This window comes from Sinohyriopsis cumingii, chromosome 5 (assembly GCF_028554795.1).
Source record: "Sinohyriopsis cumingii isolate HCF-2022 chromosome 5, ASM2855479v2, whole genome shotgun sequence".
Classification (NCBI taxonomy): Eukaryota; Metazoa; Mollusca; class Bivalvia; order Unionida; family Unionidae; genus Sinohyriopsis; species Sinohyriopsis cumingii.
The window spans coordinates 9,590,182-9,659,107 of NC_142965.1; the positions used below are offsets into that span (position 1 = coordinate 9,590,182).

Here is a 68,926-nt window from a genome sequence, read left to right on the forward strand (position 1 = left end):
TAGACTCTGTGATGGTTAGTGCTGGTAATGATCGAATAATTGTGCCACCTGTAATGTAGATGGATGGTACTTGTGGCATATCCAGTGGTGCAGCAGCATACTTTAATAGGTTTTAATTTAAGTATATCTCTTCATGTGAGAGATACAGGAGCATAGTATATTGGTGCATTTCCAGCAGAACCTCTGCCAGTTTCACGGTCTGATTTAGACTCCTCCCATTGTGGCTCCAGTCGCTGATAGTCGTTTTGGGTGGTCTGGAATCTGATATCTGGTTAGAGGTTTGCTTGTGTGTGTTGTCACCAACCGTCACAGCATCTGTTCATAATCTGCTGTACTCCTTTCGTCTGTTACAATAGCTATAGATCTCGTGCTATATCTTCATACCGAAACCTCTTCTTTTTTGGGATCTGCAGCTTACTCTCTTTTGTAGATATATTTCTTTTGCATGCTTTGCTAGGCTCCCGTTTTCTGTATTGCCGCAATCGTTACTTTTTTTAAAACCTATACTCCCGAGTTGTCTGGCAATGTTCAGTCAACTCACATATTATATTCGACGCAGTGTACCATGAATGATCAGCAGCCTTATTTTCTTTCGATCCATCAGTTCTAACTTTTATTTTGTGCAGCCCAAGATGCCAACAGTGCAACACAGTTATCTCCATTTAATGTCGGACCCTGTACGTTCTTCGCTATCCCATGATATTCGTCACCAGTCACAATGCACTTTATCTCACCATTTTAATATCATCTGTCTCAAAAGCTCCTAGATATGCTGCAGCCGTCATTCTTACCTAATAGTTTTTATCTCCGATTTTGTCAGTGAAATTTATGATTTCTTTCCTTCATAGTTTACCAAACTGATTCTAAGAACCAAGCTCTAGTCGATTTTAAATATCGGTTTGGATATCATATATGTCAGTCCTTAGTGTCATTATTATTATTATTATTATTATTATAAAGATCCAGGTCTAACACACGTTGCATAGGATTTAAAACGGTTTGGTGAAACGTACCCTCTTTTAAAGAAAAAGAACTAGCTTAATATTTTCTTCAGTTTGAGAAAATTGTTGAAAATTTGAAATGGCCAAGAGACAATTTTGGACTTAATTATTACAAACTGTATCTATATTGCCAAGAAGGTTGACCAAGACTACGTTAGTCAACTTATATTAGTTGAAGAGTTCAAGATGGTCCATAGTGATGACAAGACCTACCTTAAATAGGAAAAAAGTCTAAATTTTTAGAAAATGCTGCTTGTACAGCTGGTCAATATTTTTTTTACTCATAAAGTCTAATTTGTCAATACGTATTCATCTTAGAATTCTTTTTATAGTTATAATCCGCCACAGTCGCATACAAGTACTTCCCAATCTCAACCTGGCACAACTTTTAAGAATCAAAATTCTAAAGCAGTCAGAAATCCTTATCTCTTCCTACATGTAATTATTGTAGAAAGGTATCATGAAATCTTAGAAAATATAATTTTCTGAGAATTTATGTGGACGATATTTGACAATTTGAGGAATTATGTCAGTTACTCGGTACCTAAGTTTTATTCCTAATCTACTTGTCCCGTAAATCTGATACACGGTTGCTTTCCCTATGTTTTCCCAAAGTCTTTGTAGAAGAAAATTTAGACTGGTTGTATTATGCTGGGATGAAATACACTAATTACTTCTTGGATTCGCTTTGCAACGTTAGAATGTATCAGAATGAGACGCCGTGATTTTCTTTGGATTCTAAAACTTCTTTAAAAATGAATTAAAATAGAAATCGTTAAGATGTGGCACTAATTACATAATTGAGTATGGCAAGATTATTCACGTGAGCAGATTCATCTCTTTGTACATATGAACCATTGTATTATATATCACTTCAGGAAGATTTTCTACGCTGTGATATATCTCGCTGGATTGGTGTGTCCCTCGAAAGGTATGTCGCTTGATGGCAAAATGTTTTTTCTTTATTTTAATTTAAACTGGAAGTTTTCATAGACCTTTTTTGAAATCCGTTAGGAGACTTGCACGACCAATTAAATATTTACCGAAATTATATAGGTTCCGTCAACCTTACGCATTAATTTATATCAAGTCAATATTTAATTAAAAATACGATGTTTGTGGCAGGAACATGCTCTCTCTCTCTTTCTCTCTCTTTCTCTCTATCAGAGAGAAAGCATGTTACACGCATGCATACATAGAGACACACGCACAACACACACACACACACACATACACACAAACACACACATATTGTTACGAACAAATTTAGTACAAATCAACTAATAATAATTTATTTCTCTTGTTACGAGTATAGGCTCTTGCAAAAAATAACAGAAAAGAGTGAAGCCAACAAACTCTGTACAATTTAACAAAGAATGTATTTGCCTAGAATATCAAGTGAAATATGAGAAAAAAGAAATTACGGTTTTACGAATCAAATCCAAAAATATTCTAAGAATCAAATAATAGAAGTCCTAGTAATAAAAGGCCCTGAATGCAACTAAGTTCGAATCCCGATGAAATCATAAATGGAAGACGATGATGTCTGTTGTAACCTGCGAGGTGCTTTTATGTCAACAGTTTCTTGATGAATCACAGAAAATATTATTCATTTTTTGAAATCAGTATAACTTCCAATAAATGTCTTTATCCAAGAGCTCTGTAGGAGCACTTATATATTTCCAGAGAAAAGAATCACTTGAAATTCAATAAAATAAAATTTCAACTCAAACTGGTTACAACATATGTTTGGAGCCCGACTGAACAATCTCTAGAAAGACAACAGTTATACACATGTTTAAGACGCGATTCCCTGATGTGGGTCAACCTTATAGAAAAATTAGAAGTTTGTAATAATAGACACGTGCTTGATATCACGCAGTGCAGGTATGGCCTTAATTCCACTTAATGAATCTTACTCTGAGAACGAAATTTTCAAAAGTTGTTTACCAAAACTATCACTGGTTCTGAATCAAGGCCAGAAACTAGATACAGGGTTTCTATTATTAGCTGTTTATCAATAACAGTCAGGTCAAACAGAACTGAACTGAATTTGTGGACAATGTCCAAACCGGTATATAAAATTACATTACAATAGCATGACAAAAATTTAAAACTAAGTTAAAAAGTGGCAATTTAAGACTTTTACAATGTTTTGAATCAAATTCCAATTAATCATAAATGTCCTATCACCTGTCAAAAAGGTGGAATGTTTCAAATGAATTACAATAGTTTTGAATGTCTTGATATACCAATAATCTTGAATTGTCTGATGAACCACAAAGATATAATCTATAATGCATAATGGCTTTGACGACTTCTCAATGATCCAAAAATAATGTTTTAGTCTGAAATTCCAATGAATAAATTTTAATTAAAATGAAAAATTTAAATAAATAAATCTACTCAGATATTATATGTACACAGCTATAAATGATTCCAGACACTGATCATAATACAAGAATCAATAATCTTCTTTATATACAAATTCATACTTGACCTACAACGCAATAGATTGTTCTAGAAAATCAAAATTTTGGGAGGGAAAAATTCATTAGCTTCTGAACTCATACTCAGATATTAGTAAACCTTTTGATTACTACTTAAAATCATTACACAAGTCAGGTAGAAAAATAGGTATTTAATATACATAACTATCATCTATCTATCTATCTATTTATCTGTCTGTCTGTCTATCTATCTATCTATCTATCTATCCAAATTCGATTTGACTTCTGTACCATATTTTAGTTGGTTTATGTCTGTCTATCTGCCTGCCTGCCTGCCTGCAGTGCATGCGTGCATGTATGTATGGATGGATGGATGGATGGATATGTATGTATGTATGTATGTATGTATGTATGTATGTATGTATGTAAGTATGTCTTTGACATATTTTTTATGCCAAATCAAACGTGTAACTTGCACCAGGATTATGACTAATGCATTGCCCACAAATTACTGTTGATATATCTAATGAGGTGCGAATGGAGGGAGTCACAGTTAAATACTATATCCTTGCACGGTTTAAATATCAGACAGTCTTTCTGCAAGTCAATGTTTTATCTTATCTACACGAAACCTTTAAGGGAAAATCCGCAATATCTAAAAGAATGTTCTCAACATATCGAGTTCATTTCATTGATTACACCTGTAAAAGTGGAAGGAGGCACTGGATCTGAACTGAGGAATATTCACACATAGGAAGTTTGCCACTTTCTCCAAGAGATCACTGCATTTAAAACCTATAACCGACGTTTCATGCTGTTGCTGTGTTAGCACTGTCAGATGTACTGTATTCGGGTCGTACATAGTGAGAGAGACTGAGATAGACAGACAGACAGACCTACAGACAGAGAGCCGCTGGTATTGTAAACACAGACAAATGAGGGCTCGGTATTTTCAGTGGTACTTTTTGAATACAGGGTGTGTTTGTGTGTGTGTAAGTGCACGCATTGCTTGATATGTTGAAACAAAATCCTTCAAAATCATAATAAAGATTACAGTTGTTGTTTGTAAACGAAAGCATACAAGATCCCCCCTTCTATGACAGGAATCAGTATTTTATAGAAATGTTGAACAAACTCTTTAAATTACCTAGCTGGAACCAGGCGTTTCGCTTAAGCTCCACATTCGGTGCAATCTTAGAGAAAGTAGGTGCAATTGGAAACAGTTTTGTGAATCATGTTGAATTGGTCCAAATGAGCAGATCACAATGATCCTATGCAGAAATATAAAACACAAATTTATCCATAAAAGCATTCACATTATAAGCTAAACTTTGATAGGTTCACAAACAATTTACACCCTTGACAATAAATAAGATGGAATGATGATTACACAGAAGTTCTCTGCAAATTTCATCTAAAGTATTTCCTGAAGAAAAATATGTGTCCTTTGATGTGAAAAATGCATCACGTGACACATGATAATACAATCTTCTGTTGACCAATATGTTCATTAACTAGTTTAATGCAGTTCAAAATCATTTGGTCGTAGGTGGCAGATCATTAAAACTAAAAAAGCAAACACAATTCAAACAAAAATAAATTCGGTAAATTTGTTTAAAAGAATATATAAATGAGCTGAACAATTTCTCGTTTTGTTATTATTATTATTATCATCAAATTTATTATTATTATTATTAATTATTATTATTATTATTATCATTATTATTATTAAAAAATTATTATTATTATTATTATTATTAGAACATTAAATGAAATATGTGGATCTTGTTGTAACTTTCGCAAAACTTATATTTAAGTACAAGCCCATTTTCCAATTTGTTTTTATATTTTCTTTAAAATGTAATTCTTCATGTGTAGATGTTTATTATATTGAATATCTTTCTCAATTGATAAACGTGTTGGAACATTTGGAACATGAAGCAATTTTTGCACATTCTGTTTATAACCATCAGATGTGCTAATTCACCTTATGAGAAAGAGAATTAATTTGACGTGTCTCTTCGGCAGAGTCAGTGCGTGGTTCTGTGATAATTAAATTGCGATATGTCTTCATTATTCATTAGCAAACCTTTACAAAATTGATTCAGTAAACTGAGGAGTAAGATAGTAAAACACCGGATTTTTCCTGTTTTATCATTTTGCTGACTTTACATTTTCCACTTAGAAACCAACGGCATTTCATGGAACATGTTATTATTATTGATTCATTGGACAATATTACATTTTTCTATACGGAAATAATTTTCGAAAATTCAAAATTTAATATATATATATATATATATATATATATATATATATATATATATATAAGAAAAGGAAATCGTATTTTTTCTCCGTTTCGAAGGAAATGCAGTCGGTGATATGAAGAGCCTTCAGAAGGAATTCTGGGACTGGTGGATGTCGGAGAATCCATCATTCTCTACTTATATTGGTATCTACAGATACAACGACAGAATCGAAACGTACAATGTCTCACAATTTGATGTCAGACGGGTAAGTTTCTACCTATATATAGTCTGTTCAGGTCCTTGTCTGACGGTACAATTCTGCTTTAGAACATCCAGACCATTGTAAGCAGACACAATTTATAAGCCATTCATGAGCATACTCCTGTACCCTCTTGCGTGAAGATTAAAAGATGTAGTTAAAATTATTCTTTTCTATTTCGACAGTTCACAAACAGGTACTTTGCAGTGTTATTCTGTAGATCTGACAGTTTAAGGCAATACTGCAATTAGCTGTCACGTGTTATTATCTTGTCACGACGTGCATGAAAATATTGGGTTGGATGAAGCAATTGCCCACAGTAAGCACTTGATTGCTATTTTTAGACTTGTAATCCTTGTTGCTGACTGTTCTCTCCGTATCGATACCCAGTTGTGTAAGATGCATCCAAAAACGACGATAAGAAATAAACATGTTGGATTTTGTACTTATGACTGAACTTGAGTAAGTTTAAAATCCTTATACCTGTTTTGTACGTTTTGTATATAAACCAGATATTCCCAGTTGTATGGGTAGTCAACGTGTAGTTACAGACTTAAAAAAGAGCTTGGGATCGAGAGCAGCAGCGAAAACCTTCGTGAAAATTTAGGCTCAGAAATATAGGCTGCCCTTGCTACGCAGTTGTTAAGCATAGCGAGTTTCACAGAAAAAGTAACTTTGAGTGCCTATGATCAGAAATATGTTGTACTCAAAAGTTTTTGAAATAATTGTCGAGACTTGAAGTATATATAAAAACCAATAAGATCTGCATGAGTATAGTTCATCATTCGATTTATTAAAATGAACAGGTGCGGTTCACATGTCACTGCAATAGGAGGGGACATTCGTTACAGTTGTTTTGTCTTAGCTACCTCTGGAAACATGCTACAGTGTATGAGGAATCAGTCATAACTGCAGGAAATTTTTTTCCTCTCTACACCCCAGATACAACCACTAAGTTAATGCAGGAAGGTTTTTTCCTCTCTACCCCCCAGATACAACCACTAAGTTAATTCGGAATCAGATTAAGCCTCCAGTTTTCTTGTAACTTATAAATTTACGGACTAAAACGCACGTCATCCATTGCTAAATACCAGCTAATTTCTATGCCAATCGGTTTCAGCTTACAGTTAGTGTATACAACGATTTAAATATTCACATCGCTTTATCAACGTTATTTCTTTTTGTATTTAATATAATAATTCTGGAAATGTAATTCCAAATTGTATCGGTTTAATGAAAAACCAAAGACAATCAAATATTTCTTCAGTACAATCACTTAAACATTGGAATATACAAAAGGAAACAAACAATTTGGCACTGCAAAGCACTATGCCTGAATCTGATTTAGTGCATGAAAATATAGAAAATGGAAGGCACTTCACTTTCTCCTGTTGGAATATAAGTACAAATTATATTATAAACAACAGCAGCATCAACGCATGATAACCAAAGGGATTGTTGTAGACATCATGCTAATATTGTTGACGGGTAACGTCTGTTTATCATTAGAAATTGCAGAGAGACCAGGAGTCAGGACTGAAAATGTATAATGACAACGTAGTGCACCCCCCTGCAGAACTGCTTGGGACTCTTTAACCTCCGTACCTTCATTGCAAACTAATCATGAAAGCAACAAGCGGTCAGTTAGAGTTGTCCAACGTAGTGTTTGTTCAGTGGTGGAATTCACAACCTTTTATAAACTGATCTAAGTTATTGAATGAATAGAAAACTGTTACGTATTGATAAAGGTCAAAATTATCAACTTTAACGTGAAAATAAAATTGAATGGCAAGATGTTAGATGAAGCGAACAGTCGTCAATGCTTCGGCAAAGATTACAATGTAGTGTTGCGTGATGTTCAAATCGTGCAATTGGCAATTTTTATTGGATAAAAGTCTCTTAAATTCATGTCAATATTTAAAATGAAATCATCCGAGTTATCCGAAAAGTACTTTTCTTCGGGCTTTAGGCACAGTACGTACTCTTGGCCCGTGCATTGGTCTGTGAATACCCATCAGTTTCCAAACCATGCTATAAAGTACATTCCCGTGCAGAATGATTTGTCACTTAGACAAGTTCCACTAAACTTCTGTCTTTTGGGGGTAAGTGTTTTTTTTAATAAAACAGTGTTGCCTCAGATGTGAAGCCGCCTTTCATTTCTCAGTGTCCATGGTCCTGAAAGGAAACATGAAGCTCAGCTCTAATTAGCCAACAGTAATCTGTCAGAAATTTATCAAGATTTATCATGTGCAGCAAATAATTTAATATTGAAAGTTAGAAGTATACTCCTGTTTAATACTTGTTTCTTTCAAAATAATCGTACTGGCTTGTTTCTTTCAAAATAACCGTACTGGCCAATCAAACTTTTCTCAAACTAGTGAAATCCGTCATAAAGTTTAGCTCAAAACGTTTGTTCGTACGTACGTTCGTATGTCTGTACACTTTTGAGTTAATAAGTCTGTCCCGAATCCGTTTAAGTGCTATGGCAGTAAACGTATTAAACGCAGAGCCAAGATATTCTATGATAGCCATAAGCAGATGATCATTATAGCAGATTTTACATTTTTTCAATGCAGAACATTTTGACACAACATTTCATAGTACCACTGAGCCAATACCACTTGAGGTAGATAAGATTTTTTGGCTTACACCCTTGTATTTTTGTGTTGATTAGTCAGGTATATCTGGATACCATCTGCACAAAGTTAACTTTTGTCATTTTAGGGATAGGTCGATCAGGAAGTGATTGCCATCGTGTCATACAAACGTAAATCTATTTCAGTTCATCATTTTATCTATAAACACCTGCATTCGTCGATCTTTCTGTGTGCAACGCATGTCAAACAAGATGTCTCCAGTTCGAAACACGCTGCAGCAATTAATTTATATTTTGTATTTTTATGTACAAACGTTATTTTAACCTCGCTCGTAGCAATTTTGTCATATATTTTTAATATTTCTTTTTCCGTTCTAGGGTGGGCAATTAACATAGTTAATGATAAATATCCATCAACCTTCTCATGTCTGATTCTTGTTGATCAGCTTCCAAAGGTAGATGGCACTGATTACTTCCATAAGTAATACGCAAACAGGACAAATTACTGATCTTACTCTTCAACTGATGCCTCAAGTTGCTGAGAGTTTATATTGGTTCGTATTTTACAGCACATCAGCACAAGAAAGTTATTTACTATCAAGTCAATAGGAGTAAAGCGTCTTACCCAAGGACACACTAAAGAAATTTATCCAGGCTGATCCAGTGAGGAATTCGAACAAAGTTGCTGAGAAAATCAGTTAGAGTTGCTCTGGTCAATTGATTGACAATATATTTATTCCTGTGATTTTGGACGGATGTGTTTTTACTTATTTTTCATCTTAAGAACCAGAAATGATATTGTTTTGAAATCAGTTCTGAACAAGTGACATAACAGATGTTGTATCGACCTAATGATTCATCATCTTTTGTACGCCCTTCTTTGCCAAGGCATAATGAAAATAGTTGGAAACATTTATGAACATTAATTTGGACGTAAACCTTCTTTACCAATTGGTGATCTCAACATGTTCAATATTTTCCGGTACGGAGCATGTCCGCAATAAATTGGTAATTAACAATTAGTGATTCAAACTGAAATGTTTCCCTAGCGTCATTTGAAAAGCCAACATTTCTTCTATGTTTTCTCAAAACGGTTCCGTCGTAATGGGTAGATAATAGAGCGTTGACTTTATTTAATTTGTAAGACCTTTTCTCATAGTCATTTTTATCTTTCTTTTCTATAAATTTATAAACACGTTTAACATCAGGAATAAAGATCAACTTTAGTCATTGTCCTGTTTAGCAATGTTTCTTGTAATATGTAAGTAAAAGTCTTGATTAGTATGTGTGGAAGCACCTGTCGAACGATGACTTATTTCAGTCCTCAAGGTTTTTGCTTTCCTATTTCTCCACACTAAGAGGCAATAAACCCCAATCCCTGTGCGTAATGCGTCATATGCAATGTTTATGATAGACGATGAGTGCATTTTGCACAGTTTTCTTTTAATGAATTGTGGTTACATGTAATTTAAATGAAAGATAAAAGCCTTCATTTCTTAAATCTCTCTTTAGCAAAATCGGAAATAGTATGTTTAGTAACAGTCGTATTATTACAGGAAGTGGTAAAAGTTGCTCTTTTATGCCTGAAATAGATTTTGAGGCTTTCTTAGGCGGGTAAGCGTTTAATTTGGCATTTAATGTTAAATCTTTTTTTAGTGACTACTCCATTGCCAGGTAGTCTGCCTGAAAACACAGTTGGTGTTTGTCATTAGCAGTATGCATTATTTGGACTAGATCGCCATGAACATCTGGGAAATTTTCATGTTGTTTCCCCATACCAGCAAGATGTACGTCAAGCCATCTTGAGACGTTAGTTTTGTCCATTGAGTGGGAGTGTGGCCGTTAGCACTCTAATATACAAGGGATAGTTGAACTTTCTGCCTCATCAACTGGACAGCGGAAGCACGAAGATAATTTTACATTTCCAATAACATTGGATACAATATTGAGAATGTCAACTAATGGACCACGTCAAAATTCGTATGTTTTATTCCATTGCCTCACATGTAGATACAAAGCGTCTTCATCAAAATAAGAAAATAATTTCTCTCTTGAATCAATAGTTGTATAATTGATAATAATATGTTGTTCCCAGAAGTTGATAACGATAGTTAAAACATGTATTCAAAAACACACACCTACCTTTTTAGCCCACGACAGTTCCTTGCTTCACTTATTTCCTCGACCTTTTTTGACCTTTTGACCATGGGGTCAACATGGCACACTTTACAAGAATGCTTGAATCACTGCATCGGTATCTTAAAAATGCTTGTTGAGGTTTTGTCAAGTTCTCATCTGCATACACTTCTTTAACCGCGTGATATATTCTGATCATACTTTCCATGACTTGTTATGAAAATACGTACTTGCTATCCTCTTTACCCGTAGGGTCAAGGTTTCAGTTATATATTTTGAGTTACAGTTTTCTTATTGGTTTATATTTCCTAACCCCTTGATATTCTTCGTGCTTATGTTGAAGCATTACTAAATTTACGTCATTCTGCGACAAGATCTTTTCTCCCTTTGACAGCGTGGTTACGGTGACATTACAAGATATGCATTATAGTCGTAGCTGAATTATTCTTTTGGGAGAGGGTCATTTTTTGTCTTACATTTCGTAAAGCCCTAGATGGGTTCTATGCTTTGAATGAGTGATTGAGAGGCTAAGGCCAAAGCATTTGATGGGTCCTATGCTTTGAATGAGCGATTGTGAGGTTAAGGCTTAAGCCTTTGATGAGTTCTATGCTCTGAATGAGCGATTGTGAGGTTAAGGCTTAAGCCTTTGATGAGTTCTATGCTCTGAATGAGCGATTGTGAGGTTAAGGCTTAAGCCTTTGATGAGTTCTATGCTCTGAATGAGCGATTGTGAGGTTAAGGCTAAAGCCTTTGATGGGTTCTATGCTTTGAATGAGCGATTGTGAGGTTAAGGCTTAAGCCTTTGATGAGTTCTATGCTCTGAATGAGTGATTCTGAGGGTAAGGCTAAAACCTTTGATGGGTTCTATGCTTTGAATGAGTGATCGTGAAGCTAAGGCTAAAGCCTTTGATGGGTTCTATGCTTTGAATGAGTGATTGTGATGCTAAAGCTAAAGCCTTTGATGGGTTCTCTGCTTTGAATGAGTGATCGTGAAGCTAAGACTAAAGCCTTTGATGGGTTCTATGCTTTGAATGAGTGATTCTGAGGCTAAGGCTAAAGCCTTTGATGGGTTCTATGCTTAGAATGAGTGATTCTGAGGCAAAGGCTAAAGCCTTTGATGGGTTCTGTTCTTTGAATGAGTGATTCTGAGGGTAAGGCTAAAGTCTTTGATGGGTTCTATGCTTTGAATGAGTGATTGTGATGATAAGTCTAAAGCCTTTGATGGGTTATATGCTTTGAATGAGTGATTGTGATGCTAAGGCTAAAGCCTTTGATGGGTTCTCTGCTTTGAACGAGCGATTGTGAAGCTAAGGCTAAAGCCTTTGATGGGTTCTATGCTTTGAATGAGTGATTCTGAGGCTAAGGCTAAAGCCTTTGATGGGTTCTATGCTTTGAATGAGTGTTTCTGAGGCAAAGGCTAAAGCCTTTGATGGGTTCTGTGCTTTGAATGAGTGATTCTGAGGGTAAGGCTAAAGCCTTTGATGGGTTCTATGCTTTGAATGAGTGATTGTGATGCTAAGGCTAAATCCTTTGATGGGTTCTATGCTTTGAATGAGTGATTCCGAGGCTAAGGCTAAAGCCTTTGATGGGTTCTGTGCTTTGAATGAGTGATTCTGAGGGTAAGGCTAAAGCCTTTGATGGGTTCTATGCTTTGAATGAGTGATTGAGAGGCTAAGGCTAAAGCCTTTGATGGGTTCTCTGCTTTGAATGAGTGATTGTGAAGCTAAGGCTAAAGCCTTTGATGGGTTCTCTGCTTTGAATGAGTGATCGTGAAGCTAAGTCTAAAGCCTTTGATGGGTTCTATGCTTTGAATGAGTGATTGTGATGCTAAGGCTAAAGCCTTTGATGGGTTCTATGCTTTGAATGAGTGATTGTGAAGCTAAGGCTAAAGCCTTTGATGGGTTCTATGCTTAGAATGAGTGATTCTGAGGCTAAGGCTATGCTAAGGCTAAAGCCTTTGATGGGTCCTATGCTTTGAATGAGTGATCGTGAAGCTAAGGCTAAAGCCTTTGATGGGTTCTCTGCTTTGAATGAGTGATTGTGAAGCTAAGGCTAAAGCCTTTGATGGGTTCTATGTTTTGAATGAGTGATTCTGAGGCTAAGTCTAAAGGCTTTGATGGGTTCTATGCTTTGAATGAGTGATTGTGATGCTAAGGCTAAAACCTTTGATGGGTTCTATGCTTTGAATGAGTGATCGTGAAACTAAGGCTAAAGCCTTTGATGGGTTCTATGCTTTGAATGAGTGATTCTGAGGCTAAGGCTAAAGCCTTTGATGGGTTCTATGCTTTGAATGAGTGATTGAGAGGCTAAGGCTAAAGCCTTTGATGGGTTCTCTGCTTTGAATGAGTGATTGTGAAGCTAAGGCTAAAGCTTTTGATGGGTTCTCTGCTTTGAATGAGTGATCGTGAAGCTAAGGCTAAAGCCTTTGATGGGTTCTCTGCTTTGAATGAGTGATTGTGAAGCTAAGGCTAAAGCATTTGATGGGTTCTATGCTTTGAATGAGTGATTGTGATGCTAAGGCTAAAGCCTTTGATGGGTTCTCTGCTTTGAATGAGTGATCGTGAAGCTAAGGCTAAAGCCTTTGATGGGTTCTATGCTTTGAATGAGTGATTCTGATGCTAAGGCTAAAGCCTTTGATGGGTTCTATGCTTTGAATGAGTGATTTTGATGCTAAGGCTAAAGCCTTTGATGGGTTCTCTGCTTTGAATGAGTGATCGTGAAGCTAAGGCTAAAGCCTTTGATGGGTTCTATGCCTTGAATGACTGATTCTGAGGCTAAGGCTAAAGCCTTTGATGGGTTCTATGCTTTGAATGAGTGTTTCTAAGGGTAAGGCTAAAGCTTTTGATGGGTTCTGTGCTTTGAATGAGTGTTTCTGAGGGTAAGGCTAAAGCCTTTGATGGGTTCTGTGCTTTAAATGAATGTTTCTGAGGGTAAGGCTAAAGCCTTTGATGGGTTCTGTGCTTTGAATGAGTGATTCTAAGGGTAAGGCTAAAGCCTTGGATGGGTTCTATGCTTTGAATGAGTGTTTCTGAGGGTAAGGCTAAAGCCTTTGATGGGTTCTATGCTTTGAATGAGTGATTCTGAGGGTAAGGCTAAAGCCTTTGATGGGTTCTATGCTTTCATTGAGTAATTGTGAGGCTAAGACTATTCACTCTGCTACGTGCTCGCTTAATACTTTTTGAGCTGAAGGTCACATATTGTACAGCAATGCTTTGATCTTTTTCTGCCCAATATGCAGAACTTGAACATGTTGTTTTAGTGTAGAAAATGCAGAAAGAATCAGGTACCGTATTTTATTAAGTTTCTTGTTTGAATTATTTTATTACCTAGAAAATAGCTTCAGACCATAATGGCAGTTATGGTCCATAAAGGAAGTAATTTTGGCATGAAAATATTTAGCTATTTTGATACGAATGCAGCTTTGTTTGTCATTGTAAATTTCATTTTAGAGACATTTCTCATTTTGTTTTTCAACTGCGGATATGGGAAACAATACTCTATTTTTTCATGACAGGACACAACTAGAAAATTTCTTGTCAGGCTTAACAATATCAGCCGTATAGAACTGGCCAGGGCTGACCAGGTCAACTACGACATCATGTATGATAATTTGCAGACGTTTCTTGACGGGTCGGAGTGGTCAAGGTCAGTACCAGCTTCTCAAACCTATGTGTTGAAATTACCCTAGGGAAAATAAAAAACAAAACAGAAACAACGAGACGGCGCATACAAGAAAATTTAAGTTACGAAATGGGAGAAACATAATAAAATCTCATTCATAGTGAATGATTCCTTTTCTTTATTTGATTCACAATTAGAATTGTTTGGAGGCTGTTTTATTTGAAATTTACCCCGAAACACGTTTTTAAAGGATATTTAAATGAATAACTAGTCCAGAATATTATACAAGTTGGAAACTCTGTATCACATTTAAATATATGAAAGAAAATCAATAGTAGTGCTTTTAAAAGTGAAGATCATAGCCACAGGAGGAACTTGAATTCTTGTTCAGTTTGGTAGTGAGTGACATTAGCACGTGGTACATGAACACATTCGTACTACTGGGAGAAAACAAGATTGCAATAGTCTCTAACGCTGTGTTATTGGCATATGCCATGTTTCCATACTGTCCTATTGCACAACAGATATAATTTTCTAGGATCACCCACAGCAGGCAAATCATGATTACGCAAAATAAGGTCAAATAGTATAAACATAATAAACGTATATTAAACTACTGGTGCTAAAATCAATGCATCTTGAAGTCTTCGATACCTTATTTACCGATTCCAAAGAAACTGATAAAAAAATTGAAAAGTTCTTTTCTACGTTTACAACCAGAAAATTATTATGACATTTTAATAAGCAAACTGTAAAAGAAAACATACACAAACGAATAGATTCAATAAAAGACCCATTAGAATGAGAACATAACTCCCATTAATGACAATCAAGGTTTGCAGACCATTTTCAATAGCACGGACCCATATTTTTTAAAGTAATTAGAAAAGTTCGATAATGTGGTTCTGTAAAAGTCTACACATTCCTTCGATAATAATAATAATAATAATAATAATAATAATAATAATGATAATAATAATAATAATAATAATAATAATAATAATAATGATAATAATGAGGAGGACTTTGTATAGCGCCTAATCTTTAGAAGCCCTAAACGCTTTACAACATTACACAACACCTATAAGATAAAAAAATATAATAATATTATTACAAAAACAAACACCATGAAATTAGAAAAACATTAAAAAATAAAAAACTTGCTGAGAAAATTTCAGGTAGGAAACATTATTAGGTCTTTAAGTTTGTTCTTGCAGTCGAAATAAGTGAGTTTTGAGAGCCCTCTTGAATGTGATCACTATGTCTTTATGTCTAAGTTCAGTGGGCAATTCATTCCACGTTTCTGGGCCCTGGTATGCAAAAGAACGCTGTCCATATGACTTTGTTTTCATAGTGGGAATAATGAGTATACGATTGTCAGGTGAGGAGCGTAAGTATCTTGCTGGTGTGTACACATGGGTGAGGTCGGATAGGTATGTTGGACTAGAGTCCGACAGTGAAACATAGCACAAAGAACAAATTTTGTGTTTGATTCTGGATCGAATGGATAGCCAGTGTAGGGTACAGAGCAGCGGGGAGGTGTGCTCTGATCGTGGTACTCTGAGTATGATTCGAGCAGCTGTGTTTTGAACTTTTATTTTGTTTTGCACATTGAGCAGAAATTATTGATGTATTTTTCTGGTAATCACCTTCATCAGTCTCATGTGATTATTCTATAACTTACGTACCTGGCACTTACTTGTTTTTCAGATACGGAGCACTGAATCCTATGTCGTTTTTGAGTGGTATACACCTGTCGGGTCGTCCGATAATGGCATCATCAGCAACCAGAGGGGACTTCGAGAACTATATAGTTCGCTTGCACCTTGTGCAAAGGCAGGTACGTCGAATACAGATATATGTTGATAAATGCATCCAAATAGTTTCATAACATTACCTTATGATTATCTAATGACATAGTTGTACTAATCCTTGCATTCAGCAACATCACAGAGAACATACTTTGAATCGGTTAATTAAGTTAGCAGTAGACAGACAGACAGACACACACACACACACTTTCTCAAATTTATGCAAGTTCCAAACCAAATAAAAATTAAAACACTGTACATGGTACAAGAAGGTCCTCGTCTGCATTAATAAAATCAATATACAATGTCGTGTATTCAAAGATATGTTGGATAAAGAGAGTACGTGGAATATTCGCAGCGGAAACGTATTTCATAAAACAGGATCTAATGCAGTTTCATTATATATATATCTATATATATATATATATATATATATAATACAAATAATACTATCATACAGGTTAGGGAAGTTTTAAATCGTACTCTACGGAGATTTGGAACCCAAGTCCACGGGTAAATGGCACCCATCGCCTTACCTGCACACACGAGCCCATATTCCCTCACAACTAAGCACACATCACAAAAAATGATGTTACTCAATCGGTGTTTTATGCACATTTAAAATTCTCCAACCTGTATGATAGTATTATTTGTATTAAAATATTAATTCTGCCTACAGTTATCAAGCATTGTTCTATATGAATCCAGGGATAGCACTTTCCATTCTGTCAGATGTATATTTATAATTATTTATAATTCTCTCTCTCTCTCTCTCTCTCTCTCTCTCTCTCTCTCTCTCTCTCTATATATATATATATATATATATATATATATATATATATATATATATATATATATATATATATATATATATATATAGATAGATAGATAGATAGATAGATAGATAGATAAAGAAGAAGGACTAAGAAAGGTCCTATTGTCGGATGTGGCATTGATCAGCTCATGACTGGATATGTGGAAGAATATCTGTGAACGATATGTTTTTTTTTTTTTATTTCGTTTTCAGATAGATGAAATAATTGAAAGTTTCCAGCTTGCAGTTCAACTCAACAGAACACTTCATAACGTGTCAGTGGTAAGTCGCATTAATTATAAGTCTTGAAAATTATCTGCACAATGTACATCAGATGCCCGCCCACCCCTGTGGTTTTGATTGGTATATCTCTCAACTATAACTATAATTTATGTGGAAGTACCTAAAGGTTTTCTGCAACCTAAACGCATTATACGGTAATGGAAATCAACTGACCCTAGCTGGTCTTTTGTTTAATGGAAAGGGTAATGTTACAGATGTGTTTTTCTTCTTCTGCGCTCTGTAACTCCTGACTATCAGTGGTATTCAATACAAATGTATGTAAGAATGCAGTATCTCTAACACAAGTAACGCTCACTACATTCCGGTTTATTGCTCAAGTGTCACATCCAAACATGGCCTTTTCATTATTAATATGAAGAACTATAGATCATATACAACGTGCACTATTTCAGAGAAAAGTGCCAGGGCAAATAGATGGAGCACTATTTGATGACCCGACTCAGTCACAATCTTATAGACCTTTCAAGGATACCTTGGAAAACTCGCTGATTCCGGAAGATGACAGATGAAGTTAATACTAAAATAGAACACGCCATTCAAGCAACTATTTCATAAAATATAATTATGTACTTTTATATATAAAATAATAAAACAAAAATCACTTCCTCTCATACATGGTGTGTTATTGACACTTTTATACTATAACACAATATGGCTGAATGACTATTGGTATATACTTGTCGCAACATTGCCTGAAAACAAGATTAATCTCTTTCTTCTTTTTAAAGAATATACTGGAAAAGTAAAGAAACTTACTCTAATTTGGACCGTTAACACACGTCTAATCTTATGTTTTGTTAAATATCTTATAGATCGCAATGACGTAGGAAAACGCATACCTGAATGCTCATGGTATTTCTGGTTTTTGAAACTTATTGTTTACAAAACAGCGATGAACTTCCTGTACATGTTGAAGATCAAACGAAATTCCCTGCTATCTTAGAATTCGGTTGCTTTCCCAGAATAGTTTTGCGAATGAGAAACTGGTGATAAGTATGAAAAGTAAATATATTTTAATATTTCTTCGTCGTTTAATAGCAGGTAATGTGAACATGTCAATGTGCCTCAATATCCCATTCTGGGAGTAAGAAGTCGTTTATGTCATACTTATCCTCCCGGTATCTCAATAATCTTATTTGTATTATTATTTAGATACGTTGTATTTGGGTGCCATGATTTGTCCTGTTTTTAAAACACGGCTTTAAAACATGATGTTTGATATCCTATATAGGGTCAGCCTTCGAAAGAGAGGAAGACAAGCGGTAGAGACATATATCAACGCTTTTAGAAAGATCAAGAATTATATTGTCAACGTATGTATTTCTTTTTGTCATTCTATGTATCTATCTTTCTATCCCATTGCCAGATAATTGCGCCAAAAATTACCCTCTATATGATTATCATTCTTTTAAAATAAATTAAATTTTCACCATTTCAAAAAGTGAAGTTAAAAAAGACATGTTGGCCTTGTAGTAGTCTTAGTTCATAATTGTCAACCAACATCAAAATCTTCATGATGGTCATACACACGTCTACTCAGACGATTTTTGTTTCCTCCTTTACATCCCTATCAATGGCATATTAAACCTTTCTATTCTTATGCTGAGCTCAAACCACTTCATATGGTGTGCTAGAACTATGTGTAGTATTCTTGCTGTCCAAAGGAGTGGGGAGTGTCGCAGTGAGTCTGGTTTCTATTATATATTCAGTTTCCACAGGTTTTCTCTTAGGTTGTACGGTATTACTCTGAGCGCTTCCAGTGTGATCACAATAATCATTGTGAAGATTTCGTTCTTAGGTCAGATCACTGCACTTAATTAGTTCCTGATGTCCCTTACGTTCGACGAAGAGTACCTAGTATATCCATGGACTAACATACACAGGGATTGGAAAACCACCATGTACGCCACCAATAGTATCCGTTCCCTTTTATTATGAAAACGAGGGCACGAAATCCCTGATGAAAGGACAAGCAGGGGTTTCGAGACTTTCATCGGCAATCTACATTTGTTAATGGCACATATTTTGTTCACTTATTACTTATGTATTTACTCGTGTACAGAGAACAGATAAAGGCAACATTATAAACAGTGTAATTGATTTTAATCGTACGAACAATTTATGTAGACAATGACAGGTGATAGTATCATTTTCACATAGTATCATTTTCACAATCTTATAAAATTAGCACTCGAAACTGTGACATTTGTAAACCAGTTTACTACTTCTAATATTAAGTACAATACTGAAGTATATTTTGTCAGATTCAACACATATTAAACAAGGTTCTACTAATAAATGAACGAGGTCTATTTTCTTTCTTCTTTGTTTCTAAGCTGAACTCCTTGCATATAAGTTACGATTATTGCTTTATACTTTTCTCTCCATTATTATTATTATTATTATTATTATTATTATTATGTTTAGTATCAGTATTATCATTATTATTATTATTATTGTTATTATTAACACAGGACTACATGCCGCAGACACGGCAGTCATATGGCATAATGGCGTGGGATCCTACCCACAACTACTATCGGGCATGTCTCCGATGGCACCTATCTTTTAACATGACTCCCGAGGAGGTGCATGCTGTTGGTTTAAAGGAGGTGGAAAGGATCTCAGAGAATATGAACCGGGTATTCTTCTTATTTCCCCGCTTTCACTGTTGATAAATAAAGATACACTTTATTAAGTTATAGGTGTGTATGCATTTCGAGACCGTCCGAAGACTATGTACCAACAGCATACATCATCGAAGCAATGTTTAACTTTTTCGCTTAGCATTTCTAGCACAATGTCAGTAAAAGACATATGACGAAAGACGATCTTGTTTGGATGAAAATGTCGTGAAACTTATTAAAACGGGTCAGAATCAACGGGTACTTTAAGAACACGCTATATTACTGCAGGAGAAATGCATTCGAGGAGAGGTGTGAGAGCACAACCTTTCCATTTGTGCGGAGATGTACCCTGCTGGGTCCAATATACGGGGTCTTTAGGTACTCGTGATTTATAAAAGGACACGTTCCCTTTCTGACCCATAATACACACCTCGAGAACCTCAAGCGCCAATAGCTACTTAAACGTTTAGCCATGGGGTTCGAAGTCTGACGGTAAGCGCCAGACAACTCCACTGTTGTTTATAGATCAATTCAGGTTTAAAATGTGGGGTCTGTTGAGACATGCAGTACTGAACACAGAAGGCTTTTACCGGGGCATGTACCTTATAGTGACTGACTCCCAAACCCCTGAAGGGAAGCAGCATTGAGTCCTTAAATGATTTTGTGCTTGTTGGATACAGTGTGTCATGTGTTGACGTAAACTGAATTCAAAAGTCACCTTTACATGTAAGCAAAGTAATAGCAATGTTAGGCCTTTTGTGTCGATAAGTGATTTATTTATTAATAGATCATGTACAAATAGTGAACAATTTGTTTACACTCAGGCCATGCAAAACTTTTATATTCACGCCTTATATTTTATTGAGAAAATGTTGCGAGGGTGCTCTCCACGATTTTGTTGTCACCCTTTCATGTTTTGAACTTTTTTGTGTCGTCTAATAATTCTTGGAGGGCAAAGTAATGATTTTTACCGATTGACAAACGACAGTTTTATAGGATAACACAAACTTGCAAACTTAACACATGTTATTCCTGTGGCATCCTTTTCTTCGACAGATGTAGTCCAATATGACCCTCTAAAAAGAAATACAGTCCAATGTAAGATTTCGCTTTACAAAATTACAATATGATTAAAGTGAGTATATTATATATCTCATCTAGACAAATAAAGGTAACTCCAAATCTTAATCCAGACACAGTTAATTTCAATCGCAGAATAAAACAAATTAATAAGTGCCTTTAATCCTCCTTACTGCATTTCCTTGTTGCAGACCGTAAACAAACTGGGATTACGTGCTTCTGTGTTTTTTTCTAAAATGAAATACAGTTCAAGGTACAATCTTGCTTTACCAGATTACCATATGATTGAAGCTAGTATGTTATCTTGTAGCTAGACAAAAAAGGTCACTCCCTAGTTTTAAGTTAGTCACATTTTGCTTCAACTGCAGAATAAAACAAAGAAATAAACAATTTAATGTCATAAACCTTCTATTTGCATTTCCTTGTTGTAGACTGTGAGGGAACTGGGATTCAGTGGTTAAGTGAAGGGATTTTTCGACAGTCTCCGTAACGATGATCGATTCTATTCAAACGATTCAGTAAGTACCAGATTTACCAATAATTGACATATTAGGAGATGTATTATTCCTAACTGGAAATGTTTTATTATCACTATAAAAATGAACTCTTTCAGTTTCTTCAGACATTCATTTGCCGTCTGTTTTTGTCGATAATCGTTGATTCTCTAAGTGAACTATCACAGTGCAGATGAAGTTGATGATATGACATACATCGCAAAGAGAGACAGTTATCTGTGCATAACAATTCATGATTTAAGTCACCTAGTAAAAGTGAATTTATACTGGCATACTTGCAAAGAATATATGCACATATAGTGTAATGATAACAATGAAAACGATATTTGGGCGTGAAGAACGTATGTTGGTACCTAAAGTCATATGTTTCGATCTTTTTAAATAAACTTCAAAAGACTACATTATTATTTTCGACGTAACACAAAGACTTCCCCTGTGATGTCTCTTCTTGGCATCAGCTTGCTAGAGCATGTATCCTTCAACCTTTTAAACATCATCTTTTAAAGAATAATTTAATTTGAATTCTGCGTTGATAACAAGCTCTATAGCATTATCGGCCTATTTCTCCCATTACTGAGATTTTATATATTATAATGTTAAAATCTACGCAAGCAATAATAAATTGTTTGAGGCTATATTTAAGAGTTAAGTTCTTCAGACAAAGTAAGAACGTCGTCATCAGTAGAGTTTTGTTGCCATGGACACCCAAAGAGAGGTAACTCTCAGAGTTATGAAATGTGTCAGTAAAGAGATCGTAATTAGACTTTCATCAATTAATGTCACAGAGATATAGTTTATCGCTATTTATTCCGAATTCTGACTTAACTAATGTTTCTCGACTTTGACTTTGAGTTAATGACCAGTATACCTGACAAGCAATAATCTTCGTAATATACTGGATACAGTTTTGCACCTTTTATAGTATTGTCTATATATATATATATATATATATATATATATATATATATATATATATATATATATATATATATATATATATATATATATATATATATATATACTATTTTTGAGAAATAATGTTATTTTTATACTAATGACATATTTGTTCATGTAGGACTTCATTTTGGAAAGGTACAGGAAGACGGTCTTTGAACGTATTAATCCCCACTTATCCAGCTTTTTCAAAGACATACCAAATGTTCCACTAAAGTAAGTATCTTATCTATGTTGTTTTTTTTACTGAAGTAAGTAGCTTAGCTAAGATGTTTAGCATCAAACAAGACTGACCTACTTTTGGAAATTTATTCAATATTGTTCCAAAAGTGATTCGGGCTTTGGTTTCAGGTTTTATTTTCATCTATTCTCAGCAGATATATATATTCCGTCACATGACTCACGCAAACTGTGAGATAATGTCAATTGGTTTTCATGTGAAGTATGATAATCACTGTATTGTATGATAGTATTGAATGGGGCAACTTTAGCGTCAATGGTATTTAACGTTAAAAATTGGTATACAAAAATTGGCGTCAATGGGAAATTTAACATAGGTTGGATTTGTATAGGAATGGAACAGGTGGGGTGCCATCACGGTATTAGACACAGGCAATAATGTTACAAGTGGCTGACCTCAATATGGCGAAACAGGGACAATGGGGGAAAAAAGCTATAAGGCTAAAACTCTTGGCGGGAACGAACTTCTGACCGTTCATACAAAAATACACAAACATCGCCTGGCGGGTCGGGTCATATAAATTCTTTATAGAAGTAGACAAAGAAATCAATATACAAACACAAAACAAATACATCAATATGTCAAGAGAGTAAACATCTCTGAGGCAGCGAAGTGGTCCTGAAGAGGGCCTTTGGACATCTGATATTGTCTAATTTCTCCTTTTCTTCCACCAGCATCTTAAGTTCTCCATAACATTTTTTGTCTTCTTCTCAATTTTGTCCTCTTTTTCCTTCTCCTCCTCCTCTTTCTTCCTCTTCTCATTCTCCTCTTCCTTTTCGTTCCAGGCTCTCATTTGTATTCTATCTCCTTCATCCTTTTCCTCCACATTTTACTCCTTTATCAGTTCTCTAAACCTTTCCTTTATCTTCTTTAAATTGTTTATCTTTCTTTGAGACGTTGGTGACTATATTCATCATATTCCAATCTTATCAAACATTCCGCCACCATCCAAAGGTCGTCCACAATCTCTAGCAATCTCATCATCTTTTTCAAATGGTTTGTCGCCATTTTGTATTCAATTTTGAATGGCACGAATGACGAGCGCTCCACTTTATATGTCTCAAGCACGGACACGAACGAAAACATCCCCTCTCAAAAACTACCCATATCACCTACCCAAAAAATTGGTGTGATGAAAGTACTAACCTATGTCATGAGAGTGCCAACCTAAATACATTTTTGTACTAAATGACACTAGTATCAAACTCTTTGTGTTAAGTGATTAGAGTTTTTTATGTTTAAAAAGAACAAACACACACATACACACACAAATGTACGAGCGCGCACACATACAAAAACACACATACACATAAACATATGAGCGTACACAAACACACATACACATAAATATACGAGCGCAGATACACACGCACGCATATATATATATATTGAACATATATATAAACCGTGGTGTAGTAGGGGACACTTGTCGTTTAATATAGGCATCTACAGTTTCGTTTACGTTCAAGTATTCTTGCTCGTCCAGAACTTCGACCTCAAAAGTGGTTTGATTTTCAGTGATATTTTTGATTTTTGTTCCGTGAATCATTTCGCCCAAAGCCACTTCCCAAAAGACTTCGTGATCCAATTGGATGCCTGAGGCAATTTGGCCGTGAAACAGCATAAAATATTGTGGGCAAACACATCCATGGAACTGTCAATGAGTATAATTAAGTACAATTGGTAATTTATAATTCTAGAATTCGGCTGTCCGATGGGTCACTGGAGGTCAGAGGAGTGTCCAAAAGAGGATTGTTGTGGGGGGTTGTTTTGGTGGTGACTGTTGGAAAGGTGACTGACGTTGGTCGCAAGACTCCCGTTGTTACGGGTAGAGCATTTCAGGAAAGGAATGAGTTGAAGGTAACCGATGCAACTGCTGAATAACATGGTCCACAATTGTTTGTCTATTTGTTGCAAATTCAAATTGGCAATGGCAGCACCGTCGACACATTACACCACAAAGATTTGGCAGAAAAAGACGATTTGCGTTTCAGGCACACTTTCACCACATTACTCCCACAAGGGCTGCTTTGTAGATCTAGCACAGTAGAACTGGGTGAAGGAGTGGTCAAGGCTGTGGTGGTTGAGGCTGTGTTGAAGCGCATGATGATTACTTCTTTTTATAGCCGATGACTTGCGAAGTGTCGATCTAAGAGTCAAAAGTGGGAGGATATCCTTTCCAACGTACTTTGACTTCTTTGATACGATGTTTTCCAACTTTACGAGCTCTTCGATCGAGAAAACTTTCGATATCGTACACCTCGTCTTCCTTTTTGGTAACACGTTGTAACTCGGGTAAGTAAAAAGTTCTGTTTAACACCTCCCCGTTCATGTCTTCCAATTTATGATGGCATGATGACAACAACGCATTCGTCCAATTACAAGAAACAATTCGATGGTCCACTTGGGTAAGTAACCTTTGGCGAAAGTGCGTCAACACTTCACCTTTCTTTGAGACAATCACGTGTGCTGATGAGTAAAATATTTACACATGAGTTCTTTCAAGGTTCGTTGAAAACATTCCACGATGCTGGCTTTGGTTTCGGGATTCTCGATGGTGAAACAATGAATGTCTCGTTTCTTTGATTCCTTTTGGAACGCTTGGTTCAGAAATATGGTGCCTTTGTCGGTTTCCCATCGTACAGGGTGACGACCACTTTGTTTGAACACCAGTTTGAGTTCTCACGCTAACTCAATGTTCGATTTGGAAGTCAATGGCACGACACATGCAAATTTGGAAAAGACGTCGATGACACAAAACAAATATATGTAGCCACGAATGTAGGTGGCCAAATGAGAGACATCAGCTACATCGGCTTGCTATTGGTTTTCGATGCCCTCCACTCGGGTGCCATTTTTGGAAAATGTTCATTAAATGGGTTTATGTAAGATGTACATGGCTTGTTCTTGTAACCATTGTTGCACTTGATGTAAACAGGCACTTTTGAGTCGGGTTTTGGCAGCACGATACAATTTCTGAACTCCTCCGTATCCCACAGGATGGGCTGGATCGTAGTAAATATTAGCTAACACCTTCTCTATTTTTGATAATAAGTCACCCACTCTTCAATGATGCTGCTCTTTTTTTCGTGTGATATTTTCTTGCATTGTAATGCTTTGCATGTCTGAAGAGCAATAGGTGTAGAGGAGGAAGTCTGAGCAGGGTTAATCAGTTCATGTTTAACTTCTGCCTTCACTTCTTTGCTTTTATCTTCTGATGAAGAATGGGTTGCCATCATCTATTTAATCCAATCAATAATGGATGTAGGTGGCGTTGTTAACTTGCGTACTTTCTTGGGTGGTGTTGTTCACTTGCATTCTTTTTCTGGTGGAGTTTGAAACTCTTCTTGTTCTCTTTTTTCTGTCTTGGTCTCTGGGGGTAGTGGTGATGGACCATTCATCAGGGTCTTAAAATCTTTCAGAGTCGCTGTAGCTGTTTCGTCTAAAGCTTTCTGGTAAAAGAGTTGAAATCGCTGAAACACTTGTCCGTACCGTTGCGGTTTTTACGTTTCTGACAGATCGCTGAGATCAATCAACATTAGCGATTCGTGTTGTAACTGGACATCTCGGTCAAATGAGGATTGTTAGGTAAATGCGGGATCCGTTGTTCTTGCCAACGATGGAATTCCATTCATCATTTGTAAGGCACTAAATTCAGGTTTCTTCCTTCCATCAGATTCCAAAGGTCACGTTTGAGACCTTTTGGCCCCAAAGGTCTCTTTTATCTTCTTGATCCTTCATATTTTTACCTATCCCTTGTGGATCTTCAGCTCCAACGAGTCCTGTAATAAGTGGTGCCAATGTGGCTTTTAGCATGGGTGCTAACAACAAGTGCATAAATCACTCGCGTTGCACTAACATCTTTTTCTTTTAACAGATCGGTTTTTTCTTCTGGACCATTTGGCGAAGAGCTTTTAGATGCTTTGCTAAGCATTCTTTCTGATGTGGAGACAATGGTATCGTTCCTTTCAAGACATTCAGGCACCATTCGAGAACAGTATCGACGATGTCTTTCGAGGCGGTTTGAATGAGTTGTTTTCAACAGAATGGACAAAACGTCCCAATGGTTGGTTAGACGAGGAGGCAGTCCTTTCCTTTTCTTTCCTTTTGGTTTAGAATGGGAATGGCTTCTTGTGGGTGAAATCTTTGTTCCAGGGCACACATAAACAAAAAACACTCACGCCGATAACTTGGCATACACCCTTTTATCTTACTTTTTGCGGATGTATCTTTAGAGTAGGTCGAAGGGTTTGTAACCAGTCTTTTTGATGACCTCTCTGAATATATCGTCCATGAAACCTCCCCTTTGGTCGCTCCTCTTTTTCTTTGGCCGATGGGGTGTTTTCAGGTGTAGACGTCGATGCTTAGCTAAGCGTTTGTTTGGATGCAGGGTCCAAGGACGAGACTGTCCTTTTCTTTTTCGTTTTCCTTTTCAGACTAAATAACGACGATGGTGATAGTGTGCACTTCTTTGAGGGGATATCGTTTGGCGTTCAGGAGCACAAAACACTGATACCCATCGTTTTCCCCAGTCCTTATTACAGTGGAATGCGTCGCCACTGATGGTCTTTCCGTCTTATCAACTTGATGGCAGGCGTCACGCGTCATGCAGGGGTTCACAAGTAATTCTATGCATGGATAAAGCCAGTAAACTCTGTAACATAACCGATCTCTCTTGGACTTTGATTTTTGAGACAGTTACTTAGTGAGCAGTTGCCTCGGCATCTACAGAGGAGGAGGGTGTCACCGCTGAAGGAGAAGTTCCTGGAGACATTTTCATTTTTTCATCAACCTATGAAGGACTGGTGTCAAATTGGCTTTGGCTTGGATCACTACCAACAGTGATGTCGAAGTATCTGAGGTTACTGGAGACACGGTCACCACTGCAGTACCTTTCTTGCTAGTAGAAGGTGTTTTCTGGGGTCGTTTCTTGGGGCTTTTCTTTTTCTGGGGACATTTGTCCTGGGGTCGTGACCTGGTCTTGACACCACTGCTCTATTTTCTGGATACATTTGGATCGGTGAGTGGCTTTTTCTTGAGAATGACTTTACGAGCATTGGGATCGCAATTTAAGAGAGAGCGAATGATGACATCTCCTAGAGAACCACTACCTCCAGGTTTCAAAATAATTTGCTTTTGTGTTTGAGTGTCAATGCGGTGATCGGATAGTGGCATCAAGACTACTTTGGTTCTCTCAAAAACGCATTGTGGTTGGAAGAGGGATGCGAATGACGCCTTGCAGTAGCTGACGTGCTGTTACCGTAAACCATCGTAAGACTTCTCTGAAACTGGCTTGTAAGACACAAGCACGTAGTTGTGGAATTGTTTTGTGACTGATGCCGTACAAGGCACAAGTACATTTGACGGGAATATGAGACTGAAGGGACGTCATGTTGACGATGTGTGGACAGACCAAAAGTGTCCGGGCATTTTATATATTTTTTTAAGTTGACGGGGACGTGTGCACCACAGGCACTCCGTCTTGACGCCAGTGGTGAAAAAGATCGGTACAAAATTTCAAATAATCGGGGGGTGAGGGTCGGTGGGTTTAAATTCCACGAGTAAATAGGCGATTTGGGGTTTGATTGGCATCCTAACTGTTTGGCTAACGTTTGCATTTTGCGATTTATCTCTAGGAATTTTTAACAAGACCACGTAATGAGCATTGAGATTGATAGTGCCATGGCCTTTACTTTGTTGAAACAAATGTTGTGTGATCTAAATGACACTGGCATGACGATGATGTCCTTTGCGCGTAAACCAGTTTAGTTTCTTCTTCGTCTTCTCCGAGCATGTCGTTGAAGATGACCAGACGAGTTTGACTCGGGTCAGACAAGATCCCGTTGTCTTCGCCAGGAATGCATTCCACAAACACGATGGAATCACCTTGACGTGCTTGCAGGAGGCTGTACACCGATTGCCACTCTTTGTAACACCACGCGATCCGTTGAGGTTGACGATCGAGCAAATGATATTTATGTTCGATCAAACGTTTGACAAATTCGGTTTTGACTTAACCGCCCGGTCCAGAAATTAACATGCTAAAGGGATGACGAATATATAAGGCCTCCCAACTGGCACGATCTAAGTTTTAGTCGATGATTTTGAAAGTGGTAGAAGAGGGAACAGAGACAGCAGAGATAGCCATAGTGGAGGGAATGTCACTTTTGAAACGAAGACAGACAAGACAAGAGTTTTTATACTTTTTTCAGGAGACGTTTATTATGAAAGCATTTTCTAAATTGAACAAGAAAGAAAAAAATACATAAGAGCCAAAGGTTAAAATATATCGATAAAATACACATAAAATCGATCAAAGTGGAATATAAAAATGTCAATGTACAATATGTTTGGTGACGAATGTGTCCTAGGGGATAGTTTGTAATGTTCTTAGAGGCCCTACACTTGGCACATTCACACAGGGTTCCTCCCGGAATGTACGGATCGTAAAAAGTCCACAAGGAATCGACTGGCAAACAAAAATCTCTGAAAACAAGTCACTAAGACAGACACCACATGTCGACCCAAATTCATGGGATACATTTCTCATAATAAGCGTTGGTAATCAATTACTGTCTGAATACTGTCATTGATTTCCTTCTACGGCAATAATTGTATCGCTAATAATAAAGGTTATGGCATGGTAGCTTGTTTTCTATACCTCTTTGTCTCGGGGGTAATGATTGTACTTTCTGAACAGAAGTGGTTTTATTTTAGTACCTTAACAAAATTGTTTAGTCAATACGTTAACATTTCTTCCTGATAGTCGAAGGGGTTCAAGGCATGATTGTGTTACAAAGCGTCATAAGCTTCTCGTCGTTTGCTGCGCATGTTGTCGGGGTCGTATTAGTAAGCCTCAGCCAAATGGCGTAGAACGGCATGATGATTGGCTTCGGTATTGAAAAAGTCCGGAAATAGCTTTAAGCCATTACTGTCATTCCAAACATTTTAGGTATTCGGCTCAAAGGCATGGCCAAGTAACTCATCTAATATTTAAACTGCACTTGTTCCACTTGCATGGAAATGATTTTGGCTCCGTTCAAAGTGAGTTTAGGACGTTCGTGGACGTGTCTGACCCGAGGACGTTTGAAATCGTATCCCTAGAAATTGTGAGCCATCACCGTAGCATAGAGATGGCAATCTCCGTTCGATGTCCTCTTGGCTCCAAGTTTCGTCGATAGGGTCTAAGATCCATTGGACAAAATCGGCTAGCGTGTTAGGTCCCAGAAAGATTTTTTCACGTTCGCCAAGAATCTTGCTACAGTGAGGTCAGTGACAAAAGATCAGTTCTTGGATGCACTTCTCGCATGCTCGATGCATTGAAAATCAAAAACGATGAAATTGCGTTTCTTCTGGTCATCTTCCGTTTTGATGTTTGGAATTATATTTTTGAATGAATCATTCGTATTCCAAGTCCACGATCTGGCGACAAATGGGACATCGCTCCTTTCCTGAACATACGTGAGCCTTTGAACTGTCGGTACGTATGCCATGTCCACAGGTAAGGCACAATCTCAGGCATTGACAAGCTCCACGTTTCGTCGATAGGGTATAAGATCCATTTGGCAAAATCGGCTAGAGTGTTAGGTCCCAGAAAGATTTTTTCACGTCCTCCAAGAATCTTGCTACAGTGAGGTCAATGACAAAAGATCGGTTCTTGGATGCACTTCTCGCACGCTCGATGCATTGAAAATCAAAAACGATGAAATTGCCTTTCTTCTGGTCATCTTCCTTTTGATGTTTGGAATGGAATTTTTTGAAGCATTCCTATTCCAAGTCCACAATTTGGCGAAATATGTGACATCGCTTCTTTCCTGTACATATGTGAGCCTTTAAACTGTTGGTACGTATGCCATGTCCACAGGTAGAACACAATCTCAGGAGCTGACAAGCACTTTTCCGCTGTGAACCTTGCGACTTCAGATGTTGTCAGTAACAGGCAAGGCTGATAAAAGTTCACTGACAATCTGAGCAATGATCTCGTTCTTGTTCTTCGTCAAGACAGGGTTTAGAGGCCAAAACTCCATCACATTTCGATCCACAATGCTTGTGTTGCTCTCGATTGTTATAGCCTAAGTCACATTTCTCACAATAATATTTGTATCCCCGGAACCCAATGATACTGGTAATGACATCCAAATGTTCATTGTGATAATAGACGTGAATGTAGTTTCCGTCTTTGAAAGTTTTCCCTCGAAAATACAGATGTCCGCGAACTTCTTGAGGGTGTACGTTCAAGGTGTTGCGTGAAGCTAAGACGTCTTTCAGTTTTTGTATTTCAGGAATGCCACAGGGTGTGTCTTTGGATAGCCGCGCTTGTTGTAACAGGAGTTCTGCTTCTGTTAGTTGATTGGCTCGGTCCGATTGTTGAATAGTTTTCCAGGCTCTTTTCCATTCTGCCGTGTCGTTCGTGTCGGCATAGGTTGGCCCTATGATGATGGCACAGGCTAAAAACATCTTGCGTTTGGGTTGTAAATTTGGACGAGGCTCGTTTTGGTGCTGCTAAGGTCGTCCACCAATAACACCTTTTGCGTCCGGTCCTATGAGGAAGAGACACGTGAGCCATATACAGTGTCTCTTTTCCATGCGCGTCGTGAACTTTTGTCGTTAGATTACTGAACGTGTTGAATTCTGCCGATGACTTTGGAAGGTGTCGATTCTGATGGTCTGCTAAACTCGATCCAAACAGGGGACTTCAAACTGTCGTGATAAATGGAGAGTGTCAAGCGATCGTCTTCTTTGGCTTCACATTATTTTTTCAGTGTTGTTAACAAAGAATCCCACATTTCGGTGATGAACTCTTCGGCTCTATCCAACGGTACCTCGTACGTAAAATCTTTAAACTTCATCATGTACGTGTAAGCCGTGGTTTTAACTTTTCTAGAGAAGCGTCTCTCGAATGTGGTTGTACTTTTCAGGCGTTACTGAGGGTGAACATTGGTTTGACTTTAACTCTCTTGGTCTGGATTCTGGATCGCTCATGTCATCTTCAAATTGCTGGCAAGGTTTTGAGCCAAGACTTCAGCTACTGTGCGAGGCTATGGGTCACGTTTTTGTCTGTTACTTTCTTCTCCTTTCACGACGAAATGATGCGATCGTTTTATCTTAATAGCAAAACATCAAATGACTACATTTTAAACTCAATGGTCCCTATATATCAAAGTAAGCTCAGTGTCTTTCCTATATAAAGGACCAGTGTCTTCCCTCCAATTATTCATTTCACTCTCAATCCTACCAGAATGATGGAAGAGCCAGTATAGATCGAACTTCTGATCAGAGCTTTGCAAGGTGTCATACGAATGTTTTCTTCAGAGAAGCCGCCGGACTACTCCTCCTCCATTCCAGATAAAAGTCAAGATACTTACTATATCTGTCAAAAGAAAGGGCATTGGTCTTCTAAATGTCCACAGTGTCAAAGCAAGACAGGTGTCAGAAGAGACAAACGTCAAGATATCTGTTATCATTGTCAAGATAAAGGACATTAGTCTTCAAACTGCCCTAAGAAACAACTGGAACAGGATGAAGAGAGGGGTTCAGAACAGAAAGAAGAGGTACCCTCCAAAAAGGAAGAACCCATACACGTCCAGAAATAGAAGAAAAGAAGACAAGTAGAAATTGAGGAATAAGGGTAAAAACTTGTGCAATTTAAGAAATTCAACACACAAATAAAACAGAGTAAAACGACACAGAAGATAACGAACTTTTTAAAGTGTCGTGTTGCGACAATGGATTGTAAATTTGTACCAGAATATACCAGAAAAAAGGTAAGTGTCTCTTAGTTTTGATTTTTATAATTATAAGGACCTACACTCATGCACTCACACACACACACACACATACACACACGTTCATCATGGGGCATAAAGAGAGATATTGAGCTTTAATTGATTTTGGCAAATATTTATTACTCTCTTTTCCAGAGAGATGGTTGGCCCTGAAAAGGACCGTTGTTTTAAGAAACAAAAAACAAACTTAGGAACGGGAAGTAATGAGCTTTATCTGCCTTATCCCTTTGCTACGGCCCAGGCCTACTTCTGGACCTGCTCCTGTCGATAATTTGGTAGAAATATCTAGGGTGGGTATCTCAGGTGTAGTAGGCTTGTAAACGGGGTTGAACTGTTTGACTCGGGAAGGTCTTTTTCTCTTGGGTCGTATTAAAGAAGTTTGATACATGTCTTGCAGACTGCTTAACTCAGCCAAATTGTCTAAGAGTACCGTCACCGTTTGACTTTCGCTATCCTCCTTCTCTCCTAGACCTTCTTTCTTCTCTGCTTCTTCTTCTTCCTGTCGTTTCCTTCTAGCCTCTTCTTCTTCTCGCTGTTGCTGTTGCTGTTGAATGAGAAAGGCTTGTTCTGGTTCTTTCTGCTGTTGCAAACTTTTCTCCTATTTTTTTCTGCCTTTATCTAAACTCATCGACGTGAGATAAGGAAGGAGAAGGCGGCGAAGGTTCTGGTACCGGAACAAATTTTTATGAAGACTAGAGAAATTCCACTAAATCTCAATTAAAATTTGTCTTTTTCGGACGTAGAACCGTGTTTGCTTTGGTAGGCGCTGCTATGCCATCACTTCCCGTCTCCACGGCCGGTGCTTCCCAATTCATCGTATTCTTAGTTTCCGTCATGTTTCGAAACAATGTTGCATTGATTCACTGCGCACAGACGCTAGCACACCGATATAGAGAATGTCACGTCACAGATAGCTCTCTTCAGATTGGAAGACAGACTCCGTACTCTGACTAAATTTTGTAACGCGTGTTGGGATTGGTGAAAGAACTCAATCCATTCCAATCCACTCTTCCACTATAAATAAGCGCGGTTCACTTCATTCTGTTTACCTATTCTCGTCACAAGATGTAGAATAACGTAGAATCGGCTACCCTCCTATCGTCAGTGCTGTTCAACCCGGTCTATCCCATGTACATCAGAACGTCATGGGCAATTACCCAGATCACAGAGACAGCCATTTGGAAACGAAATACCTATGTGGAGAAGCAAGGCTGTCTGAAGTGAGTCTTAATCTACGGTCCAGAGGTCAGACAAAGTTTCAGGGAGAGAAGAAGATCCGTGCAATGCCTTCTATGTTAACTGAATGGTGTTAGCAAAAAACGAAAGCCCATTTCAGGGCCACTCCATTGCTTCGAAAATATATCTATTCTCTTGCCTAAAAACTTGTAAACGATTTTTTATATGATAGATTTATGTTCATAAATCTATGTGTCCTATATGTATGTCTTTGTCTATGTCTGTAAAGAAGTTATACGGTCCGCCCCGCCAGTCGATGTTTGTCTTTTTTTGTATGAACAGTCAGTACCGCGCGGAAGTTCTTTCCCTCCAAGCGTTAAATCTTTTTGTTTCCCCGCTGTCCCTGTTTCGCCCGATTGAGGTAAGCCACTTGAAACATTGTTGCCAATGTCCAGTACCGTAACGTCACCCCACCTGTTCCATTCATATTGTCCCTATACAAACCCAACCTATGTTAAATTTCCCATTAACGCCAATTTTGATATACCATTTACTCCATGTTATATGTTCCATGTTAAATTTCCATTGACGCTAATTTTGATATACCAATTTTTAACGTTAAGGTCCCAAAGACGCTGAAATGGCCCCAATCACTATTTATGATTATTATGCTCACAGCTACTGGGCGAACTTTATTACTAAACACATACTCCTTATTATAGTAATTAACTCATTCAGCCAAAAATAATACTCGAGAAGTGTTGTTAAAGAGTGTCATATTATAATAACACTTGCGATAAGCATCTAAAATATTCGCACATTATCACGTTTGTTTGTACCCTCTACCGATTTGAATCATGAAAAGCCACAAAGTATACAAAATGAGCAAAACTTAGTCATTTCTTTCATCAATTTATAATGTCTAACCTTATTGTCGCCAGGAGCTCTTTGGCACTGTCAACATATTCGCGGTGCAAACTAAAGGGAAATTCTCAGTGTTAGCATGTCTGCTCACTAGCCTTTTCTGATTTCTAGAATAGTCTATTTCAGTAAAATATGTCAATATTTGCAATGTCTAATTTTAATATTTCTAAAGCAAATTCAACAAATAGAAAGGAGAAACTTTTGCATGCGTGTGTTCAAAGAGATATAACTCCAGAATGTAGGGAATCAATAAAATTATTTAAGACGGTGAACTATATCTCATCTGTTACTTGAAAATATGGACTGTCCTAATCAAAAATAAGGTAATCATACTAAAGACACTCCCATTTGATTCGAAAGGTGAACACAGTGTTTGAGACCCCATGACGACAATCAAGTTAAAAATTATAAAATGATGAAATAAATGACTAGATTTCTGGCTTTTTTATATCCTTCATGCCGTGTGTTTGGAATCGGTAGTAGGGTACACGAACCGGAAATTATGTGAATATCATATCATGCATGATAAGTGTCTTTCTTATCAATGATGATGATGATGAAGATGATGACGATGATGATAACAATGCCTAAAATGATGAATAAGTACATTTTATAACTAAGTATAGGAAATACAAACATGCTGAGTTGCGCATTTTCATTTCTTTCATTGCATGGTCTGTCTTTTATGTACTGTATCTGAATTATAAAATCGTACGTGGTAAAAGGCGTTTGAATTCGCCATTATTTATGGACTGTATTATAAAAGCATTGCACAGTAGGATTATTTATAATCTTTTCATCAACGTGATATAAACTGATTTACCTTATTGGTTCGAATTGCTCTGACAACATATTTTTCACTGGTTGAAATCCTTTCATTGAATGATAATATGAGAAAGAAAATGTCCTTGAATTTTATACATTCAGACTAGAGAAGATAGCCTATGACGGTATTGGAGGAGGTTACGGAAGCGCAAGCGAGGACTCGCCGGGTGTATTCGCCATTAATTTGTTCAGACCTCTTGAAGTGTTGGTATATATTAAAATTAGACAAATAGACAGACGGAGAGTTCATGTACCTTTTGATTCAGTTTGTTTATTGCAAATCGTTCAATAGATTATGTTATAAGAATGTCACGTTTTCAAATTTCAAGGAATATACTTAAAATTCGTAAGGTATTTTACAATTTGGAAGCTCCTTTCATTAATGCACAGAATATACAGTCTTAGTTTGTAAAATTCTATTTAATGTGCATGTATGTCCTTTTTTTCTTGAGATAAATCCTAAGATTGCTAGTATAAAACATTAATTACTTAACTGGACTAAATTATAAGTATAGCTGATTTTATGAGGCAAGTTTGACAACAATTGTACTAATTTTTTCAGACCTTTTTTCCAAATGATGCCACTTTCTCTACATGAGGCTAATCCTGGGCACCATCTGCAGGTGAAATACGCATGCATCTAGAATGTGTACCATAATCTTTCTCATTTTGTATATATATATATATATACACACACACACACACACACACACACACACACATATATATATATACTAAAAGAAAAGAAATATGTTGTTTTCTTCTTCATTACTATGTTGTCACGTGTGAAAAATATACCCTTATATTTTCACGTGTGAAAAATATATCATTTTATTTTTACGTGTGAAAATATAAGATTTCCCATCATGTCATGCAACGGTTGAATTTTGTGCCTACAAAAAAGTGTTACCACCAACAATAAAACACGATTACCTAATGAGCTAGGTCCCATAAATAGATTTTGTCTTACGTTTCAGACATGGAAATTAATCTTTGATAATGAAGTTTGACTAGGGACACGTGTCTCTGAGGTTATTCCCCTAACTTCCTTGACAACAACGACAAACTTGCTGTGATGCATTGTTGAATTAGATTTACATTATTTTCAGATAGGTTCCAATATTTTCATAAATGACCAAAAAAATGGAATTTGCTGTGGTAGATTAGAACAACCCAATCCAATCGCTTTCTAAAACCACATATTTTTACATGACCAGCCTATGAAAGTGAGATGGATTGACGAAAAGGGGGTGGGGTTGAGTTTGTTGTGCAGAAGAGTGGGATTAATCTTCTAAACTTCTGTTCTACAGCAAGTTTGGTATACAACTATAAGAGAATGTTCTTTCCGCATGTTGATAACGGATACATTTCATCTTGTGGTACCAAAAACTATATATTTTAACAAGTCGCGAAGTCAAGAGTACTACACTGTGAAAAATACCCACTATTAACGTAGGAAAGGAAACTATACTATACATATATGAGTGGTCAGAAACGCTTTAATATAAGTTGTGACAGTTTACATCAATAACAACGAGATGGAACTAAAATTGAACTAACAGGTATTCATTTTAATATTGTGACATTTATGTGTATGTTTGTGTATATCTGTTTATTTACTTTTGTATACTTCTTTTATTTTTAGCACAGTTACTCTATGCGTGCCAATTTACCGGATTTCCGGAAGAACAGAGTTCTATCATTCTACAATGTCCCTAACTGGTTTCCATTCTACTCGGCATACGCAGAGGTAGGACATGAGACATCCTAATGTGCTCTTCATCACTGTTCTTCAATTACGCCGGCGCTTTTTATTTTTCGTATTCTCTCATGTTAGAATGCTGTGTAGAATTAATTCAAACTTTAATGCGTAATATATATATATATATATATATATATATATATATATATGTCTGAACTGAATTCGATTCCTGCCAGTGCCCCAAAATTAGTGTTAATGATCTTCTGCGCTGATGGAAGTCAGACTTTAACCTTCCACTTTGCTTTGATGTGGTGCCATTTTGGAGTCATTCGGCACTTTTGGTAATCGTGAACAACGTATTAAACCATGAAAAGAAAATATATAACATCATTTCAAATCCCCTTGGTAAATGCTGTTCATTTTTTCTTGGAATGAATGTGTGGATCTTTGTACTATTCGCATTCGTATCACCACGTCTATTTCAAAGCAAACCTTTTTTAAGTAGGTCAATGACTGGATGAAATACTTTGGAGTGGCAGCTGTCTACGCACATTAAATGTATGATCGAAATGATTCACCACTAAGTTGCGAATGAGCAATGTGTAAGGTGTGATACTCAGTAGGTACTTAGGTTTATCTAAATCTGAATAGGAAACAGTAATCAGGCATGATTTCTCATAATAGATACGACTTGCGTGTTCTTACTGATCTAGGTTAAAGTCATCTTCTCCACTTAAACCTTTCGTCTCATCACGCGCGTGCAAACCCACGTTCGAACCCCTGATTGTAATGCACATATGTATGCAACAGGCGCTCCTCCAAGAAGATAGTCATAATGGGAAGAAGACTTCGACCTAGATTATTAATCAACAAATCAGCTATGATTATAATACTTTATTTTTAAAGCCCATGATTACTTATTATACTCGTCTGTGAGAGTATCCATCGATGTGACAAGTACATACACGAAAACATACGTAAAGACAAGCGCCAATATACATCATTTGCATCAATGTTAGCGCGTTAAACAGACTGACTACTTTTCTTGGGATTGCATTACAGACACTGATCGGACACAATGAAGTCGGTGCTCGTTGGATAAGTGGATAGACATTTTTGTGAACTGGCTATTCAAGCTCCGTATCTTTCCGGTTTTCCTTTACAATGTCTTCTGCAATGTTTGCCTTCTTCTTCATATCGTCCTTCTGTAATAAAAAAACGACGTGAATTTACAAAAAATAATCTAGATTCTGCTGAAACCGTTGCAATTATTAAGAGCTAATTAAATGTCTCTAAAAGATTATATTCCATTTATGACAGCCTTTCATCAAGATTTTATATATTAGTTCCATATCGTCGAATCCAAGAAACACTGAGCGAATATTCTAGTTTATGCACTGTAGAGCTTTTTTGTCGATAGCAGATTTTTGTATGGACATAATGCTATCAATTACAGGTTGTAAATATAATATGGTCCCATGGATTTTTTCCAGGAATGGAAGTATGCAGGCGTTGCATTTCCGCAATGGTTTGCGGTGGAAGGTCTACTTGTTTTCCTTTCATTAATATACATTTCATATTCTAAAAGGAAATTACTAGACGTTTACAGCCTGTAATTCCGTGATTCCCGTCCTCGGTTCTCTGTTTGGACTAGCCGGTGGTTTTCATGTCTGCCAGAACGGACTCGAACTCAGCCATGATAATGGTCTTATAATCAATAGTTATCGAGTAGGTCTCGATAATTCTACCGAGACTGCTTTGTCTCGCGCCGAGAAGTTCTGCAAGGGGATTATTTTACCAGCGTCGCCAGTAGCACCGGTTATTATTGATTTTCTACATCAGCAATTTCGATTAATGAGCTTGTAACAGTTGATGTTGTTGCTATTTCCGCAACACCCAGACCAATGGCGGTTGCGGCGGATATTTCGCAAATAGCATCGACGACTACACACACGCATTTGTATTTATGAGTATTGCGCAGATGAAACCCAGTGCGTTCCAGGTTCTGTTGCTGAATTTAGATTAATTATTCTGGTTTCCCTTGTGCGGGAAATCATCGCATGACAGCCTTTGTCTCTACGTTCATCCCTAATAGACAGCTTGGAAATGTTTCAATGACTTTGTCCTAGCGAGAATATTAAAATAGGTGAATTGACGCAAAGCCGCCGTCACAGGAGAGGCCACAACCGAAGACCACTTCCACCAGAGGACCATTGATACCCGTGCTAGGATAATCGAAGACCTTTTCCTACTTATTCGCTTTTTCTCAGAGCCATCCCTGGCACAGGTTTGATGGCCCTTAACACAGCTTATTTGAACCCGCAAGGCCCCAGCCACCAACAATGCTGGAAGGGCTGCAAATAAGAGAAATATTTAACTGTCGTGTTTCATCGCGACGACACTAGCCTCTGAGAAATCAATAGCTATCGACTGCGTTGTTTTGCTGCTTCAATCCGTAACTCCTTCGTCGGTATCAATATCAGTGCGGTAGTCCCGAACAACAAGTCAAGGGAAAGATTTAAAAAAAACTCCCGTTTAATATTTCATTGCATTCATCACGACTCAAAGTGCCAAATTTACACATATTTGACATATTATTAAAAGCGTTACAAATTCAGTTACCAAATTTTTCCCCAGAAGAGTTATCGAGCCTCATTCGACTACTTACACCCTGCAACGACAGTTTTGTAGGAGAGAATCACATCAATATATCTTTACTAAGTATTACTGGCTTGTCCCACCAGTGCTTTGAAGTATATATCCAGCAATGGCTACTTAATCAGGTCTAGATACTGGAGATAAAGGTCGGGTACAATGTAACAAAGTTTTGTAGGGTAATATGCAGACCTGCGCCAATGTTCCGACCACGGTCCGTGTATTTCAACATCGAGCAAAACGTTTGGAGTGAGTTCTTATTAACAATTTAGCCTCAGGCAGACCCCACTCACTCTCAGATTTGAAAATATTGAACTTACCATTTGGGTATATCTATTGTCTAGGAACTGAAATGACAATAAACACGTTCCATAATGCCAAAAGACATTGTAGGGTACTTATTTACCTTGAGGATTCCCATCGAACTTGACTTTGCGTTGAGTCTTTTGTAATCACTAGGAATGAAAGCGTAAATGTTCCGCCAGACCCGAAAAAATGCAGTCAAACGTTCATCTAAATTCATCTAAAGCGTAGGTTTGGATAACTCAGCATTGCCATCTGAAGAGTATTATCTTCACGTAAAAGTCTATTATTACTGTTGGTTCTTACGGGTTAACCTATGTGTTGGGCATTGAAAGCAATTTTGGAACGTCTCTGCAAAATCCAAAAAAAGTGTGATTGGAATTGTTCTGTAAAACCGTTAAGCTGTTTTCGCCGGACTGCAAAACCTTGTTTAAAATTGGGGTTAGGAAACGATAATATTCTAAAAGATTTGAATCGGCGGAGATAACTGCAAGGTTCATTGACCTTTGTATTGTTTACGTTAGATGATATGAATGCGAGTTTTTGTCTTTAACAAACACTCCAGACGGGTCAGCATATCTTGAATAATCTTAGCTGTATCTGGCGGGTCAAGAAATATTTCAGAAATATCATCTTTGTCCACAAATACTTCAACTTCTTTTCCATGGATGAGATACAATGTCATCTTTGTCCTTAAATAATTCAACTTCTTTTCCATAGATGAGATAGAAATGTCATCTTTGTATACAAATACTTATATTTTTTTCCACATATGAGATAGCAATGTCATCTTTGTCCACAAATACTTGAATTTCTTTTCCATAGATGAGATACCAATGTCATGAGGCCGTTGTGGGCAAATCCCGATTTATCAATCTCTCTGTGTACGTTATTGTTGTTCGTGCGGACAAGTTTACCAGACGCTCTATTGTCCATTCCTGGACAGACATCCTGGCTTTGTATACGTAATATTGATAATCTTGAACGTTTCTATCTTGGAACATAGGCACGTCCATGCCTAATGGGGGATCGGATACGTCTTTGAATTGGGCTGTCGTTTATATATTAAAGGTCTTATCCATTACTTTTGCGAGATAAATGTAATCGGTTCCCATCACCATGTTTGCAATCGTTGAAGCGGCTACATGGGGTTGAGCAAATTCATTGATAATTTTACTGACCTTGCCTGGCATTGCTCCTTGTTGACGTCAGCGTAACCGATATTCGCGTGACTAATCATCGCAGTCCATCTCAAATTAGCTAAACCGCTTGTAATCCCAGAGTTTCAAACGATCCGTTGCTGTGATTATATTAAGCTATCAACGACCCGCATGGCAACTTATTCAGCGATCGGTGCAACGAGCGAATACAAACCAGCGAGCATCTTTTGGAGGGTCTGTAAACAATCTCTGGACAACATCACCGAGATAAATTCCGTTATATGTCGTGTAAACGGGTTTTATCGCGTTAACAACACGCACAGTCCTACATGTCCACGTGCGAATGTCATTTTATTAAATATCAGGTCAATCTCTAATATACATTTACGCTGTCAAAATCTCACCGAGCAGGTCAAACGTGTGCACATCATGAACGACAAGGGTGAAACGAATGGTCACCAACCAGGAATTGTTGCATGGAAGATTACGGGTGTAACAGTAATCGATATCAGATTAATCGATGCCTCAGTCGGGGCAAACTCGAATAATATATACCCCTGTAGCACCTGCGTTATCGAGGCTTGGGCTTCCTAACTGCCACTTATAGCGTCATAGGTCATATTAGCAAGAGTCTTTCTGGTAATTTTGACAATGTATGGCGCTATATTGTCATATTAGCAATAGTCTTTCTGGTAATTTTGACAACGTATGGCGTTATATTGTAACTTGTACCGTCATATCCTGCAAGCTGAAGATGTTCATCCTCTGCAGTCATAATAATATATTCAGGCCAACAAAGACCCGTTCTCGATGATGACTATGCCATATCAACCGCATACGTAGAGATGCAAACGAGATGACAGAGCTAATTGTAGGGTCGTATTCGTGTATAAATGTTTAGAATATCGCTTGGTCACCAATATGATCGGATCCTTTCACTAACTGATTCAAGCTTGTATAAAAGTGCCAGTGGCAATGTCAACAACATTGCAGGTACCTGCTCGAGACCTCCCAGACAAAAGCATTCGCGAAAAAGCCCCCCAACGGCCGCAATCGAATATTAGGCCAACTACGATTAACGCACAACGACGTTAGTGCAATCATGGATGTGTGTGATTGACAAGCAATAATTGGTATTGGGAAGTTTACATAAAACTTGTGTTTCGTAAGTGAAATTGTAATTAAGGAGGTGATGCTCGGCTGTATTTGTAATGTTACACTGTATCGCAGCGTTGATTTCACGTGACATGTAAAGCGCTTCAGAACTCACAATTGGTGTCATTCACATCATCAATGTCTTTAATGAGTTTGTGCAATAACAAGGAAAACATCCCCTTGATCGTGATGTTGTTGATGATCAACCGCTGACAAATCAATGAGACCTAATTAATTACTTTTGATGCATTGTTATTTGCGCGAACCGACCCCACGACAGTTTCTAGGCAATCTACAAATTCATCAATCATTTTGGCTATATCCACATTACAAAGACATTACCAGTGCCTTGGGCATTAAATTCTTCGTTGGCACTGTAAAAAGTTCACACTTTCTCGCCGCTGATATTTTGGTTTCCTTAAACTCTTTAAATTACATTATAGGCCATTCTGTATCGATGTTCTTTTGTTTCGTTTATAAGATAGTGTGTCCCAAAATACTTTTCGAGTTGGAAGGTCTTTAACAGTGAAACGATTCGGATTATTAAAAATAGGCCATCTTTGTCGTTAAAGAAATGAGATGGTTGTCTCTCTTAGGGCTCTTCCGATATTGTGTCATGTCATTATTATTGTTGATCAGTTAGTTCAGACTCGACCATTCCAGCCGATCTGAGTGCCCTGACTGTTTCAGTCGCACGGAAAGCTTCGGGTTTGTTAGATTCAGAGATTATTCTCTTGGATTTTAGTATGACCACAGGCTTTGGTTTGGCTTTTATGCTACTTGACCTTTGCAGTTTAGAACACCTCTGGCTATTTCCATGCTAGTCGCTTTAGTAAGTTTGGTTCTCCCTGGGATGCTTGCTGCCCTGGCTAAAATCACTTTTGTTGGTTTGACCAGGGGTGCAAACATTTGTTCAAACCCCAGTGTAAGTTATTCCAAACAGCTTGATGTGATATAAGCATAAATGTCACGCGTTCACGGAGATAACTGTAACCGTGAAAACGTTTCAGTCGATTTGTCTTGTCGGTCGACATACTTTGCTATAACTACGCACTCAGTTTTTTAAAGCCTTTTTTGTTTTGTTTTTGACATGATATTTATCATACTCGTTTAAATTCTCGCTTCCAGACCTATGGGATACTTGCGTAGTCGACAAGTCATGTCCATAGTGAGGGTATTATGTGGGTTCTCGATGACTTATACGAATATACTCTGAAACTCGTCACACAAGAAATTAACAGCACACCAGGTCAGATAAAAGTTTGCAAGGACATGCGTGTCATTACAACGAAATATCATTACCATTGCAGTTGTGCTAAATCACTTTAAGTAAGTGCGTTTATCATTGAGTTACATAGATCCCGTCTGGCTGCTGTTGTTCCGAAAAATCAGGACAATATTCGAGCGAGGTTTTCTTGGCATTCAAGATTCATCATCGCACACAAGATCATCCTCTCTCGGATCATGGTCGACAATGGCAGCAGCTTCATCGACTGTGGAAAAAGAATATATGGCGGTCGATTTGCTTCTTAGCGATCACTGAAGCGCTAGCATAAAATCCCCCAAATACATCATAAGACTATTGATCGTCCGCCTACAACTCAATTAAGCACAACCGATCTTAAGTTAACCATCTCAAAACCATACGCAACAACAGTTGACTTTTCCCTGATTCATCCTGATTAATAATCAATGCACGAAATGATCTTTGAAACATATCAGTCCAACAATCGAAGAAACAATCGCTTGATGGAGGAGACATGAAGGCTAAGACGGTTACAGTCGATAAACAAAGTCCACTCATTGATAGTCAAATAACATTGATGTAAAAATGTCACCCACCGAGTTACTCAGATGATGTTGCCTAAACAAGCGCTGTGGAAAATGTACCTACCGCACTATGAACTATTTCACGTGGATAATTTGATGTCGAAATGCTTAAGAAGATCAACAGGTTAATCTATTGCTTTTTCCAAATGTTCGATTACCAAGACGCGCATACATGTATCCGTTCAGTATTGTAGATGTTGCAGCAGGTGCAAAAAAGCTGTGCAACTGACGTCTAAAGATTCAACAAGTGTTGCAGATGCGCCTTAACATATTTATGTACGTTCAACATGTCCGCAGCTGTTGAAAGTGGACCTGAACAAAGAATTTCTTTAAGTCGTTACTGCATTTTAAACAAAACATAAGGTTATTATACGTCGCTAGCATTCCCTGTGAAACGATGTAACCGTGCACTTTAAGAAATATTATTCAAGCATCAGTACGTGCAGGAATTATTGATGTCTAGGAGTAGGAGTGCTAGCGATCACGTGAGTAAATAACGCGACTTCTATCAGTCATACGAACACTAAATAATGAAACGCCACACACAACTGGATTAGAACCCGCTGACGCGTTTCGATAAAAGACTGTCACCTCTCTGTTACCTACAAAGTGGTTTCGCAGCCATCGACGTTAGACCCACTCGGAAACAATTTCGTTCGGTATCTATATGCACCGGAGGAGTTAAATGTGGGCAACGTTGTGCTAATGACCAGGTATGGTCCGTCGATGTGGTTGCAATCACAGCTTGATACACGGAGGCAACCAGTATGTTATCATTTATCATCGGTTCAACCATGGGAGACTAAACCTCCTAATAAAGCATTTATACGAGAGGAATTACAAGTCGGACCCACCGACATAGATCTACCATCAAAGTTTATTTTAGGATCTGCGCGTGCCCCTGTGTGCAAGTATTGGTTCCACACAGGAATATCTACCGTTTAGCGTCAAGCTGCGACAAGGTTATTTTATTTTTACGGTACTTTCAAATCCGATGATTCTTTTGACCGTACGAGATTGGTGTGTGTGCGAATTCACATTGCTCACGCAACCATTCCACATGCATATAATGCTGGATATTCTTTTGAACAATCACTTGAGGAACACCTTTCTCCTTCTTTATGTTTTTGGAGTAACCAACCACGATCAAATACATTTTGGGGTGCAATCAAACATACTCTTCATGTTGGTTTACCCAAGCATTTATCTTTGAACTTACCAACAACATTTTTATTTTATTTTTAGCATAAATCGTTGGTAGTAATATAAATCACCAACGAATCCGTACACGTCTACTTGTTTGTAGCAAGGTACATCTTAATGTTGTCACCGTATCGCAGTTTGATCTTATCATAACAAAACACATGCATGAGCAGTTTGGATAAGACCAACACAGACGTGCTAGCGAAGACAGGCTTTGTCAGTATCAGTTTCGACCTTAGCTGTGGATGGCAATGTGTCCACGGCTGGAGAGCTTAAAGAGCTCTCGAAACTGGAATGCTGGGACATCAATTAGCCTTCTAAACAGGTCTTGGTAACTATGCGGACAAGGTCTATTCTATTAAAGATACTATGTAACAGAGTCTACACTAAGTCTGAATGTAAATATTGATCGGTCTGCTGATAGTGTCTAGCAACGGCTGCACTTATGACTGAGAATTCCACTCATGTGTATATACATTTCCAGTAATATTTGTCGAGTGGTTTACCATACGAGCGTTCATGTAAATCGTGTACATTAGCTTATGGTTTACTGTATGTACTTGTCACATCGACGGAGAACAACAATGTATAGTGGATAGTGGTCAGTGGGCTGAGCTGAATCATAATAGTGAGCTCGTTGGTTACTGGTCTAGGTTGAAATATTATTCCCCCATGACCTTCCTTTTGCAGAGGCGCCTGTTGGATATGTACGCGATTTACAATTGCAGGTTCGCGCGCAGGTTCGCGCGCAGGTTAGCATGCGTACCAGTATGAAGTGAGGATAACGTCATGTACGGAAGATGGCTTTAACCTAAATCAGTAAAATATATAAAACTGCCATTCTCATATTAATTCTGATTACAAAATAATCTCGGTGCTTTAAAAATGAAAATCCGATTATCTTTTCTAGGGACCTTAATTTGTTCTAGCCAATCAAATTAAAATTTACAATTAAAATTTTATTTTAAATTTGCCCAAACTCATCTTTTACTGGTCATTAGTTTCAAGAGGCGTGTATTAAGTAAACGTTGCTTTTACATTCATCTGATTTACCAATAAAAAGAACGTTTGACATTTTTTTCAGGGTTGGGCACTATACAGTGAATATCTCGGTGAAGAAATGTGTCTTTATAAGGACGGGTACGAAATGTACGTATACCATCTATGAGTACATGTTTTTTTTTTTTTTCAATGATTCGTCCGCAATACACGGATTTCCATGTCTATGCATTCTGTATCATCGACAAACTAATAATGCAGATGGATTTTCATTGTAAGTACAAACTTGATTAATTAGATCATGGACGCCACAACTGTCTTAAGTGGCCAATTTTTAATTACATATGGTGGAGACTCCATTTTATATCCTATTGTCTTATTTATAATGTACTAATATGATAATCGGTATTTATTTTATGTTGTATATATTTATTTATAATTTGCTTATATGTAATGATATGTTTTACATTTTTTATGCTAGGCAGTGCAATTCAGTTGTACGCAGTTCGTTTCTAAATATATCCTCTGCATTTTTAGTTACATAAAGTACTTTCTTTATGATATCTTAAACAACCTATAATTATTATATGCTCATTCAGAATCGTTCAGTATTACCCGATACTGAACTCGCGCGCCAATACACATATAGCATTCACGTGCATAAAGGAACTACTTTCTGTTGTAAACGATGGACGCAGAAGCCAGCACTTTTGATTTGTACACAAATCATATACACTCGCGTAAGAGGCGCTTTACGTTGTGCTTGTTTAAATTTGTTTCTGAAAGAACTAAAGCTGATGTTTCGTGGACTGCCACATACCAACTGCTTTGGCACATTCCGCGTTAAATTTGTTGATACAATGTTTCGGACTTAGACTACCTACAGTATACAACAGATGCAAGAAAAGGTCCTTACAAATAACATACAAGTGACAAGTCATATACTACTGTCTTCTTTAGCTGGTGCTAAGAAAGGTAAAAATATATTCTTACAGTTTTACATCCTGAATTTCCTCAAAATGTACTTTCTTAGTTCTGCAAATCCGAATTACATGAGCCATGTCATAGGTTCTCAATCTTGATTACACATTTCGACATTGTACTGTAATTTAGATGATAAGTGCAATTACATCCTCCTTACTGCACTCAAAATGAAATAGGCATTAAATTCCATAGCGTCTCTTTGAAAATTGCAATTGAAAGACTTCATATTTTTCCCACATTATGATTTCAAACATTCAATGACAGAAACAGAAACATATCTGCAGTTGTCAACACGCTTCTCCCTCACTTCTTCAATCCCAAGTATTTCATGTGGAATTGTCACATATAAATCCAGTCCATAATCACGAAATTTCGTAGAATCGGAAAAAAAAAATCTATTCATTCCAGACCAAATGGAAAAGTTGTTGCAATGCGCATTCATTCACAATATGACTCCAAATTTCAATTTTAGCTAGGCGCGCCATTTTCTTTCAGTTATGTTGAGCGCGCGACTAAGTTTAAATTTATCTGGGCGGAGTTATGTGCGCAGTAATAATACTGTTGTTGTGTAATGATGAATATGCGATTACGTATTTTGTTTAGAATGCGGCATATATTCAGTTAATATGTTTCGCGTAGTGTATTTTGTTAATATAATTAAGCATTAGATAGAATAATTTTTTAGCATATAATAAAAAGGTCACTGCTTTTGTACGGGAAAATATGAACTCGTCTTGTCAGATGGATTTACTTCACTCCCAAGGTCGTGCAGTATTTTTGAATACGGATGATACAGGGCGATCACGAGTTGAATATGGCTGATACAGGGCGATCACGAGTTGAACACGGCTGATAGTATTATCTGGAGCGGACTAAAGTGTTATGATGTTAGAATGGTCGATGCGTTAGCTGAAAAAAAAAAGTTTTAAAATTAATTATTACCTTTCATGTCGTCCTTGCGATTGGTGATAGTCGAGACCTATAAAAAAAGAGGTCCTTTGTTTAAGTAAGTAGACATGTAAAACAATTTATGGATGGCAGGATACCAACCCTCTCATGGCAATAGTAGTGATGTGCTTGAGAAGGTAAGGTCTACATAGCTTTGGACACAACTATCACGGATCCTAAGTTAACCGTAAAAACTGTCTTATATCTTGAACAAATATTTCGTCGAAAAACGTAATAAGGCTGCCAACCCACAAACACACCTCAGAATCGAGAAAAAAATGCTTATGAAAGCAGGATCCTGGTTCTCGGCCAGTTCATGGGTAACTGTAATATGTTTTTGTAATTTAATGCATTGCAGTATAACTGCAATAAATTATGGTTCTTTTATTATCACTACACTATTATATTTTTCAAAAAGTACTTAACTGCTGTAATTAGAACTTAGAAGTATATTTTTAAAAATAAAAAGAAACTGTGTAATTGGATGCATCTTTATGTATTTGTACAGCAATTCCAGTTAAAGAATATATGTTATATTAAAAAGGTCCGATACGCATCCAATTTAAAATATTAGTTTTCATTTGATTGATATATAGGATTAAAACCAAGAAATATATTTACCATAAGTGGAAAAGTAATTTAATTAAATCAATTACTCTTCCCAAGCGTGAGGAGTTTAATTTAAGTGTAATTGTGATTTTCAAAAATAATTTATTCATTTCATGATTTTGGAGAAAGACTATTTTGGGAAGAAATTTGATCTGAAGATAAAAATCAATGTGTATTCCTATACTTTGGCTGGGGCATAATGCAATAGTATATGTTATTCCGTCTGTCAGATCTATAGAGCATATCTGCCGAATCGGCTGGATATAAATTCACGAATCTTCATAGTTTTTGCTGGCCTAGGGTAACCATCATCAACATTGGTTACATTCTTGGCTCACATCTCTTGGTATCTTGGAAGGGACCAAATCTCAGTTACCATGACTTTTCCGAGTGTATTCCGATGAAATGTTTTATATGCAGTCATAGCTCGAGTGGGCATCAGACGTTCGACGGATTTTACATTATGACACATGGATCATTGTCAAGGGGTAGGATAATTACAGGTGTGTGTGTGTGTGTGTGTGTGTGTTTGTGTGTGATTTGGATTTTTAACGTAACTTTAATAATTTTTCAGTCATATCGCTACAATGTATGCACTGGGGCATCATGCCGCCCCAAATATAGCATGATGTCCCACCCAGTCATAGTATCTTGACACCAGGCCGATTAGTCCGAACACTTACCTCTTAATGCTAAGCGCTTAGCGAGGCAGCTGCTACTACCATTTTTGTAAGTTTCGGTATGACTCAGCCGGGAAACGAACCCGCAACCTCCCGCATCCGAGGTTGCAACAGGAGCGGTCTATATGTGCTTGGGGTGGAGTATATCCATGTTTAGGATTGAACACCACATAATGACAATTCTGATTATACAGTGCAAAGAAAACGCTAGTCAGTAAACTCTGTAAAATCAAATACCTTGTCAAAATACCAAGGAAGACGAGCCGATTGCTGGCATGGGATTATAGTACAGACATTTGAGATGGCGAGCACTTGCATTTGCTCTAGTTTTAACTCGTCGATACAGAAATATAAAAAGAACTGTAGAAAGTCCTTGTTCATATTCAGTGGACCTTACAAGAGGTCCTAACAGTCTGAATGGATGGCTTGAAGGCGAGTGGGAATAGACCCAGCACACACTCAACCTATTCAGTCGTCACTACTAAGCTTCAATATACACAACCTATAACATCAAATGAATATGTAAATCGTATAATATTGCATGCAAGTTGTCTTGCATACGAGCAAAACGAACACCTTATGTCCGATATCTTAAGACAACAATCGTTGTCAGGTGAAGGATCTTAAACGCATACCTACCACAAATACTTTTTCTATAATCACCTACTAACCATACTCTCACGAGACCTTAATTTCACACTTGCATCGATTTTCTTTCTTCGCATTCTTATGACTCATTAGCATGTCTTGACATGTCGAATATTGGTACTTCATGCCATGCACTATCCATCACGACCGTAACACCTAATACAAAGACTTATTTCTATCGCTAATTAGTGAACATGTGTACGTAAATCTATCCTAAGAATTTCTTACGATGAGAGATTAGGGAGGGTCCATTTTACAATGCTAATTCGTGCTACCATAGAGATTAGTGAATATTCTAGATTATAACGACTAATCCTAGAAATACTCAATAGGAGAAATATATTCTCAGCACCGATTCCCCATAATCAAACAAATGATAACTAAACTCTAACACAACTAACCTTGGATAAGTAAATGTAAATACCACATACACAACATATCTTACAATACCAAGGAATGTATGTTAAATAATAGGAACGCACACACTAAAAATCTACAGTATATAATGGACTTTCCACCGTATATTTTCAAAATAGCTACTTAAAACAGCACAAACTTTCTGTTGTTGTTGTTGTTGTTGTTGTATGGTTTAACGCGATTTTTCAGCACAAGATATGCTATACATGGTATTATTGGTGGAGGAAGAACCCGGGAAAACTCCGGAAAGAACCACCGACCCATGAGAAGTTACTGGCAAGCTTTCTCACATACCCACATTGGCCGAACCGAGACTCGAATCCACGCAGACAGAGGTGAGATGGCAGTTATCCGTAACGGAGAGAGCTTTTGACCACTCGGCCAGTCGGGGCCCCCAAACTTTCTGTATTAAGTCCTGAACGTTTAAGCCGTGTTTATTTTTTCTTATACACAACAATAAAACACCTTTATCAGCGCAACCACAAACTCCGTCGCCCTCCACAATCCTTTCAACATCTCCTAGAAAACCTCCATCTTCATTTATGACAGCCTTTTGCATGACAGGTAAATGCTAATTACGAATTATGTCGAATAGCATCCGGCAATCACAGGGAGGCTATTGTTATCAGAATTTAACAATAATGAAGACTTCATTTCGATACAATAATGAGACAAAAATTGTTGTAGTTAATTTTTGTTGAATATTACAGAATGGGCCGCTACAGTTTCGAAATCCTTCGAGCTGTCCGATTGGTTGTGGATACAGGAATTCATTATTACGGGTGAGTTTCGGATAATCCTCTCATTAAAGGTTTAACTGAAACGAATATTTCTGCATTTACATACTGAGAGCTGGGTCATTATCTATGTGTTAAACATAATTTTAAAAGCACTTCTGAGTAGGGTCTTAAAAATTGATCTTTAATCACCTTCTAGGGATTTTAAACTTACACCCGTACATGCTGAACCCTAACTATCTTCCAACATTTAATCAGTCAAAACTGCGTCCAACTTTTGTGCATTGAGAACCAATCTAGTGAAACCGGAACCTCCAACCAGATTCATTTAGCAGCGCGCTTGTATTTATGCATTCTTGTTATTAGTTAGTTTTTTACCTGATTGATAATCGACCTTAAAACACCCTCAATAAATTTGTCATAAGCTGAAGTTCATTACAATTCCGAAAAGAAACAATAATTTCAAATTAAATGCTAGTTTCAGATAGAGTGAAATATAAATAATACTGAATAATTGCTAGGGGAGGTACTATATCAGCCGCGGTAGCTCAGTTGGTAGAACGTCAAAATGGAAATCCAGTTGTCGGTTGCCTTGGTGTATCCGTGGGAAACACACTTGCTCCCATTTCCAATGTATGGTATAACCGATAATGTATTCAAAGTGATGTTAAAGCCCCAAAATGCCGCCGTTTCTCGTAAATTTCAGCATTCTTCCTTTCTAACTAAAGTTTGGAAGAAAGAAATGTTTTGTTTAAAAAAGCAATCTAACATAAACCGCCCTTTGAAATAATCAAGATGTTCGGTTTACACGAGGTTCAAATATACAATTTAGAATTAAGAAGTGTCATATCTTAATTCAGTCAACGAAGTCGCTCGTAATTCTGTTCTATTTCGCGAGTGCTGGAAAGTAGTTATATAATATGTTCTACAATTCCGTTCATGACTATTCTAATAATAACAACACTCGCACATGGCACACAAACTGATCGGAGAGGGAATGAAGGCCCACTTTTTCAGCGGATCTGAGAAGAAAAAGTGTACATTAGATTACAGTAAGTTTCGGATGAATATTGGTGATCAGATGGGGCTCTGGAATAGTTTAAAAGACGAACTTTGGTGGTGTTGTCTTCTAAAGTTTACAACGGTGACGTCATCAAATCCTGAGTAGCATTTGACCGAAATCGGTTGACCCACGGATATCGCCGATCGACATCGGAATAATTCATATACATGGGGAAAATGGTTCATGGTGTAATGAAACATTGATGTTATCTGGTTTTAATAGAGCCCAGCCATGTTTGCTACCAATATCTTTCAAGATGCATTATTATTCAGATGATTTGGCATATACGACTTTATGCACGTACCAGCGGCATTGGTGCTTTAACGTTAAAAACAACCAATCGACGACCATAACATAAGCTATATTTTTAAAGATCAAATATACATAACGTTTTTTTAAAGGTATGCCAATAAATGAAGGTTGTTGATTTCAAAAGAAAAGCAAGGAATCTGTCTTTTATTAAACAGAGAAATAAGGATATACAGATGCAGTTGCTGAAAGTTTCGCATTCGCAGTACAAGTACAGCAAGAGTGATTCCCTCTTAACAGCAAAGTAGGATATCTTACTAGTTAATTTAAGGTTTCTAAAGGGAATCAGCTTTTGGATCGACAGGTACGATTTTGGCCTGTAGACCCTGTACGGTGATTAAACGTCAGTTTGTAAAATAAAAGATCTGGAATTAAATTTGTATGCAGATAAATACATGTGCACCCAATATGTAAATGCAGAAATATCTAACAAACGAAGCGATGTTTATTTAAAATACGGCTCGTTACTTTCTGGGAATGGTCGACGACTCGCGTTTGGGAATGTGTATCGTAGCTTTGAGACTCAGGCCAGACAAGAGGCGGGGGGTGGGGGTGGAGGGGGGGGGGGCAACCGGGATTAATCCTCGAGGCCCTGGCCGAACAACTTTTTAATTTTAAAAAAGACAAATTTTGGTTGAACAAGTACTAGGGTGTTTCTTATCCTAGAGCCCGTGATTGCTCTCTACGACCCTGTTTAGACTATCGGCGATGGACCATGAGACGTGAAGTCTGATAGAAACGATATATGCCTACTTCCTTCGACACCTTGACACTTACGAATCAGGACTGTACCACAGAGTCAGAAATATTATTTTTGGTGATAAACATTACAGGTGGTCACGTGATAAAGCTATTGAATACGTGATGAACCACACAGGCATGGGACCCGGGAGTGCAGCCAATGAAATTGATCGTTACATCACATGGCCTGGACAAGCCTGCGCTTACAAGCTCGGAGAAATTAAGATAAAAAAGCTTAGGAAGACGGCAGAACAGCGGTTAGGTATGTTTCTTGTTTGTTGCATTATCGTCTACTACAGTGTACCAGCATTTTGATCCCAGGTATACACTAGTTCCTTGCTTGCGTGATATTACGTTTTAAATTTTTTAGCCAGTTTCTTTTGTTACACTGCGCAAGATGGTTTATGTTTATTCGGTTCGCACAATTCAACAATGTGACTGTGTGCCCGTTTAAAGTGACACACTAATTATATCCTACCTTATATATGTATGCTGTTGGTTGTTACTCTTGATAAGGTAGGATAATAACGCATTGTTTCCCACTTAAAATGGTTTGCAATATAAAATATGCTCAACAATGTATGTATTTATGTATGCTGGTAGAGAATTGTTTAATCGAGGGTAAAGAATATACAAGAGATTAAATCCACCACGAAATATCTTGTTGCAGATTGAGAGTTAGGGTAACAAATGTGACGACACAAAATTGTATTCCCGTGTACTCGTCGATTACCAAACCATTTAATTTGGAGGGAACGAATCTTTGTGATTTTTCGGTATTTGCTTGAAACGGAGAAGGATATTTGCTTATATTTTAGGTTCCAAGTTCGACATCAAGGAGTTTCATTCCGTGATTCTAGAGAACGGCGCAGTGCCTCTGAGTGTGCTTGAGAGACTAGTTACTAGATGGATACAGGATAAGGAAATCTCTGAACCAGCAGGGGCTGATAATACGTATCACTAACTTTTATCACTGTACATTGGTATTTTTATTTCAGTCTGTAATTTCTGCTTTCATTAGATATACAAGTTTTCTCTGGGGAAATTAATTGTGAACGTGAAAATACATCTTGAAATTTAATTTTTATTACTCTTGCAAGTGTGATTTTGATGCCTTTATATTATCATACTATTCAAAACTACATTTCCAAAGTGTTACAAAATCTTGTTATAAATAAATATATTTTCCTGTACAAAAAAAATCCATATATCCAACTTGTTAATAAACAATACATTTTCCTGTGAACAATCCTTATTCTGATTAGGTCATTCGTGCAGGTCTTTTTCAAGACGAGTAGAGACTGCTGTACGATATTTTTCCTTACAGGCTTTTTGTTGGTCGTGTAGCCTTCCATAAAGTGAAAAGCTTAATCAAATAACATGTTATGTAGGCACCCCTAGCCCTGTCCCAGCATATCTACCTAGTTAAGACGTGGGAAATATCCTCTCCTGGGTTCTAAATTATAAAGTTTATTTATTTTGTTTTGAACCCTGTCATCTCTTTGTCGTATTTTGTGTGTAAATATATATATATATATATATATATATATATATATATATATATATATATATATATATATATATATATATAATTCTGCGCAACGATACGTCATTTCCGTATACATTTAATCACGTGATTTTGGTTGAAAGTCCAATTTGTGTTAAGAAAGAACGATCGTACTTGAATAAAGGAAAGTGATAGTAATAAAGTGTACAAAAAGAATCCGACACTTTTTTTAGATGCATATGAAAATGTGCTTTCTAAATGTTGACATGAAGGTCTCCATGACATTCTTGAACGTTATAACCCAGAAAAACCTATTTAAAATGTATATTTTATAATCATACAAATAAATACATAATTTAAAATTTAGAAATGTTTATCTTAAAACAGTACTCTTACGGATTCTCAAGAAATTCCTGGGCGTATCGCCTGTTTCTTTAGCAACTTTTTTTTCCATAAACGAGACTTTGTATACATATTACATACTATTAATTGTTGTCTCTCTTCAACATAATACCTTATTTATATTTTTTAAATTTGTTGAACTTTTACTAATATGTTTACAAGATCGGTTTAGTTTGCTTAATATCTGTGCCATCAGTGGCATTGTTTTAATGAATTTTGTAAAACTAGCTATAAACCTGACCTAGTTCCTCAGAAACATGCTGCCAAAAAGAGTCCAAAGTCATTTTCCCATAGCCCGATGCATAAAACATTACATCTTTTCAAAGCCTTGTGCAGGATAAGCAGATATATCGCGAGTCATGAAAACACAGGAGTGGTATCCCGTGTGTCCAAAATTAGTACTGATTTAATAGAATGTTCTGGTGACAATTTCCGCTTTTCAGATGTTAAGCATTGCAGTATTATTGTTTTGTCGGTCGGTCAAATTCGGTTTGCGTTTTGGGTCAATATTGGTGACAAAACTTGCATGCGCAGAAAAGAAGCCTGACAGCGGTGTATATGTAAAAGATAACCGGGTGGGATTTCGGATTTACAACAGAACACTTTTGATGATGATACAAATACAATCTTTAATGATGAATGAGAAAAGATTTGTGATTAATACGTGCTTATAATATCCAAATATTGGATAAATTAACATAATCCGCACTAACTAAATAAAAAAATACAAATAAATGACTTTACACAGCACAAGGGGTGAATGATTCACAACGAAAGAATGGTGTGTTTTTCTCAAATAGTAAAAGTTGGTATTTTACTCGTATAGTAAAAATGTATGCACTCAAATGGTGAAAATAATGAAAACAAAGGGACAGATGTACAAAATGTCTTTACAGTCCCCAAAACACTTGGTATTACAAACCCCTAAGATTAGCCCACGGCTAAAACATTACATGTACGGAGTTACACACTCCGTCACCAGCACACTTGGCAACCAGTCACGCTGGTCAGTCAAGCAGTCAGTATTCCAGGTTGGTCAATCAAGCAATCAGCGCTTACCAATCTTGGTCAGCAACCCCCGATCACCTGCTACTCGACCAGCAACACTTTACTGAGTTCTACAGCTGCTATGGTTCAGCTTCACAGCTGCTACGGTCAGTTCCTATGGTTAGCCTTACACCTTGTACCACTACGACTCCGATCACTCCGATAACTCTCATCACTCTGGTCAGTCCGACCACTCCGATCAGCTGAAAATACATCTAACACCGTGTACTATGCATGACACGGGCATATACGACAAATCGTAATGACGTTATATAGGATAAGATATACAGATCACATTATCGGCACAATAATTACAAAACAATACACAAGTTCAGAAGTGAACCTAACCGTGCCCGATAAGAATCCTACGGTACTAAACATTTCTTAAAATTGCAACTTTATATTGCTAATAAATCTCTTGCTAAGTCACAAACAAGAATAGAACATATTTGCATAAAACTACTTAAGCCGAAGCTACATAGAAAATATACTAAAATAAACATGGTAGTACAATAGTTATAACTTGTACACAAGAAATGAATAAATAACTCACATACCTCCTCAGCTGAAGATGTGCAAGTCCTTAAAGAACACCGCTCACTGACAATACGTTCCGTAACGTAAAGATTTAGTCTTACGGTGAGGCATTTATACACAGACGATGCCGCAATACATGTCTGTGCGCTGGAAGTATGCGGTTCTTCTCATCGAAAGCATTTCGCACGTGCGGCGTAGGATGAACCGAACTCACCATTTCGTAATCTGTGTACAATATACATAAATCACCGTCGGGTATCGTTGTACACAAAAACGAAACTCGAGTACATGCATTTAACAAATAAAAGGATTAATACAGTTCCGTGACAGTATATTTATATATATATATATATATATATATATATATATATATATATATATATATATATATATATATATATATATATATATATATATATATATATATAAGAATATGGTTTGATTTTGATTTTAGTCTTGTACGATGTTGCTTTATGTTTTGTTGATTATATTATACTGAGGGCTTGTTTCCCTTATTTGAACTTTGGCTTATTCCTCCATCTCTCCATGCATTGTGTCTTGGTGAGATGGTTTCATTGCCTTTTATTTCTATTTTTAATTGTATATTTTTGTGGTTGTGACCTTTGCCAATGTCAGTTTTGTCTTCTTTCTGTAGCATGATCGTGTCATCATTGTTGTTATTTGCATTCCTCTTCTTTGTGAACAAAGACTGGTATATCTAGAACATATTCTTAAGTTTACCTATCTAACACCATGACTTATAAAAAAAAATTCTGTAAAGTTATATATTTTTATTTATATTGATATTTTTTATTTTAGTATATCCGTAAATAAGAAAAATAAATAATGTGTCCAACGTATTTTTGGTTTTTAGTGAATGAATGTGTGTGTGTGTGTGTGTGTGTGTGTGTGTTCTTCTGGTAAAAAAATCGTGTTTATTGCAAAGGTTATTCTGTGATTGATGACATCTTGAGCAATTTTTTAGTTTACCATATATGGTGGTTGGAATGCATTGGTTTAAGAGAGTCGTTAGTCAAATGTCTTTGTTTGGGCAGTCACGTATGCGTTCTTGTATCTATTTTCAAAACTTAATTACTGTTATGATATTCAAATTACTGTTATGATATTCAAATTACTGTTATGATATTCAAAATACTGTTATAATATTCAAATTACTGTTATGATATTCAAATTACTGTTATGATATTCAAATTACTTTATAATATTCAAATTACTGTTATGATATTCAAATTACTGTTATGATATTCACTTTACTGCTATAATATTCAAATTACTGCTATAATATTCAAATTACTGTTATGATATTCAAATTACTGTTATAATATTTAGATTACTGTTATGATATACAAATTAGATTGCTTTAAAGCATATTCATTTTAAAAGATACAAAGAAAAGGCAATGTGCGCAATGTAACATAGATCTAGAAACAAATGTATGAGGTATTTACATACAGCCATCTCCATGTTAAATTAACGATGAGATAATTGGCTATTTCACAATATAAGTTATGTTTTAAATGGCATAAATCTATCCTTTTTGCGATCGAATTGAAATCCGTCAAAAAAATACTTACGAAAAAGTTTGTCCTTTTTGTGAATTACTGTGCCTGGTGCACTATCACTTCCGGACTAAATCAGTTGTTAAGGTAGATAACTCGTGTGACACAAATGCTCTTTGACATCATTATTTAAGGTAAATAACTCGTGTAACATAAATTCTCTTTCTTTCATTTTATTTTGTTAGAAATCACAACTCCTCACATTGAGATGCACTTATTTTCTATCATTTGTGGGACGGGTACTGTAACTGATTTTCGATCTTCACGTCGAGCTACATATGTATTGCATTACAATAGTAAAAGTCACATGGGTTATGTAAGCGCATTTACTGACATAAATTTTTAAAAAATTATTTTAGTTTTTAAATTGAACCGTAATATAGTCCTAACAAAGTTTATTCAATCGTGATTTTTGAGTGATCTTCGCAATAATTGTCATAACAAAACTTTCAGACCAAAATTATCGATGACTATGGACATTTACAATGGCTGCTCGGCATTAGACTGGGTCAAGAAAATTGATATTGGTTAGAACTATTATTAGTGCGGGGGGGGGGGGGTCATCAATGTGAGGTCGCGTGAAAAAGAAGTCATTTATCTCCCGTATTGATGTTCAACTGTGAATGGGATATAAGGATAACACACATTTTTGCATGAACGATTTATTTTTAACTTGTAAACAGGTACATATCACAGTTCTTCACAATTATAATTTAGCGTCATGTAAAAATTAATTAAAATAATTCTGAATTGACAGAAGCGTTTCTATTGTCTTTTACATGTATGAAGAAGATATTTATATGGGAAAAATAGTTATTATATACGAATTTAAATATAGGACACTACATACCTTACATAAGATATATACGACGTAACATAATTACCTCTAATATATTGGACTTGTGTTCCTCTTATTATTTTTCCCAGGCTTTGTTTATACATGACATTGTCGCGTCTGTTTATGTTGGTAGTAAAACTTCCCAACAGCAGGCGCTTTCCCTGTTATATCATTGCGCGCAACATAAACCGGTTTAAATGGGATCACCCCGCTCGGGTCACTGCGTCTACAAATGTCGACCTTCGTTATTAATGAATTTGCAGTTAAGCATTTCTCGAGGAATTTAGACAATAATTTTCAATGGAATTTTGATGGACAAGGAACGAAATAAAGTGAATAACCGCCATTTAAATGTATGTGTAATCAAATTCCCCAAAATGATACCTATGGTAGCAAAAAGGGACTCGCGTACACGACCTATGTGAATTGTAATTTAGGTATTATAACTTTCTCCAACTTCACATCGAGGTACGTAGATATCCCATTACATGACAAGTCATACACATTCAATGACTTGGATAAGGATATTGTAAGTGATTGTTGGTCCTCACATCGAGATAAATGTATATTCCATTCCATCACAGATTTTCCAGAATGGCTCAAACATCACCAACAAATTGATACAAATGTATATTCTAAACAAAATCAGTGGCGTATTCTCATGAACATGTGGCCTGTCTCATTTTCAATCTCGCGATTTTTCCAGTGTGGTTCCTACACCCACTTCCGATTAACTCTTTATATTTCTCTCAAAGTAACAAGTCATTATGATGTTTACAGTCAAAGGTTATTTTTATTTGAAAGGTTATTATTATGTCAAAGGTAATTATTATGTCAAGGTTAATTATCAGGTCAAAGGTTATTATTATGTCTCCAGTCAAAGGCTCAAAACTCGTATCCAACGAGCAATACACACACAAGAGCATGTTCTCCAAGTCAACATAGGATTGAAGCAACGGACGTATACAGTACATCATGTTATCAACCTTGCCTGGAGCATATTTCTCACTTGGCTAGCGTTTACTTCAACACTTACAGAGTAATTTAACGACTGCATCGTGCTGCATATGCAGCACTCGAAAGTGTACCACGACATACGTTGACGGCTGACAAAACAATCTGCGTATACTTTGCTTTAATCGATTCGACGCAGATTTCTGCTAAGTCAGACGGTAGTTGCAGGTATCGATCATCAAAGGTAGGCAGATGTGGCTGATATTTCACACTTGGCTTGTTTTTATCGAGGTTCAAGCATTTGTTTTGTGTGGTCGGTGTGTTTTAAAAGCACGTGTCGTATCTGACAAGTTCTAAATAATTTGAGACAATGACAACCTACTGTTTCTTTGAACATGCCAACAACTTTAATACCGATTGATAGATAAAATAATGTTCTATGCAATGATATGCATATCCACGTGCTGCACGCCGGAGACCTGCAGATACATCCTTATAACGCAACACAGATACTTGATAACGACGAAAAATGTAGAAGAAGGACAACAATTCTGTTAGTGAGCAAAGAACATACTGTAATATCCAGACGCGTTTAAGGTACATTCCGACTGATATCAAATCCAGCATGGATACAGTTAGATCTCATAACTTTGAGGTGGATTCATCAAGCAAGATGAACTACGTTCTGGAAGACCAGCGTCTGCGATTGGTAAACAAAAACGTGGATGCTGTGAAGGATAGAATTAATGAAGATACTCGATTCACAGTGAAAGATATTTATATTGTCACGGCCATTAATTTGTGGGCTATTTTTAATAAAAATGAAAAATCATTTTAAGCTGAGAAAGGTTTGTGCAAGATGGGTTCTACTGCTATCTGCAACTAGGGATTTTAAGAAGACGATAAGCAACTGTGGACGAATTTACTTAGCATTTTTATTGGTTGTCTTCTTTCCAACCGATTGTTGAAATAGATCAATGGTACAATCAGGAGTCGCAGCAACGGTAGCTCAAGCACGAACAGCACCACAGTAAAAGTAACACATTGTAACATTTGGAAAGTAGCCTTTTGAAACCAAGCGAAAGTATTATTTTAAAACCAAGCGATACCGCAGACATACGAATGATCGAAATATTAATCGATTGCATTTCACTTGCACAGCGTTGGTTCTATAGATGTATTTCCACAACGAAATGGTATTGATTTACTACAAAAGTAATGAAATACACGCAACAAGAGCACGAAGCCTTTTGGTCAGTAGTCTTAGTAAAGATCATTTATCCAAACAAGTCTTAAAAATCATAAAAATCACCGAGAATTAAACCCATTTTATCAATGAATTCCATCACAAACAAGTGCAAGAACAGTTTTAAAAGGATCCTAGGTTTTAGGAATAGTAAGAAGTTTTATATCAAAAGATGATGCCTAAAAAATCTTACGATTATTCCCATACCGATATCGGCCTCTTTGACATGCCACAGACCATGATTACCATGCAATATTCTCATTGGGTATAAACCATCGAGTGTCGACCATCAGTACGACAGAAGTTTGAAATCTAGGGACAAACGAAGACTGCATAAACCTGAATAAGTTACCTTTACCTAAAAAAAATTCACAGAGTTACAAAGCGACAATACAAATCCAAACCAAGCTGTCAAAATCTCTTTCGAAGCTGTTTCATGCATATTTGTACAGTAGCATGGATTTTTCACTAAACAACGCATTAGTAAAATGCAGCAAGGACACGGGCCTAATTTGAGCATCCACTCACGTATGAAAAAGAAGCCAAGTCTACACACATTCATGCCTGAATAGTATGACAATCCTACACGCTCAGCATGTTCAACGACACAGCCTTGATTCTTGATGACCACACAGACCACAATCAAGCATGTAACGACCGACAAAACAATACAAATCGCAGTCTGGAAATAGTGGATGGCTAGCACTTAGAGATGTGGCTGCATAGCAATCATTTGTTGAACGAAGTGGAATGTTTTTCCCAGCGTAAATCAAAGGAAAACCGTCTTCCATATGATACTCTAAGAATTTTAAGCGCACATCGAAGAAGCCAGGTTAGGTTGCACATAGTATTATGGTCTGTACTAGGATATTCCCTCATCGAAATCCAAAGACGTTTGAGTCTACGTCAACACTGCAGACGACTGTCATTAACAAGGAAAACACTAGTCAGCTGTTAGACCTAGTTTCCTCTGGTTTTCCCATCCAATTTGAGATATTTTATCATTTTTGTTGTACTTTGGAGTCAAAGCCCATTGCCTATTGAAAATATTTGAATTCGCCACCACCACATAGGGGCGGCATAGGGTAGTCCCTTATTAGAAAACTCAGCAAATTTAAACGACCTTACATCAGACCATACCTGCAAGAAATCAATAGGAAGATGATTTATTTTCTCATAAATAGAACGTATATAATATTATTTGATATGTCCTTAATCCGAAGACAAACAAGACGTAACTATCTCGTTGATGAAATTTCATCTGGTACTCGTCATTTGCTGTTGTTATTGTTGTGGGGTTTAAGGCCATTTTTCAGGCTATGTATGGCGGCCAGTATTAATGGTGGAGGAAGAACCACCGACCCACGAAAAGCTACCGGCAAGTTTTCTCACATACCACATTGGCCGAATCCTAGACTCGAACCCACGCAGACATAAGTGAGATGACAGTGATCTCATGGAGAGCGCTTTAAACCACTCGGCCACTCGGGGCCCCCTCTCCATTTGCACCGCTGGCCACGTTTGTGATGGTATCACGTGACTATAGCGTTGACATGTACTCTCTGCTTGATGAATCTCAATTTATCCAAGATGCTGTGACAGCGACAGATTTTTGGTCGTTGTTCTCGTGTTACTACTCTGGGTCTTAAAATATTTAACAGAAAGAAAGTGAAAACAACCATTTAAGCAAAATTCAACACACAATGTATTTCCCTGGAATATAAAGTGAAAATTAAAAGGACACTTACAGTATTGTGAAATTAAATTCCAAATAATCATAATTGTCCTATCACAAATCAAACCTACAAAATGTTCTAAATGAATTCCAGTATGCAATAATAGTCTTAAATGTCTTAATGCACTAATAATGTGGTCTAGAATTGTGTACCAGACGTCTATATATATAGTACAGCTGACCTACGTTAGGATAGAAAGTTTTGTAAGTCTGGAAGACTAATCATTTCAAGAAAAATTCAACTAAACCTTGAACTGAAATTCGAGTAAACATCTTGTTTACTACTTAAACGTTATGACAAAAGTCAGGTAGGCAAACACGCCATTCACAACCACAATCACGATCATGGCAAAATCAGGTATGCATAAACTCTCTCCACAACCCTCAACCACGGACAAAAATCAATCGCACAAAATCATTCAACATGCATAACACTCGGCATAAATATTTCAAAATGAAATGTCCGTTCGTTTCCTTACAAACATTAACTGACTTTCATTGAACTTTTCGATTTTTGCCAACAACATTGTGCAGCAGAATGTGACCTCCACTATCACACATGGTTGGGTTCGGGAAAGAATTTTGTATTAATGAGTTTCCCCGTGGGATATGTACATAATTCAATAAAAACATAACGCTATAATGGTCCATCAACATTTAATTTATCAAGCATTATGCCAGTTACATACATTTACATCGAACTTTATTGTTGATATCGCGTGACCATTGGTCCACTGATGTCATTAACACGTTGGTTGATAAATTGTGTGCAGTCATGTGACTCACAATGCAAATGGCGAGTACCAGGTCAATTTTCATCAACGCTTTCATCTTGCCTGTCACCGGATCAAAGAAAGAACGAATGTTATACACGCAGTTTTGTGGACAATAACTCATCTTCCTATCGATTTCGTGCATGTATGGCCCTAAAGAACGCCGTTTAAGCATGTTATTTCCGCTAGTAAGCGGCTACCCCATGCCAGTGGCGGCAAATTTCAACATTTCTATAGGCAATTGGCTCTGACCCCACACCAACATGAATGTCAAAATATCTAAAAATAGGCTAGGAAAGGTCGGAGAAAACTCGGATTAGGGCGCTATCTGCTATTACATGGTGGTTTGGTTATCGTTATATAGAGGATGAAAGATCAAGGTGTTATTGCCCGAATGGAGTTAATAATAAAATAAAATACGGAATTACTGGATGGAATCGTATGAATCTGAGCAAAGATATAGAATAGAACAGCACGAGCCCCCGTGTGTAAAATATAATAATTTAATCACCTATATAAACAAAATGAACTGAACATGACCTTGGAATGATACAATTCCTCACAGAAAAAAGAAACAATTTTATTAGCATCTACAGTTAGCCGTTCTCTTTATACCTATAAGACGAATTTCCTTATGAAATCGAATAAACGATCGAACTCAATTGCCCAGCATTGCCGGCATAACCTGGATGCTTGCAAGTACTTCCAAATTCAACGTTGGTGACAGGTTAGAGTCGACGTATTCCTTTTACTCTTCTCTCTCCAGCCTCCTTTCGGGTAATCAACCGTAATTTTTCTCCTCTTTTTGTTTCTCTGTGGGTACGTATATATGTAACTATTTTCACTTATTAAAATAACAATAGACAAACAAAATTTTTGTCAAGTTTTTTTTTTCCGGTGTCGAACACTATCTTCTCTCTCGTTACGTCAGATTTCGTCTTATCGTAATTCAACTTAAACTAAGGCTAATATGGGTCAATTCGCAACCTGACAGATGATACACAGATCTTAGTACAAGAAGATTCGTGTCTCTCCTTAGCGGCTACTTGTATCCCTAACTGAGCTATGACATAAACAATTTCGAATCACTTCATATCTTAACAAAAATTTGGGTTAACTAACGATTTATTGGCATAACATTTCGATCGATCGATTGATCGATCAAAAATGTGTTTGTGATTGCGTGTTTCTACGAAGAAAATAAAATAGCATGCTATCCACTATCACCAGTGTGTTTGTATCGGTAGGTGTTAGATTTGAATAATCTATGTGTATGTCATCTAATGATATTATAATACCTTTACCTTTTCACAGTGTGTGTGTGTGTGTGTGTGTGTGTGTGTGTGTGTGTGTGTGTTATTTATGATGTCAAATTTAGTCGTTTTGTTTGTTGGTTTTAACGGCACTTTTAACACCTTGTTAACTATATCGTGCCAAGGAAATGGAAGCAAAGTAGCTTCCTACAAGAGAAACATGGGGAAAATCGTATTTCCTGACTCTATACATTCGCTTAAACTGCTATGCTTGATGGTACAAGTACAAGTAAGCTGCCATAATTACAAATGAGATTCAATACATACGTTTAACCCTCACACGATTCCATTCCCACAAACTGACCTTGAAAGAGTTTAAACAACAGAACATTGCTGTAGATTATTGAGGGGTTTGACACAACTTTACTGTACCCAATATACAAGCTTGCCAATCGCTTCCCGTGTAGATTGGTGGTTCTTCCTGGGACTTCCGTTATCAAGCATACTGGCTGCCATATGTGATCTATCATGTGCAGGTAAAGGGCGTTAAAGCCCACAAAACTAAACCTAACCAATCGTATCCGATATATTCATAAATTCTTATACTCCTGGACATTATTGTTCCTTACTCATGCGAGATATTTGCAGACGGTTTATCTTTGACATATAAAAAGGAAAATGCTTATGAAACAATATGTTTAGATCCAGAGGCGGTGTTAGGAGTACACGGGGCCTAGGACCGACCTTGACAGCGCGGGGCCAGAGTATCGGTATCTCGATTGGTATGCTACTGCACACGCTGATTATGTCCGCTAGTGGCGTTGAGAAAATGTCTGCATTTGTCTGCATCTGTACTGCCACCCGTTAATTGCGTTACGAAGTTGTCTAAGTTGACTTCGCAACTTCGCGTGCATTACGTACGGACTGTATCAGCGTTTCAGATTTTCCGGAGAATATAGCTTGACAAACTCATAAGGACGACCTTAGGCCTGAAGCGCGGGGCCCCCTCAAGAGCGGGGCCTGGGGCGGTCGCCTCACTTGCCACCCCCTAACGCCGTTCATGTTCAGATCAATGATCTTCAAACTCTAAAGTCATGGTCTAACCAATAGCTATGATCTTTAATCCCAACAAAACTGATGCTACGCTGTTAAATATTAAATTGTCCGGTTCTCTCCGATGTATTGTCTTTAATAACGAATAATTAGCTTTACACAATAGCATAAATATTTGGCTGTAATTCTTTTTGGTGTTTGAAAATGGTCATCACAAATACAGTATGTATCCACTATGATAGGATCACTTAAGGCACTAAAAGTCTTTAGAAATACTAAACTTCTCATTCACTCTAATACATTTTTGTATGGCCTTTTTAAATTTATTCTGAAAATCACTCAAACAGATTAAAAATGGTCCAGTTTAATCTAGAACAAATTGCTACTGAACTCGTTAGGAATACCAGAACTTAAATATTGTATTTGGGGAAACTGATTTGTCAGCATTACACCAAGACGCAAATTCCATAAACTATGTAAATTGTATAGAATTCTTAACAGTTACTGTCCCGTTTCATCTTTGTCGTCTTTAATCACCTCCTACAGACTGTCTACCAAATTAAAAAATAAAAAATTGATTTGATTTCGAAATTCAAAACTTTTAATTAGTAGTATCAAAGAGGCATTTAATACTTTGACCCTATATTTCCTGAAAATGTACGACTTTCCTCAACCTTTTGTGAATTTAGAAGAGTTATAACTTGAGATATATATAATCTATGTTGTTGTTTGGACCGAGACAAGGAAATCTCAGTCAAGAGATTATATTATTTGTCTCCCCACGAGGCTTACCCGAGTGGGGAGACATATAATATAAGCCAGCTACTGGGATTTCCTTGTCTCGGTCCAAGCCCCAATGTAGATTTTTTTTCTCACCCAATATTTTCCTTTAAAGTAAAAAGAATTCTGCGCTAGTGTTTACGTACAATGTTTACATGATGCGCATGAATATAAATATGTTAATGAGGGCTGTGGTGTGACCGTTGCGTCCGAAGTGCACAGTTTATAAGCGTGAGCAAAGAAAAACAACAACATAAAACGTCGCATAATAATGAGGTATTATCACATTTAATATAGGGATGCTATATGAAACTGACAATAAATAATTAATAAAACGATACTGGCTACTCAGCTGTACTGTAGTTATACTTAGTACAAGCTGTAACGAAGTTTAACATCTTTCTTTAGATTAGTCATGGGCAATTATAGATCTGTGTCACTATCGTATATAACTATACTTTTTACTTTGGAGGAGGTGAAACTGTGTGTGACATACTTGTGTTGTCCTTAATATTGATTGTAAAATACCCCCTTGTATAAGAGACCCTCCAAAAATGGACTCTAGCGTATAACCATGTGCTAAACTTTCAAGTTCACGGATTCTTTGAACATTTATTTTTATGTCCTGGAAATATGGCAAGTACTACAGTGAAATTTGCTTATGGATTAATGTGTTGACGGATAAATGATTCCTTCTGGCTGGTAAGTGTATTATTTGTCATTAAATATTGTATGTATCTTTTGATTCAACCGGGGCACAATGGAGATGCTTAACAAAAAAAAATTAGAAACAAGCATGGTTTATATCATACTTTTCTGGCTGTTGCTAAGTTTTTTGTAGTTGTTAAGAGAGTTGGGAGGCTATGAAGTGTATAGGTCTATAGCCTATATACATGGATCAGAGTTTCCTGTTATATTGTTCATTCCTTTCTGTAGCACAGTCATTTTCAGGTCAGCGTCATTAAATGTAGAATACAGTATATAATTTGTTTCACACGAAGTATTTAAAACTAGTTCGGTAGCTTTAGCTACATTTAATGACGCTGATTTAAAAATGTATTGAGCTAGGCCTGCAGATAGGATAAAATTGACCATGCTGTGTGGAACGAACAAGCACAATACCAAAAAGCTCATATGCGTTTGTCTTTGTCTCTCTCGAAATGTTTTTGTATGGTGTGTTTTCAAAGATGGATTTATCTTAAGTTACTATGGTTTTTTTTATATATTTGTTGCTGTTGTTGTTGTTGTTTGATTTTAGTACAACTACGTCAGGCACAGCAGAAGACAACAAGGGTTTCTTTTTTAAAGTAGTTCTGAGCGCGTGGACACCTTGACTGAGACGACTGGTCTGAGATGACTAGACTGAGACAGGAAAAGTAAGGTTAGCAAAACAAGTAGATTGCTCTGTCGCATGGGTGAGAAACGTGAGACACCTATGTATTATATATATGGTGAGATATTTTATTTTCATTTTTCTTCGTTTTAACTACACGTTTAACACACTATTGGTTACATTATGCCGAAAAAATGGTAGTTATTTGGCTTTCCCAAAAATACATATCAATACAGCTGACCAGGGCTGGCCTTGAGTTAAGATTGCGCTCTACTATTACGACTATGATTTTAACTAAGTAACAGAAAAAGAGAAAAGCAACAGGTTTTGTAAAATTAAATTTCCCTAGAATATCAAGTGAAAATTAAAAAGAAACTT

At 36.9% G+C, this 68,926-nt stretch overlaps 1 pseudogene; it reads left to right on the forward strand.

The window, feature by feature from the left end:
* Positions 1–5,833: 5,833 nt before the first annotated feature.
* Positions 5,834–54,474, forward strand: LOC149798611 (uncharacterized; annotated as a pseudogene).
* Positions 54,475–68,926: the final 14,452 nt, after the last annotated feature.